Below are 70,964 nucleotides of genomic sequence, written 5' to 3' on the forward strand. Positions count from 1 at the left end.
GGAGTTCGAGGAAATGCGTTGAGTGCGTAGCGTATTATCCCGATTTGATACCTTTTCTCCGAGGTTCTCGAGACTAGTAATTAGTTCTTTTACCTTCGCGTGTAGACGGGCTACTTTCTCACCTTTTTCCAGACGGATGTTCATCAGTTTGTTACGGAGGATGTCCCTTCTAGCGAGCTTTGCTTCGGACGTGCCTTCGTGGAGTTCCAAGAACTTCTCCCAAAGTTCTTTAGCAGACACATAGTTTCCGATGCGATTGACCTCTTGAGGTGGTAACACACTCAGCAGGTGATGTTCCGCACGGCTGTTTGCTACCGACTCATTCTGCTCCTTCTTTGTCCAATCGCTCTCTTCTTTTTCTTTTCCATCTTTATCTACTGGAGCTATAAAACCATATTTCATAATAAACCGAATTTCAAAATCTGTTTTAGGAATACCTCCATCTGACGCTCAGTCTGCGAAGTTCCCCTCGAATTTTGGTGGGACGATACTTGGTCCGGCCATCTTGTTGCTTCGATCGGCGGTTAGTCCTCCTGAAGCGTCCTTGCTCTGATACCACTTGTTGGTGCCTTTGTAGGCCGGCAAGAGGGGAGGGGTGAATTGCCCTACAAATTAAAACACGAATCTTTCTCGGATTTCAACTATATAATGAGCACTTGTAATAAATAAATAAAAGAGACTAAGTAAAGAAAAATAGACACCAGAGTTTTACTTGGTTTGCAATCAGAGGATTGCTAATCCAAGGAATGTAAGCGCACTATCTGATTCTCCTCTGGGCGGAGTAGCCTCTTACAGCGTTGAACGTACAAGAAGAAAAGTAAAGCACACAGAAGTTGATTACAAGTTCGTCGTTCTGATTAATTGATTTGCTTCTGGACCAAGGCTATATTTATAGCCTTGGTCGGGGCGCCTGGAAGGGTTCCGGGCGCCCTGGGGGGATAAAACTTTATCCCCCAACGTTCAGATCGAGTTTGACTCGATCTGGTCAAAAACCTCATTCCGGGCGCCCCGGACCCCAAAAGTCAACTCTGGTTGACTTTTTCCGTCTGGTCGCTCCGCTTCGGTTCAGCTCGTCTCGGTCCGGGTCTTTTGTTCCGGCTCCACTAGCTTGGGTGATCTCGGCCATCCGGAATAGGGCTCACCCGAACCCATGTTCCGGCCTTCTCCTCGAGCAGCCTTCCTTCCCGGTTTCTCGTCCCTCGAACGCCGCGCACGTTCTTCTCGTCCACCGGTGTACTCTTCCGCGGACACCTCGTCCCTCGGACGCACCGAGCCCGTCGGCTCTCTCCCGTGCCGTCCTTCTCGCTAGCCGCATCTTCCGCTCGACTTCCTGTGTTCCTAAGTTCCTGCACACTTAGACACAAGGGTTAAACAACGCAGGACCTAACTTAACTTGTTTGATCACATCAAAACACCTCGGGGTTCCAACAGTATCCACCTATCTTACACAAGATATCATTAGGTAATGAAAATTCAAAGATTTTCGTTACCTCGTCGTTGATTATGGATTGGTGGATTTGTTCCTTCGTCCACTTCTTTTTCTCGAGAGGTTCTCCTTCTTTATCCACCGGAGGAATAAAACCTACTTGTACACAATTCTAATTTACTAGGTTAGTCATAAGAAAATACTTCATTCTTACCTTCCAATACGCGAAGTTGTCGCGATCGTAGAAGGGTGGAATCGTGACGTCTTCTCCAAGTTGATCCATTCTCTAACTCGTGCTCCCCCGGGTGTTAATCCGACGAAGAGCGACCTGGCTCTGATATCACTTGTTAGGACCTTCGGACGCGGCTAGAGAGGGGGGGTGTGAATAGTCGACCCCAAATTCACGTTTCTTCCTACAATTTGAGTTAGCGCAGCGGAAATAGAAAGTAGAAACGAAAATGGAGAAGATCAAACCTCAAACGCGACGATATAACGAGGTTCGGAGATGATACTCCTACTCCTCGGCGTATTCGTAAGGTGGACGAATCCTATCAATCCGTCGGTGGATGAGACCCCGAAAAACAGGCTAATAAAAACTCCTTCTGGGTGGAGAAACCTCGCCACAATCTCTCTTGTAACAGCAAGATCGGAGTACAAAGATAAAGCAAGAAGCCAAGAACAATATGAATGTAAAAATACTAGTTTGCTTGCCTTCTCGTCGACTGGTGATGAAGCAACCACTTCACGCCAACAACAGCAGCAACTGATCAGTTGGAGTCCAGCCGAGGGAAGCTCACACGAAGCTTCAGTAATAGAGAGCTCAGCAAAGCTCTAATCGCAAGGAACAAGAAGGAGCAAGAAGAAGTTGTCTCCTCTACTGTAGAGGCCCTTGATTTATATGAACCTGCAAAGAAGAAGAAAGAAGAAATCTAGCCGTTGTGTCTCAACGGCTAGACCTGGACCGATCAGGCTCCACCCTGATCGGTCCAGGATGGATCTGATCGGTCAGGGGATTGATCAGGCCCTACGCTGATCGGTCCCCAGACCGATCCCAACTCTCACAGAGAGTTGGTTGCGATCCCTGATCGGTCTGTGGACCGATCAGGCCCTAGGCTGATCAGTCCCCAGACCGATCCCAACTCTCACAGAGAGTTGGTTGCCAGAGCCCTGATCGGTCTGTGGATCGATCAGGCCATTCCTTCTCCCAATCTGTTTGGTTTCTGATCGGTCACCAGATCGATCAGATGACCCAGTGTATCACTGGATCGGTCAGCAGACCGATCCAGATACCCATAGTATCACTGGATCGATCAGCAGACCGATCCAATTTCCCAGCCTTAAACCTAAAGCCTTCCTGATCTAGAGAACGAGCTACCGAGTCCTCTCTGACCTAGTCCGGAGAACGAGCTACCGAGCCCTCTCCGACTTCCACGTCCGGTCCAGAGAACGAGCTACCGAGCCCTCTCTGACCTAGTCCGGAGAACAAGCTACCGAGCCCTCTCTGACTCCATCCAGTCCAGAGAACGAGCTACCGAGCCCTCTCTGACCTAGTCCGGAGAACGAGCTACCGAGCCCTCTCCGACTCCGTCCAGTCCAGAGAACGAGCTACCGAGCCCTCTCCGACCTCCCATGCCAACCTTCCATACTTGGACTTTTCCCCGTGCCAAGCTCCCTGCTTGGACTTTTCCCGCGCCAAGCTCCCTGCTTGGACTTTTCCGTGCCAAGTCTCCATCCTTGGACTTTTCCCGTGCCAAGCTCCCTGCTTGGACTTTTCCCGTGCCAAGTCTCCATACTTGGACTTTTCCCGTGCCAAGCTCCCTGCTTGGACTTTTCCCGTGCCAAGTCTCCATACTTGGACTTTTCCCGTGCCAAGCTCCCTGCTTGGACTTTTCCCGTGCCAAGTCTCCATACTTGGACTTTTCCCGTGCCAAGCTCCCTGCTTGGACCTTTCCGTGCCAAGTCTCCATACTTGGACTTTTCCCGAATCAGGTCAACACAAGTTGGGTCAACCAGGTCAACCTTGACCAAAGGTTGCACCCACAATCCCCCAAGTTCCTATTTTTGTCAAACATCAAAATATAACTTCTCTATTCTTGTCAAACATCAAAATATACCTCGAGTCAGGTCAACTCGAGTCGGGTCACCTAGGTTAACCTTGACCTAAGGTTGCACCAACAGAATCCACCACTTGATCGATGCGAGGTAGAGGATAATAATCCTTTGGACAAGCTTTATTAAGATCTCGAAAATCTATGCATACTATCCATTTGTTTCCAGGCTTGGAGACCAGGACCACATTAGACAATCAACTAAGGAATTACACTTCCTGGATATAACCAGCTTTTAGTAATTTATCCACCTCTTCCTTGATGATTTTATTCTTATCAGCTCCAAAATCCCGCTTCCTTTGTTTGATCGGTCGAGCATCAGGATATACATGAAATGCATACTCCATAACCATGGGAGATACTCCTGTCACTTCCTTGGGCGTCCAGGCAAATACATCATTATTGTGTATTAAACATTGTATCAGCTCAGCTTTCAGTTTTGGTTCCAGATCTGATGCCACATGAGTAGCAGCTTCCAGTCAACCAACTTGGATCTGTACATCCTCCTTTTCTTCATATACCAGGGTAGAAGGCCCCTCCTGGATGGCATTGACCTCCATTCTTTGCATCTTTCATGCGACATTAGTCTTCACCCTGACTATCTCCACGTAGCAGTTGCCCACTACTAATTGATCACCCTTTACCTCCCCTACTTGATCATCCACAGGAAATTTGATTTTCTGACAAAAAGTAGAAATGACCGTCCGGAATTCATTTAGGGTCGGTCGACCCAAGATAACATTATATGCAGAGGGCATATACACCACCATGAAATACGACCGGTGCGTTCTCATTAAGGGCTCATCTTCTAGAGATATAGCTAATTTTATTTGACCCAACGACTGAACTTTATTTCCAGTAAACCTATATAGACGAGTTACCATGGGCTGTAGCTCGCTCGGATCTATCTGCAACTGATCAAAAGTTTATTTGAAGATAATATTAATTGAACTATCAGTATCAATAAAAGTATGAGAAATGTTATAATTGACTATAACAACCTTGATTATTAATGCATCATCATGGGGCACTTCTACCCCCTCCAGATCTCTGAGTCCAAAACTAATTTCTGGTCCGACCGCCTTTTCTGCACTGCATCCCACAGTATGAATTTTCAATCGTTGAACATGTGATTTCCTCACTCGGTTAGAATTACCATCTGTCGGTCCTCCAACTATCATGTTAATATTACCCCGGGGCGCGTTGCTGTGATTTTTTTCTTGTCGAGCTGATGTTACTTCTTGTTGTGCCTGATCGGGTGCTTGAGCTTGCTCGTCTCTGAGTCCAAAACTAATTTCTGGTCCGACCGCCTTTTCTGCACTGCATCCCATAATATGAATTTTCAATCGTTGAACATGTGATTTCCTCACCCAATTAGAATCACCATCTGTCGGTCCTCCAGCTATCATGTTAATATTACCGCGGGGCGCATTGCTGTGATTTTTTCTTGTCGAGCTGATGTTACTTCTTGTTGTGCCTGATCGGGTGCTTGAGCTTGCTCGGCCGAGAGTGGTAGAACTCCTACCTGTAACTCAGCTATCCGGTACTCTAGCTTAAGAGGACTATCCTGCCTCAAGTATTGTCGATGATTTAGGGCTGGAGAACGCCGCTGATATCGAGGATTACGAGCTTGTTAATTTCTCAGGGTATAACAATTTTCTGTACTGTGGGTACTCATTAAATGATATGTACACCACCTTCGTGGGATCTCTTGAGGAACCCCCACGTGTTGCACAGCTTGAGATCACGGTTCAGGATGTCGTTGGGAAGGAACTGCGCGAGGCCCCTTGTGTGGCTGAGTAGGTACCACCAAACGTTCCACATTTGGAGCAGAAGTGGGAGTAGCAACTTCCTTTTTCCGAGCAGCTTGAGCTTCCTCCACATTAATAACTCAGTCGCTCACTCGATCAATAAATCAAAAATTAACCGGAGGGTTTCTGACCAAATTCTTAAAGAAATCATTATCATTAAGCCCTTGAGAAAAGGCGCTTACCAAGATCTCAGTGGTAGCCGTGGGTGCATCTATAGCTACCTGATTGAACCTTTTAATATAGGCTCAAATAGATTCCTTCGGCCCCTGCTTAATTGAAAAGAGACTTCAGGGGGTCTTGTGATATCGTCAATTATTGAAAAAATGATGAAGAAATACATTGCAAAACTCCTTGAAACAACTAATAGAATTATCTGGTAATCGCTTGAACCACCTTTGAGTTGCTCCTCCAAAGGTAGTAAAGAGCATTCGATATTTAACACCGTCGGTAAATTGTTGAAGGAGCGACACATTTTTGAATTTAAGAAGATGATATTCTAGATCAATTGTTCCAGAATATTCTCTGATATTTAAGTTTTGATAATGCTACGGCAAAGGATCATCCAGCACTCGCTGAGAAAATGGAGTAAAATTCTCTCAGGAGAACTATCACTGGCTACGATCTTCCCTTTGTGTTTATCCCGTATAGGTGCTTTGTTGAGACTATTGGTGGCCAGCTATCGAAGGAATTGAATGACCCTGCACAAATTAAAATGAAAAATACCCTTCTTTGACTTATAACTTAAACAAACACTTGCATAAATAATTAAATAAACAGAAAGACGAGGCTCACAGGATTTACTTGGTTACAACCGGGGAGGTTGTTAATCCACGAAAGTTGAAGCGCAATAAAGATCTCCTTCAAGTAGAGAAGCCTCTTACAGCATTCAAGCACAGAAAATGAGAAGCTAAACTAAACAATAAAAGCGTACAAGTGTTGAATATCAAATTGCTTGTTCTGTTTTCAAAAGCTTCTGGACCAAGGCTGTATTTATAGTCGTGGTCGGGGCGCCTGGAAGGGGATAAAACTTTATCCCCTTCGCAGCGGATCACGGTCAAATGTCATCTGGTCAAAAGTCGCATTCCGGGCGCTCGGTCCCTTAAAGTCAACAAAGTAGACTTTTTACAGTCTGGGCTCTCTGCTCCGATTCTGTTCGCCTTAGTCTAGATCTTCCGCTCTACTCGCTTGGGTGATTTCGGCCAACCGAAATAAGGCTCATCCGAATCCAATTTCGGCCTTCTCGAGCAAGCTTCCACTCCAGCTTTTCATCCCTCAGAATCGTCGCGTGCTTCCTTCTCGTCCGTCAGCGTACTCATCCACAGCTTTTCGTCCCTCGGACGCACGAGCCCATCGGCTCTCTCCCGTGCCGACCTTCTCGCTGGCTGCGTCTCTTGCTCCTCGAGTAATCTTTCGCTCCGGCTTCTCATCCCTCGGAAACACCACACGCTCCCTTCTCATCCGCCGGTGTACTCTTCCGCAGCACCTCGTCCCTCAGACGCACCGAGCCCGTCGACTCTCTTTCTCCAGTGTCGTCCTTCTCGCTAGCTGTGTCTTCCACTCAACTTCCTGCACTCCTAAGTTCATGCACACTTAGACACAAGGTCAAAACACCACATGATCTAACTTAACTTGTTTGATCACATCAAAACAACCTGGGGTTCCAATAATCTCCTCCTTTTTGATGTGAGCAACCCAAGTTAAATTAGGGTAAATCAACATAAATCAAGAGTAATAAATTTTGTATGAAAGTGCAAAAAATTGATTTACCTCCCCCTAGACTTAATATTTTCCTTCCCCCCCCCCCTGATCACATAGAAAAAGGGTTTCAAAAAAATCTAAGGGTAATAATTTTGAAAATTTTAAAAATTTCGAAGATTATTTTTGATATCACAAAATATTGCAATCATTTTTGAAAAAGAATTTTAAGCGGAAAAAAAATTCTAAGTTAGACAACTTTGGAAAATATTTGAGAATTTTCTAAAAATATTTGAATAATTATTTAAAGCAAAAAATATTTTTGTAAAAATTTTTAAGTGAAATTAAAGCAGAAAAAAAATTTCTAAGTTAAAAATTTTGCAAAAAAATTTTTGCAAGTAAAAATATTTTTAAGAATTTTTTAAAAAAATTGAGTAACCCTTTAAAGCATTATCTAATTTCAATTTAATGCTTTATCTGTTAGTCAATTAAACACTTTATTTTCAATATTTGACTTTCAAGCTGTGGCGAGGTAGTAGGCCTTCTTCATTATTGGATCATTAACCACTTCTAAACAAAACCTCATAAGGAAATTAAATGTTTAATTTTCTCGCTGAAAGTGCTAAATCTAAATTAAGGTTCAAGTAAGACAAAACTTAGGAACCCAATATAGGTTCCAGCCAACTGGATTAATTATATATTTCTTAGGGACATATTTATTTGAAATATTTCTAATTTGTCACTTATGGTATCTAAGGTACCAATTTAATCCATAAAACTTTCTAATATGTTGATTATTTGAATATGCATGATTTTTCAAAATATCTACTTGCATTTTCAAATTATCATTTTCTAATTTTAATTTATCATTTTCTACTTCTAATCTTTTAAGATCTTCCAACAGACGAGATTTATCTAAAGTTAATTTCAGCTTTTTATTTTATTTTTCTAGCATGCAACAATATTTAGTTAATAATTTAACAAATTTAAACATTTGGTCAGGTGGTAGAGACTGTACCTGACTTACTTTGTCGATCTCTGATCCTCCCCCTGTAGAGCTGCTTTCCTCCGAAGATTCTCTCCCTTCATCGATGCTCATCTAGGATGAGCTTTCTGTATCCTCGGGAAGGAGTTCGGCTATAAGGGTTGTCCTGGCAATTTCTTCGGTCTCCGATTCTTCTGACGACGACTCGATGTCCATCGAGGAGTCGGATTCGGCTTCAATCGGTTCTTCGTGGAGCTTCAAGAATTTTACCCAGAGTTCTTTTGCACTTTGATAGTTGTCGATTCTGTTGAGATCCTCCACTGGTAGTACACTTATGAGATGATATACAGCCTTATCGTTTGACATGAAATCGTCGCGCTGCTCTTTGGTCCAGAGATGTTTTTCAATTTCTTCTTCGTTCGCATTCTTTGGTGGTTCATAACCATATTTCATTATTAGTAAAAATGTCGAAATCTGTTTTAAGAAATAGCTCCATTCGTCGCTTCCAAAATGCGAGCTCCCCCTCGAACGTTGGTGGAGATATGTTAGCTCCGACCATCTCGTTACTTCAGTCGACGGTTAGTCCTTCTAAGACGTCGTGGTTCTGATACCACTTGTTGGGACCGTTGGTGGCCGGCTATCGAAGGGATTGAATGATCCTGCACAAATTAAAACCAAAATACCCTTCTCTGACTTATAACTTAAACAAACACTTGCATAAATAATTAAATAAACAGAAAGACGAGACTCACCGAATTTACTTGGTTACGACCGGGGAGGTTGTTAATCCACGGAAGTTGAAACGCAATAAAGATCTCCTTCAGCGGAGAAGCCTCTCACAGCATTCAAGCACAGAAAATGAAAAGCTAAACTAAACAATAGAAGCGTACAAGTGTTGAATTTCAAATTTGTTGTTCTGTTTTTAAAAGCTTCTGGACCAAGGCTGTATTTATAGCCTTGGTCGGGAAGCTTGGAGGGTTTCAGGCACTTGGAAGGGGATAAAGTTTTATCCCCTTCGTAGTGGATCACGATCAAATGACATCTAATCAAAAGTCGCATTCCGGGCGCCCGAACCCTTAAAGTCAACTTTGTTGACTTTTTACGATTTAGGCTCTCTGCTCCAGTTCTGTTTGCCTCAGTCTAGATCTTCCGCTCCGCTCGCTTGGGTGATTTTGGCCAACCAAAATAACGCTCACCCGAATCCAATTTCGGTCTTCTCAAGCAAGCTTTCGCTCTGACTTCTCGTCCCTCGGAATCATTGTCTGCTTCCTTCTCGTTCGCCAGCGTACTCATCCACAGTTCTTCGTCCCTCGGACGCACCGAGCCCGTCAGCTCTCTCCCATGCCGACCTGCTCGCTAGCTGCGTCTCTTGCTCCTCGAGTAATCTTCCGCTTCGGCTTCTCGTCCCTCGGAAACACTGCACGCTCCCTTCTCGTCCGCCGGTGTACTCTTCCGCAGCACCTCGTCCCTCAGACGCACCGAGCTCGTCAGCTCTCTTTCTCCAATGTCGTCCTTCTTGCTAGTTGTGTCTTCCACTCGACTTCCTGCACTCCTAAGTTCATGCACACTTAGACATAAGATTCAAAACACCACAGAACCTAACTTAACTTGTTTGATCACATCAAAACAACCTAGGGTTCCAACACGCTTCTCCAAAAGATTCTTATGGAGCTTCCCTTCGTCCTCCTTGCTCAAAAGGTGTATGAAGAAATACTCGAGGGCGTCGAACTGGGGAGAGAGGAGTAGGAAGCAAACAAGTAGGATCCTCCTCCTCTCCCCTTCTCGCCCTTGGATAAGCGGTTGTTGATATTGTTGGATTTAGAGCTACAAGCAATGCCCCACAGCATTAACTTGTTGTTGTTACTGCAATATTTTCTATATTCTAGTGTTGATGAGTAACTCTATATCTTCTTACATCATAGTTATGGTGTTAGGTTTCCCAGCTTCTTCTATCTCGTAGCTTCAAATTCAGGTGAAGATTCCAACAGACGATGTCAAATTTGTTCCTGTCTGAAATCTGTGAGAAGGTGCGTTGGCTTCGATGAACTAGGGTTTCTAGGACGATGAACTCCTAAAGATATGGAAGAACTCCTCAACGATCCTACGCACAGTGAGATGAGCCAACAAAGTGTTAGTGATCTAAGACCGGGGTGGGGATCCTTGGCTAGGTCCTCCGATGCTCAAGTCAGTTCCTCTCTCGAAGGTGGAAGAAGAAGGAGAAGAAGAAGAAGTGTAGTAACTGAAGTACTTAGAAACAGAGTTTCAGATGTGAGAACTTGCTTACCTTGCCAACGAAGAGGATCCTCCTTTTTATACTATCTCATATAACCTCCGTAATTATGAGGTGACCCCTAGTTTGTTAGAATTTGTTAGAAGATGAAATCATACTTTACGTTTCATGCAATAATCCTTTAAGGAATCTTTTTTTAGCCCAAATGTACCTTTTTTGTTGTTTGTGACTTATATTCCTAATGAAGTATGCATAAGAACACGTCACTGTAACTATAGAAGCTTCTAGAGAATATTTCCCGTCAAATCTGCCAAGTTGTCATACTTGTGTGTTATCTTCTGTTACACATGTTTCCTTCGATCGTTCAAGCCATCACATATATTATGAGAATACCCTCTGTTAAGCATGTTCTGGTCGATCATTCAAGTCGATCGCATATATACTGAGAATACCATCTGTTAAGCATGCATGTCTTGACCGGTCGCTCAAGCCGGTCGCACATATACTGAAAATACCTTCTGTTAAACATGTTTAGGCCGAGAATGTATTAAAAGCTATATAAGGCTAAGTGTCTTTATGCTCGGTCGGCCTTTATCCGGCCTAGCGCATGTAAACACATTGGTGCTCGCTCGGTCTTCATTCGGCCGATAATATACTAAAAGTTGTATAAAACTAAGTGCCTTTATGCTTGGCCGGGCTTTGTTCGGTCGAGCACATGTAAGCACATTAGTGCTCGCTTGGCCTTCACTCGGCCGGTAATATACTGAAAATTGTATAAGGCTATGTGCCTTTATGTTCGGCCAAGCTTTGTTTGGCCGAGCACATGTAAGCACATTAGTGATCGCTTGACCTTCACTCGGGCGATAATATACTGAAAGTTATATAAAACTAAGTGTCTTTATGCTCAGCTGGACTTTGTTCGACCGAGCACATATAAGCACATTGGTGCTCACTCGACCTTCATTCAACTGATAATATATTAAAAGCTTTGTAAGATCAAGTACCTTTCCGCTCGATCAGGCTTCGCCTGACCGAGCGCCTACAAAAAGCCTTTTATTTGGTCGTTCATTATTTTATTACTCCTACATTCACCCAGCTATAGATCCTTCCTATCTTTTTCGATCATGACTTCTACTTCATTCGACATGCCAACCTATCATATATATATATATATATATATACCTCCTCTATTCAAGTTGGAAATCATATCCTCCATTGGATTTGAAAGAAATTATCATCCCTAATTCTGAATTTTCAAATAATAATATTAATATTTAGAGTTTGATGAGAATGAGACACTTAAATATAAAATAGATGATTATTAATTGTAATAAAAAAGATGATTATACTCATGTCAAGTGTTTCTCATAGTTCGTCATCAAATTATATAAAAAAAGATAAATTATAAGATCAACTTATAACCGACCACTAACTTAACTAAAAGATAAGAAATTTATTTCTCAAGAACATGTACATATAGATGATTAGTAAAAATAGACCGAGAATAATAAATGAAACTTATATTATAGGATATCCCACGTAAAAATTATATATATTTTTGGTTGATATAAACACGTTTAACTATTAAAAAAATTTAAAGAGTGCATTTTGATAATTCATATAAATATTAAAAGGTTTTTCTTCATATTAATAAAATAGTAAGGTGCATTTTGGAGGAGGGCAGCTAAAACTCTTAAAACAAATGAAAATAAAAGTCGTATTTTGAAAATTTTATTTATTCATTCCCCACGGCCATAAGTTTCAGAGCCATTCCTGCAAAAAATATTCAGCAAAAAAAAAATAATAACTACGACATTAATTGCAGTCACGATTGCACAAAAGCTGAAGATCGCGACAATAATGGAGGATACGGGCGAGGAAAATGGCATCAGGTTTGGGCCGTCGTAACAGAGGCAAATGCATTACGGCAACAACTCCTCCGTCCTCGCCGGGATTCCAATCGTATCGCGCCAGCCCTTTAGATACGCAGCCTCGCCCCTGTTCATCTCCATCTCGCCCGACGCCCTCTCCCAGCTCGACCACGAAGTCGAAAGGAGCGACCTTTCGGACGATTTCGCTATCGGAGCGGTTCCTTTTTCCCCAAATCGGAAGCGGAAAGGAGTCATCTTGCTGAACTTTTAGGTCGAAATCGATCCGCTCGAAGTAGTTCCTTTTTCCCATCCGAACCGGAAAGGAGCATCTTTTTTAACTTTTTAAGTCACAATCTAAACCCTTTTCTCGAGTTTCGGAACCAACCTAAACCAGATAGATCCTTTACGCGCTTCAAGTTCTTATTGTTGCTGTGTCACTCCGGCGACGAAGAAAAAGGCAGATTTTATTCTGAATACTGAAGAGAATCTAACGCCCGTATCTTGTGAGTTTGATTTCATTCATCTTATTTTTATTTAGTTCTCAGACTTTCCTTGTTAATCAAAAGGGTGAATCGGAATTCAGAATGAATCACTCTTACCTTTCGTGTTCAGATTAAAGATTTACTATGTTGAAGAGGAGATCCAGATCGGTAGGCGGCAAGGAGGGCTTCACGATGTCTGATTCGAACTCTCCTCAATCTCCCTCTGCGAGCAATAACTTCAGCAAGCTCGCTGCTTCCTCCCATTTGCTCTTCCGGAGCTTCTCCTCCAAGAGGTTCGCAGACATCGAGGCAGCCGTGAGCCCGACCTCCATACTCGAGACCCGGCCCTTCTCCTCCTTCTGCAGCATCTCGAACTCCGATAGGCAGACAAAGAAGCCTCCTTTTGACGCCGTCGAGCCCATCGGCCTTGGCATAGTCGACGCACTCAATGGGGAAAAAGCCAGAAAGAACTCCGAGCGCAGAATGGTCATCTTTGGGTCGCAATTGAGCGTTCGGATTCCCTCCAATGGCTCTGTCGAGTTTCCGAATTCTCCAATCGAGTTCGGGGTCAAGAACAAGGAGTCTCAATTGGCTCTCTTCTCCCTCGCCCGGAAATCCTCCGGCCATGAGGTACCTACCGTCTCTGGGTCCATCTCCATGAGTGAGATGGAGCTCTCGGAAGACTACACTCGTGTGATCTCACACGGGCCAAATCCGAAAACCACTCACATCTTCGGCAATCGCATCGTGGCGAGCTGCGGCGATGAATCCAGCACCACAAGGAAGGAGAATTACCATGGCGCTGATTCCGCAGATGGATTTTTGACTTCTTGCCATGCATGCAAGAGGATTCTTGGAGAAGGGATCGATATCTTTATATACAGGTCAGTGTTCTTCGAACTTCTGCTTGAAACAAAGTTACTGAAATCTCTAGAGTTCGCCATGATCCCTGTCGATTACTTCTGTGATTCTGATCACCATGCAAAACTGTAACAGTTCTCCGATGATTAAGTATTTGTTAGTGTGATAATTGAACAAGCTGTTTTATTCAAATTCTGTGATAATTGAAGTAATATCACTGCTCATGGATCGCCATGATTAACCAAGATTAAACACTACTTTCTCTGTTCATTGTAAGGTGTTCTATCATTTGTATGGTAACATTTCAGTAATGTTTCTTTCAGAGGGGAGAAAGCATTTTGCAGCATCGAGTGTCGGCAACGCGAGATAGGATATCGATGAAGGTGTCTTCGCGAATTCCTCACCGGATTTATCATCTTCTAATGGAGGTAGAATTAGAATGTTGTGATGGATCAGGCTGTTCATTGCTGAAAGAGAGACTTGCAAGGATAGTATCAAACTGTTTCTTTCCTTTTTGGCTCACAATTCTCAAGTTATTATGATTTGTGAACCATTTTTCTGGATGCTTTTGTGTTGTTGTTCAAGATAAACTTTCAATAAATTATTGAAAGTGCGATTAACTAGTTGTTTATGACAAAGTGCCAAATTTTGCAGAATATAAAGGACAACGAATAGAGGGAGGGAGATCATTGAATTATGCAATAATTGTCCAGTTGAGTTGTGCAATTTATTTTATATTTTAAAGATATTATTTTTTTATCACTATATGAATTTAAAAATTAAAATGCATCCACCAGAAGGGAGATGCGATTTGATATATAATACTATCATATCCTTTTGTTTTCATCACCAAATTGTACAAAAAATATATATATATATATTATATTTTATCAAAAAGAAAGGAAACAATAGACTACAAAAAGTAGATTGGAATGAGAAGACAAGAATAAATGATATGTTCTTGTATCATTTAAATACAAAAAAGAGTTTAATATATTACAGAAAAATAAAAGCGAGAAAATAATAAAAAATAAAAAAAGGTGATTGGATGCCTGCCATAGGTCGGTGTGAAGGGGCCCAGTTGGTGTGGAGTCGCAATGATAAGTCAAGCAATGCTTGTGCTAGGCCTAACACAATCTAACCCGAACCGAGTTAGACGTAGCTCGCAGGCAACCGAAGTTCAGCTCGAGCCGAGTCAGACATAGCTCGAGGGCAACCCAAACTCGGGCACGACCCATCGACGCCTTGACGCGACTGCAACGGAGAGAGGCAGAAGAGGACAAGAACAGCCCAGCAGCCAACAAGGACTGCTCCCCTTTTGCCACTACTTTATTGTACTCATTAACTTGCAGTGGTGCAGCTGCGCCGACGCGGCGGAGAAAAAATTGCTACACGAATTGGTATGCTGTTGTTGTTGTTTTTTTTTGATTCTTCATTCACCGCGTCGTTAAATTGATCGGGGCAGTAATTTCCAATCGCATCCTCCGCAAATCCACCAACTTCGCCTCCTGAATCCCTCTGCATTTCCTCCACTGTTTCTTTGTCTCTTTCGCCGTCTCTTCTTTGTTTTTTTGGGATGCTTTTCTTGTCTGCTCGTTGATTTTTTTTTTTGCCGGAGCGGGAGATGTGCAGCGGAGAAATGGGATGAATCTGGGTGAGAAAAGCAGCTGGATCTGGAAGAACGGCTGCTGGATGATCAACTTTGGGAGGAAGAATGATTTCTGCTCACGGTATGATTATATATACATATTCTTCTTCCCACTTTGTTTTCGCTCGGAGACTGATTTCAATTTCTATTTGGGGGTTTTTGGCTTTCTCTTTGATGCTGAAGATTTTTTCTATGCTACTTCTCCTCCTCTATGTTCGAGTTCTTGGATAAAGTTGCCCTAGATCTCCAGTCTCGCGCCAGCAGGAGATTATATTTCCATCATCGCCTTAGTTTTTTTTTCTTCTTTTTTTGGCACTCAAATCAAAGCTTGAGTAAGTGTTTGAGAAGTTGCAGAGCGAAGTGAAGTAGACGATTCAACTTCAGGCGACCAACTAAATCACTAATCACAGTTTTATATTGCATCAGACACTGAGAAAAAAACAAACAAACAAATGATCTCTAAATGCATTCATTGTTTGTTACAGAAAACAAGCGTGTTGGATTGCCTGAGAAGATTGATTGCTACCTTTCAACTTCAGGGTTAGAGAATATATCATTTTCTTTTCATCTTTCATTGATGTCTTTACGTTTACTAATCATGCTTTTACTTTTGTGGATGGTGTTGGTGGATGAATTTTTATTGTGTTTTAAGTGTGACTTTGTCATGTTCTTCTCAGATGGTTCTATAAGCCATGAAGTCGGAAGCACACACTGCATGATCTTCAACTTCTTTCTCATATGCTTCATCAAAATGTTGTATCATTAATGTCTGCTACTGAAATTGATCTTCTTCGTTGTTGGAAATCTTTTGTTGAGCATATGTGAGATTGCAGAAGATTTTAGTTGCCTTGGTAACAGTCAACATGGCAACATTGTCAGAAGCTGAATCCAGACGCTTGTATTCATGGTGGTGGGATAGTCATATCATCCCCAAGCACTCCAAATGGCTGCAGGATAATCTTGCAGGCAATGCTTTTGACTCTCTTCTTTGTCTAGGTTGACAGCAAGAATTGATGAATTTTGTAGGTTGAATCGAGCTTTCTACTTCTATAATTTCCTAAACTATAGTGGAGCATGAATATATAATTATTCATATAGTCAAAGACCAAAATTCACAAGCATTAATTGTTATACATATAAATATAACTCAGTAATAGGAAGCATAGTTCCCAAAAAGATCATTTAAGTTTTAGCTGTTTTATCCTGATACATTATTCAATGTTAATGATGGAACATCATTTACACTTGCCGTTGCAGACATAGATGACAAGGTAAAAGCCATGATCAGACTTGTAGAAGAAGATGCTGATTCTTTTGCGAAAAAAGCAGAAATGTACTTCAAGAAACGTCCTGAGCTTATGAAATTGGTAGAGGAATTTTACCGTGGCTACCGTGCGCTGGCAGAACGATATGATCATGCGACTGGGGCACTTCGTCAGGCTCACCGAACTATAGCTGAAGCATTTCCTAACCAAATTCCTTTCGACTTGTTCGATGAGTACCTATCCCTGGATGCAGAGACAAATAATCCTGAAATGCCGCAAGGAAATTCACATGCAGATCATGCAGATAATGATCTTGATGCAACTTTCATGGAGAGTGAGGAAGGCAAAGTTTCAGAGTATAGATTACTTCAGAAAGAAATAGTGAGGCTGTCGACTGAAAACCAGGAGCTGAAGAAGCAAATTAGTTTGGAATCAGCACGTGCTGATAAAAATGAAGGGGAAGTTCAACGCCTAAAAGAGATCTACTCTGCAGCAAAATTTGAAAAAGAAGAATCACTTACTCGATATCTGGAGTCTATGACGAGAATATCTGACTTGGAAGATGAAGTCTCTCACACCAAAGCTGAGCTTAAGAAACTCGGTGAGGAGATGATCTTAGGAGCTACATGTTTAAACAACACCGAGGAACGGAGGCTTGCCTTGGAGAAGGCTAATCGATCATTAAATTTGGAACTTGACCTCCTAAAGAAAAAAATGGAGCATCAACAGGAGGAGCTAAACCAAAAGGGGCTGGAGCTGGAAATCCTCAATGTCTCCTTAGAAGATAAAGATCAAAGAAACGTGGAAGCTGAGATAGCTTGCCAATTGATTAAAAAGAGGCATACCGATACCCTTGAAGAGATGAGGCATCAGGTACTGGAGCTCGAAATGGAAGTTGAGAAACTGAAGGATGTGGATGAAGAACTTAAGAAGATCAGGGAGGAGAATGTGAAGCTAATTGAGGAACAATTTTCGTCTTCTCTAAAAATATTTAGCCTGCAGGATGAGAATTTTTTCCTGATGGATTTGAAAAGGAAACTTGAAGATGAAGCTGATCTTCATATGGATGAAAAGGAAGCTCTTCAGATACAACTAGATTGTCTTACACAAGAAAGAGATGATTTGGTAGTTAAGTGTCATGCACTTACAGATGAACTTCAGGGAGTTAATTTAAATGTAGAATCCCTTCAGACCTTAATAGAGGATTTGAGGGATGCAAACCTTGAACTTAGGGATACAATCATGGAAAATGAGGACGAAAGAACTCTTTACATGCTTAACCTAAACCATAAGCAAACAATGTCAAAGGAGATTCAAGTATTAGAAGCTACACTTTCGAACGTAAATGCTGAATTAGACAGATTAAGAAGGAAGGTAGATGAATTAGAAGACTCCTCTGCTCATTTGTGTGGTAGGATATCCATATATCTAGCTGAAAAGGCATCACTTTTGTCACAGTTGAAGGCTGCAAATCAGCAAATAGAGAAGCTCTCAAAGAAAAATGCATTCCTAGAGAACTCCCAATCTGATATGAATGTTGAACTCGAGGATTTGAGAAGAAAGTTGAAGAGTGCGAAAGAATCCTGCAAGTCTCTTGGCAATGAGAAATTACGTCTTCTTTCTGAGAACAGCACGCTCAAATCACAGGTAAACATAACTTCTGGAAGCTGATTAAGGTATCTAAAATACTAATTTCTTTTTCCATTCTCCTATTCTGGAATTATTTCTTGATTGATTTTGTGGTTGTGACTTCAGTTTATATTTTGTTGCATCATGTAGAAACATGTTCAGAAATTAGTATAACAAACATGGAAAATGCTAACATTGATGTCCTAGACTATTTAAAGTAATAAAAAAAATACATTATTCAAAAGCAATTAGGTGAAGAAGCTCTAAGAAGATAAATTGAAAGTATGAACATCTCGAAAGACAATTAATAACTTCTACAGTTAACATTAATTTAAGAGAGATGAATATTGTTGAGGTATGTAAAATAGGATACCAGATTCAAATATAATTAGCGATATAGCCCTGTATGTACTTAAATGGAAGGATAAGATCCATGAAGCTGATCACAAGAAGTTGGAACTAATACACTTGTTGTCTCTATTTTTATTGCATCAGGTTGAAAGCTTTAAACAGAATCTGCAGAGCTTGGAAGGCAGGTATTCTGAGATAGAGAGCAAAAGCACTAACCTAGAGAGGGAGAAAGATTCAATCCTTCGTCAAATAGAAGAACTGCAAGATTTATTAATCATGGAAAAGAAAGAAAACCGTAACATTTTTCAGTCTAGCAAAATTCAACAGAATGCATTAGAAAATCAGATATTGCACCTTCAGGGACAAGCTAGGCAATGGGAGGAGAATTTTCAAATGGAACATCACCACATTGTAGATGCTCAGATCGAAATTTTCATATTGCAGAAATGCTTAAGTGATATGAGAGAGGTGAACTTGAACTTATCGTTCTCATCTCAAAAACAGGAATATGAATTAAGATGTGCTGAGAAACTTATGCTGAAGCTTGAGCAGGAATGCTTGAAACTGGAGAGTAAGATAACATCTTTAACAGAACATAACACGAAAGTAAGGGACTGGCTACACGTGATAATAAGATCACTTAGGAAGGATCTTGAGCATGCTTCTTTAGACAATAGCGAAGATGAATTAGTTTTGCAGCTTATATTGCGTGAACTGAAACAAATGCAACAGACTAATTCAGAGGTCCAGGATGAAAAGCAGTATATGTTTCAGGAGAAATCAGCTGTCATTAACCTTCTACAGCAGTTTGGGAAGTATGTCACAGAACTAAGAGAAGAGAAGACCATTCTTGAGAGAGAATCTGAAGTAAGAGCAGAGAATCTCACCCAGATAAAATGCAAGAATGCTGAAATCCTTGCAACGAGTGAACTTCTGAGGAACGAGATGCAGGCAAGCAACGAACGAGAAGAAGCCTTGAAAATTGAAGTGGATTTGCTATTCAGACAGTTAGCTTGTCTACAAAAAACTCACAGCACATTACAAACTGATTGCTTTGAGGCACTGGAAGAAAATAAGTCTCTCTGTAGGAAGCTATATAACTCGAGAGACAATGATGACAAACTGGAAGAGGAGAACAATCTTCTTATGGAATTTATTGCTTTGGACTGCCTTTCTGTGGTGTGTAGGAGTCTTATCTCAGAGATAAATTCAGCTCTGAATCTATTGATTAATGAAAATAACAATCTCCACAAGTCCAACAGCAAGCTTGAACTGGAGAACACGCTCGTCAATGGGAAAATAGTAATGCTTGAAGATGAAAACACACATCTGAAGGACTCGTTGGCTGACCTAAAAGAGTGCAGAGGTGATTTGCTAGAAGTCCAGTATAATGTCAATCATGCTATAAGTGTTAGTGCAAAAGAACAAATGGAAATTCTCCAGGAGGAAATCACAGTAAAAAATTCAACTATACATGAGTTGGAGAAAAAGATTTATGTCCTCGAAGGAGAAACAATTGGACTAAGAAGCGATTTGAATGAGTATTCACTGTTTTTGGAGTCCCTCTGGGATGACATTGCAATCCTAGAAGATCTCACACTTTCCCTTGTGAGGCGGTATTCTACTTCAACTTCAATAAATACGATAAAAGAGGAGGTATGTTCACACTTTCCTTTCAACGAAGTGAGAAATGTTTTAGTTTCATTTATCTGAAGTTCTTTCTTATGTTCATCTTACTGCAGTAAGAGTTTTGAGAACTTAGTCAATTAGATTACGTGGATGTTTGATGATGATACGGATGTTGTTTATTCAGGATGATCAGTTTCAGTCTTCTCCCTATACCAAGAGGGGCCAAGAAGAAGATAAGGAAGAATTTAGTGCCACCGGACCTATGGGACCTCAAAAACTGCAAGATTTGCACAACAAGGTGAAGCTGCTTCAGGAGGCTGTGATGGATACAGGAAATGTTCTGGTGCTTGAACGATTAGATTCGAGTGCTAGTTTGGATGCTGCATGGAAAGAAATTGAAGGGTTAAAAACGACGGGAGCCTCTGACAACGACATCGCTAGATCAAAGTATAAGCAGCTCATGAGCGACATACAAATCGATATCGTTTTGAATTCTCCAAGGTACAAGAACGGTGTTCTTTCCCATGGCCTAAGAAACTCTAAAGAGGCTGGTGAACTGTGGGGAAAATATGAAGAGGGGTGCAGCACCCAAAATCAGAGCTACCGAACTGCAGAAATGGAAGGAAAGCTATTTGATAAAGAATGCATCGGCAAGCTAGAACTCCCTGAGAAAGTAGAATCATGTCGTGACTGGAACAGAAAGGTCTTAGATAGACTCTTTTCTGATGCACAGAGGTTGCTGCTTCTGCAAGCGGGTATAAAGGAACTACAGAAGAACATGGAAACACCTGAAAGGATCAACCAGCCTACTAGATCAGAGCTCCATGCCTTCGGCATGCAATTGAAAGACACCGAGGGAACCATATCAGAGCTCATTGAAGTTAATGGTAATTTGAGAAAGCAAGTGGAAGACCTTTTTGCTTCCCCTGACGATCAGTCAGAGAAGAAGGCTAGTCACAGCAAAAGGCAGAAGCAAATCTCCGACTGGGCACAGAAGGTGTCTGAGAAAATCGGAAGGTTGGAATTGGAGATGAAGAAGATTCAATACGGTTTACTGAAATTGAAAGATGAAAATGCAAATAAAAGAATGAGGACGATGAAACGGAGAGCTGGGATTCGTCTGAGGGAATACATCTATGGAAGGAGAAACAACAGGAGACAGAAGGAAGGTTCTTCCTGCAGCTGTTTGAGGCCTGCAGAGAACAGTGACTAACCCTCGTCCATGCTTGTTTTAATGGCTTTTATGTGCTTCTTTATGTAGTAGTTATCGTGAGTTGATTTAGGTAAATATATGAAAGTGCAATGTCATTTACTAATTTGAGGGTTTGTATATTTATTGTAGCTTTCATGTAGGTAAGAAACTTATGGAGCTCAAATATCTATTTGTATTGATTTTATGCATTTATTATTTAGTTTTTTTTTCCTCAGTTTTCTTCTTGAAAGGATGGTTGGAAATTTCTTCCACCATAATTTTCATCCAAAGATACAATAGAATCCAACACGAAATGGCAATGCAGAACAAAATTTTTTAAAAAATGAATCAATAGAATCTAATACGATATGACAATTCAGATTTTTTTTTTTCAAAAAAAAGATACAAGAGAATGATATGTAATGTCTATTAGCAAGTAAATTAATTTTTTAATACTCCATTGATAAATAATTATTAAAATTAATCTGTATAATCATTTTTACAAAGTTAATTAATGAAATGTCATCTCTCTGTATTATATAAAATGTAGAATTATCTTCGATTATTTGTGAAATATTTTGTATTATATAATCCAATATATGTTCTAGAAAATGAGAAACCGACACCATGTAATACAATGTTCGCAAATTTGAGAGTTTGAGCTCAAGTTGTAAGATCCAAAGGGCGCAACTCATGGAAAACTACTACTGCAACCCATATCATACAATAATTTAGATAGAACATTCATCATATGTTTAGTGTCATTGTTGCAATCTTTGCGACCACGGAAAAAGATTAATCATAATTCGTAACTCCAAGAGTGGATAGTATACACATGATTGTCTAAAAACAGATTAGTCATCAAGAAAGAAAGAACAACCAAGAGGAGTCACCTCAATTGTAAGCTTAGCTTATGCCACCCATGAAGGTCCTCGGATCAGGGCAGGCCCCGCTGAACTGAGCTTGAGAAAAGTCAAAACCAGGGTTCTGCAAATTGTTTTTTTTTTCTAAATAAGAAACATATTGAAACTTAAATTTGTTTTCATGATATCTATACTTACAACTCAAAGTAGTGATGAGTCATGGATGGAGTAAATACTTGCGCAAGGAATTCTGGATTCAAGTTTGTATGTATTGAGGACCTATTTGGCTATCTGGAATCAAGAATTCAAGATCATAGTAAAGCTATACTGAAACACATAACAATTATTATAGCATCATGAAAAATCAATCCTGTTAAAAGGCATGGCCTCTTACAATGTAAAAAAGAAGAGAAAAAAAAAGGTTTTACCTCTTCTTGAAACCTTTGAAGCATAAGGCGCTTCTGTTCAAGATCGGCAGCATATGAATCCAGTAAACCTTGACCAAGTACGGGAGATGACCAAGTTTTTCCTTTGTCCCTCTTCTGTAATGTTATGTGCATGACTTCATCCTCTATTTTGTAAAGACAGCAAAAACACCATTAATTGTCATAGTAAAAAATAAGTAAATGTAGACATTTAGTGAAGTTGGTCAAAGTACACAGGACCAATATCACCAACTAAGCTCGAAATATTAATACATAACTTGCTGCTTCTACAGTCTCGTTCTGCACCACTCACGCCACAAGCATAATGCATTGCTTAGCTCAACAAAAGAGTAAAATCCCAAACCAAATTAAAATGACTTGTTCACATTCCATAAGTTTGCACAATTATTTGCATTTTGGAAAGCTAGTAAGTCATAACTAACCAATTGAGCTTCACTTTTTTTATTCTGCTTTATGAAGCATTAGTTTGTGTCTCTCTTGCTTTGAACCAAAAATTAACAGCACAAAGGTTGTATTCAAAAGGCATTTTGCAGTATGTGCATCCAATCATCGAGGAAGAAATCTCCAACATTATGCCTCCTCTGTACAGGGAGGATCTTTTGCACTGGGTTAAGATGGATCACTTTCAAACTTAACTACACTAGCTGTAACCTCTGAAATATATTTCCTTTTTGTATGTAAAATAATAAGACTTTTCTTTTTCAGTGTTTATAAATTTGTAGGAATTAATAATCTAGATAACTTTTCTTTTCCCCTGGAACAAAAAGTGTAGCTTGTGCCAAATTATTTCAACACTTGGAAATCCTAAAGTTCACCACCTTCAACACTTGTAAGTTATATTAGTTTAATTGATTTGATAAATACTTCATACTATTCCCACCATGCTCCCCTCTTTCTAATTATCTTTTGATCTCATCTGAATCCTACTTAGCTTGAGGAAAGATTTGATGTTGTAAGCTGCAGTTGCTCAGCAGATAAATAGTTAAAGGCTAGAGATCATACTGCCCAAGCTCAATTAAAATATTTCTAAAAGGATTTTTTATGCTAAAAGCAAAAATAGTCCTCAATTCCAAAGAAAGTGCAACATGATAACCCCATTCTCTAGCTACTATAGCTAAGAAGACAAGCGCTGAGCAACAATTTCAAAGAATCGAATCTCACCAGTAGCATAGCTATGTGAGCACCCTCAATAATTAGCTATTTTATTAATTATTCTATGTGCTGACAGACTTCATGAATGGCAAGAAGCAATGCAATGCAACATAGATCTTAGAAGCTTCAATTGTACCAATGATGATCTCCTTGAGCTTGTTTGTAAACTGACGAGAAGTTTTCATGTTTAGACGAATTTACTCCCTCAACTTTTCTGTCACGCATGCTTGATTCCAAGCATTGACTTACTAACTAGTGTCCAATACACAGCTTCAAACTGCCAAGGAATGCTTATACTAAATATGAAACAACGGTAGTCGTAATATAAAGGAACAAAATAGGAAAACTTGCAGGCAAGAATAACGAATAGAAGGATAACAAGGATGCACTACCAAGGGTCCAGAAAGACGAGTCGGCCTTCACAGGGCAGGCGAGATCATAATGAAAAACAACCAATTCATTGAGAGAAGGAAAAAAAAATGTAGAAGCAATCATAAATCTCACACAAAGATAATAATAAAACAAAAGATAAGACATTGCATCGCATACATTGAGATAAGAAGGATTGTCCTTGATCCCCACTTCGAGGTGTTCGGACTGGATCTTGCAGTAAAAAGTTTTTGGGAACGTTGGGAGGGAGGTCAATGTACATGTCGACCTCCTCCAGGGTTTGATCCCATTCGAAAACCTTCTGACCTAGAGGATCGAAATCAACGCCAGATGAGAAAAGAAACCCGAACCAACGGAAAATTTGTAGGAAGCACGCAAGCACTCAAGGAGAAAGCCAAGGATTTACCGCCATTGACGAAGCTGTGGCGCTTATCCGATGCCAATTTCTCCGCCATTAACTGTGCTCCGTCGTAGATCGGCCGAGAGATCGGAGGAGAGAAGCAGAGACTTCTCCGGCATATATAAGCAGTTAATATAAAAGATTGCATCATTGTTAAACATTGATGCGGTGATAAGAACGGTCAACCTTGGGAAAGGTCTTCGTCACTATGGAGGTCAAAGTCAAGACGATCAATACCCCATTATCACTGGCCAGGTGGGCGAGTGATTCTCCCAACCAAAATATAAAAAGCCCGATCCGATATCATCACTGGCACAGCCACCAGTTGAGCTAAGACGCTCAAGACAGGAATAAACGTCAAGTGTCTGCAGAAGCAGGTCGAGCGGCTACCCCGCTCGGCCTTACATCAATACTCAGAACATCAGCTGAGTAGAGTGATGGCCGAGTAGACCACACGCGGACAACGCTCTACAGTCGAGCGACTATCTCGTTCGGTCAAAGTACACGTACAACAACCAGACAGTGGAAGTATCGGTCGAGCGGCTACCCCGCTCGGCCAAGTAGTAGATTCATCAGCCAGACAACGAACTCCAGGCGAGCGTCCATCCCGTTCGGTCCAGCAATGGACGACACTAGAACATGGGACTTTCAGTCGAGCGGTCATTCCGTTTGGCTGAGCAACAGACACAGCAGGATATCCTTCGACATCCTTTTGGGAGTTAGTGTCACTGACAGGCTGCATGGTCAGGCGGAAGATAATACGGTGAAAGATTTCACTGTCACTTCAGAGATATGCTCGGCTTGTTAAGGTATTGGATCAAGGACACTTTACTGACATGCCTCTTCAGGGAAGGCTTGGGATAGCGTGTCCGCTTTGAGAAGCGTGCATACACGCTACAGGAGCTCTATATAAAGGGGGGTGCAGGCATAGGCGTAAGAGATTTTTCTCGCGACATCTACAGTTGCGCTAGAGTTTCCTTTGCTTCTTGCTTCGCCGAAGACTGATTTGAGCGTCGGAGGGCCATCCCCGGGACCCCTTCCCTGGCTCGGCACTGATGTTGCTTGTGTTGCAGGCAGGAGCGAAGTCTCTCGAAGGTCAGCAAGAGTGTCACGTCCCCAGTATCCACCTCTTCGACTTTCGGACAGGATCAAACATCATATTTATTTATTTATAATTAATTTTTATTTAATCAAATGAATAATATATCACAAGATGGTAGATTTGCTAGAATTTTATTCAAAACAATACTAGATTTAGTAACTACTATCTTAATTAAATAACTAACAGTTAATTGGACGAATTAATACTAAATTTACAAAGGCAATCTTGTTCTAACTAAGTTCCATAAAAACCCAAGCTCGTAAATCCTTAAAGAATTTACATGTTTTCAGTGCAAGAAGCATCATAGAACTTAAGTTTTGATATTGACAAAAAGAGTTAAAAGTTAAGTCTATTTGAGGTTTAATATGCTCGTCAAGTTCATAACTAATTATGATTAGGTAAAAAAAAATCTTTGGTCGGTGGACTTCTCGATCCAACACATGTTAGTCCTCTTAATTATAAGTTATTAGTATTTGACTTTAATTTTTTGGGTTCGATATGATAAGAAGAAGCTTGATTTGCTCTCCTCTTTGGTCGCTTGAAAGTCTGATGGTTGATTCTCTTCCATTGAAGTGAACATAAGATCCATGTAAACTACATCTTCAATCTCAAAACATTGTTATTTTTCATTAGCATAAGCAAACAAAAGAACTCCCAAATGGTCTCTTCCAATGTATGAAAACTAACACAACATTTAGACACTAAACGCGGCACTTAGACATCAAGCATCCGTGTTTATCTCAGATCCTCCGGTAAAAATGTATCAGTCCCTATCTATACAAGACAGTCAAAAATAGCATCTGGCAATCAAGAGAAAAGACGTATCTTCTACTTGGCCTCACAAATATCTTGCATGATGTAGTTTTACTTATGGTCATCATGCTTCAGAGTCTAATTATCGGATCTTTACTTATGATGTACAACTCACTTCATTGGCTGTTGGATACTCAACACAGCTTTGGGGAGAAGAATCCGTTATTGACGATAAAGATGATGCGTTGGGTGCTTGGGTTGTGAGCGAAGGAACATGCCTTTGTGAATCTCTTCGGAGACTTTGTGCATCCAAGAGTGGATTATTTTGGGTGGTTTGTGGAGCATTGGGAGGTCGAGCACCCTCATCCGCTAGTTTTCGCAAAAGGTTCATCACCGTAGGAAGAAATCTTGTTGATAGTGTGAGGATGCCAGGGAGCTGCAATAGGAATGTTTGGGATTCATCAATAACTTTAACTACCCTCTCTTGAAGAAGAATATGAGTTGAAGATTGAAATGCATACTAACTGCAGCTTGAAAAACAGCAAAAAGTTTCGTGCATTTGTAACATGCCAGAATTTACTTACTATGCCATTCTGAAACATCTCAGCAACATCTAACTGCACCCATAGAGCTTTGAACACCAAGAACATAACAAAAAGCAGCAACAGGTATAAAGGATTCCTGCTCACAATAAAATCAGCATGAGATAAAGAATGAAAGTTTGAGTTGTCCGTTTATTGGTTGTGAGGTAGATTGAAGCAGTAGGAAGAGTAAATGGGAGCAAAGACCTGAAGAGCACCATCAACTCATTGAAACCGAGGATTAAAATAGCAAGTATCGCCCATGGAGGAGGTAGCACACTGTTACTGCGCTTATGTGCTTCCTGAGATGAAGAGAATAATTGTGAGCAACTAATCCAACTATAGTTAATTTTGCCATAGTCAATTAGAAATCATGATCAATTACGAATTCCAAATCATGAACCAATGGTTGTTTCCTTGTTACTTGCAGTAGTGATGCCTACTTTAAGCTAATACATGCCAATATGTGTTTATAGTATCTTTGCTGAAGAATTCTGAACATAGTAATATCATTGTTAAAGGAGACAACTTTAATCTGAAATAAAATTAATTCTGAACTTTGATATTTTCACTTGCCAAATCAAAATGATTTCACTACAATTTCAAAAATATATAAAATAAGAAACAAGAAGAGAAAATGAGCAAAACGAGAACACACTCAAAAGAAAAGAAACTTATAATACAGGGATATGTACCTGTGCAGATATTGCTTGGGTGACAGTATATTCAGTCTCTGTCTTAAATTGTCTCCACAAAGACTTGCATTGCACAGGGGTGATCAATGTATTAGATGGAGAAACCTGAACAATATTCCACACATTAGTTTCTTGTCTTGCCTTTTCATATCATTGTAGAAAAATAGGATATCCACGCTTACCACTTCCCATGTGCTTGAAGCGAGTGATTCTGTTGTTGTTGTTGCAGTTCTCCGTACTAGGGAAACTGGTGCATCCATAAGTGCTGACATAAGAGTGGATTCAATTTTGTCTGGTTTTTCATCCAAACGAATAGCAGCCGTTACAGCCAACAGTTTCAGGGCCTGCATCATGACAGTGAACACGCAAGCTTCAAATATTTGTGTTTATATAAATGGTTGATTGTAAAATGTACTCCAAAGTTTAGGCCTTTTAGTGGGATAGTTCTACTGTGCAAATCCCCTACATGACTGATCTGGTCTGATCATGTGAAGAGGCGTTCTTCATGCACTCACATATCCTGAGGAAGAGCGTGCATGAATCTCAAAACAAGACCTTTTTGAGTTCACATGATCAGTCATGAATGGAGCCTGCACAGAACTTTCCCTTGTAGTGGATCTAGATTGAAATTTTGAAAAGATCACTCTATGCAAGGTTCAAAAGTACCGCTGCACGAGCATCCTTTGTGATCTTCCGAACATTTTCTTTTCCTGTCCAAACCCTAGGCATGGAGTCTTTGTCACGGCTAAACACTGTTGAGAACCTGAAAATTAACACCATACAATCTCAGAAATGGGGAGTAAGTACAGATATGGTAAGTAGTTTAATTACCTATCCTTCATTCTGATCAGAACCTTGGCTGCTTCTTCTTTTGCTTTCTTTTCGACGACATTTTTTGCAAATTCTTTCAGATTCGTGATCCTCTCGTCGAAAGAAACTTTGTCTAGCTCAAATCCAGACAGTGAAGTAGAGAATTCCGAGAGAGCATTCCTGGTTTCACAGTGGTAAAGATTTCTTATGGATGCCCAAGTATCATTGCCTGCAGCCTCAAAAAGAGACTCAACTGGTTCAGCAAGTGCTTCTGTTAACTTGTCCTGGACAGCAACATCAACGGAAAGGTCATTTTTAGCACCAGAATTTGATGAATTCAGAACACGAAATGAAAGCATTGATTGACCTCATATCGATTTGTTAATTCAGAGAGTTTCTGATTGCGAAGAGTATTCGCATGAGCAGTGATATCACGATAAAGCTTCTCTCGGACTTTGGAAGCATCCCACTCAGCGCGACTGATGATAGCGTCTGAAGGTAAAAGATCAAATTGTATGAATTAGTAAGCATTGTATAGTTTCGACGATAGTTTCTTAGTAAAGGTGTTACCTGCACTTCCTTGATCAAATTCAAACATGGAGGACTCACTACAGTCTCGAACAGATGATGCAAAGCCTTTCCTGCTATTCAGTGAACTTTCCAAATCCTTTTGAAACTTTTCCAGAGACTTTGAACGTAGATGTCCAAGCAGGGCTTGGTAAGTAGGGTGCACAAGCTGTGTCGAACCAAAGAGATGAATATAAATGTCAACTCATGGATTAATATATGTCAACACATCAAGTAAGCATCCCTTTTACTAAGAAAATGCCAACTCAGCCGACGATAAAGGGATAAAAGATACATGAAGGCCCTTTTGTCAAGCATCTGATAAAGAAGAGCTTTAAAGAACGACACGGGGATAAATTCTCTTGAATAAATTTTTTGTTCTATTTTTTTACTGCCAACGAGCAGATGTCATGGTTTTGTGAGCAGGTGCTACAATTCTATTATTCTATTTCTACAACTAATGAACAGGTCTCAGTTCTATTTAACCAGGTGCACTTGTTTAAGCATGTGCTACAATTCTATTTTATTATATGCTACGGTAAGACACATGTTTAAATAGAATCATGACAATTGTTTAAGATTAGATGCTCATGAAGGATGCTTCAGTAATCACGAGTCTACCACAGAAAAGACAAAAACTAGAGATTTGAATGGAAGCAAAAGCTATTATATCCAACAAAAGGGAGGATAAAGTGATTAACACTGAGTCAAAGAAGGGTATTTGTTCCATAGGAAAGAATCTAATTAATCAGGAATACATAGGGGAAAGTTTAGTAGTCTATTGTCTTACATGCAAGACTTTGGACTCAAGTTGCTTCCTCTTTGCAGTCCTAACGCCTTCATCAAAGTAAATAGCTTCCTTATCATACCTGCATCAAAGATGAATGGATCAGACAGAGATGATGAGATATTTGTTTATTTAACCTGAAGAAATAAATGCAAGAAAATAAAAGATATATTTAGAAAAAATACTCTTCAATATAAGCATCAAGAATAGCTTCAAGCTTTTTCCCAAAGCCAGAAACTGGACCAGAGTGCACTGCCTCCTCCAACTCCAGCCATTTCTGAAGCACAACTAAAATAACATAAATTTGTGGGGAATTTTAAGACAACATATAAACTTGATGGCTGATGTCACCTCATCAGAGGTTAAGTGACTGAGCTTCTCATTAGCAATCTCTTCGCAACGAACTGTTGCGACCATGACCTACAAAATTGTGTTCAAACACAGTTACAAATAAAGAAAAAAAAAAGTTTTGGGGGTTATATTATCATGTCATATTATCAGGTTGTATCTAATTATATTTAATATGGACAACCCTAATTAATTTGAACAGCTCAATTAAGTATGATGTACGACTGTACCTTATGGGCAGGAAGATCCAGATCCTTATTTTCACGCACAACCTTCCATATGTGTTGCGCGCTAAAGGAAAACCCTGAAGCAGGAACAACACCTCTTCTATCACCTGCAAGTCCTCCTGGGGCAATTGAATGTACAAACCGTTTTCGAAGTTCTGCAACCTGTTACACAGCAAATGCACAATTTTTTTTTTTTTAATGAGGCTATATTTATATCATATCCCTTTACTTATGTTAGAAATGCATGACAGCTATATTTGAATATAAGTCTTCAGTGGCAGATGTAAGGTTCTTACTTTAGGAGGACAAAATGCTACTATTTCTTTTAGCAGAAAGGGAAATATAAAGATTTCAGTCTATTATATTACATAGAATGCCCGACCCCCGTTTGTCCACCCTGTGCTATAAGCTTATCATTTGTGGTAGAGATATACATGGATTAGAGAATTTTATGAAAACATTTAAAAGTACAGTTAAATCTTAAAACCAAAACCGGAATACCATGAATACTAACAGAAAAGTTTTCATCATTATCAGACAATAGTTCATGAAAATGATATACTTTATAGTAATGAAAGAGGAGAAAAACTTATACCTGATCATGAAATTGATCTTCCTTCTCTTCATAACTAGATAATGCAGTGACCTCAACCTGATTAAGGGAACTGAAGTTATCAGATATAACAAGTCAATATATTTTGTTATCATAGACAATTCTTTTGCATGATGAAACTTACATTGAAGAATTCACTGAGAGCTGTGTCTTTCTGAGCCTCAGGCTTTGAAACACTGTCCCATATCTGATAACAATAATGACAATGGCTGCGAATGACAACAAATAAAAGGGAAAATGATACAGAAGAAGATCAAACAACATGCCTTTTGTATATCCTCTCTTAGAACAGGTTCCAAAGCTTCCAGTGGTGTCTAATAAGAATCAAAAAGAAGGAATTAGTACTGCTAACTATAAAGCCTAAAGTTTAAAAAGGCGCAATAGCAGATCATACTCTTGTCCTGTCACGGATAACAAAGAGCAATGTGGTCTTGCGAGGGCTGAACAATCGCATCATGACCTATAAGAGAAATCAAAAGATTGATAACGTTAGACACAATGTAGTAACTAACACAACCAAAACATGAATAATAAAGATAAAAAAAACAAATAAGATCTTTTTAAAACTAAAATTTGTCATATAAATCAAGTTAACAAAATACTTAACTTAACAATATATAAATTACTTTTGAAAAAGTTAACTAGATTATACATCATTAAATATTGACATAAGGTAACCCTCTCATGTTATGTTAGCATCGATTACAAGAACAAATCAATTAGATTAGCAAAAGATACAAGATACCTGAAATACTGTTTTTAGCAAGGGTTTGTTCGCTGCTTGCTCTCGTCCAATATCATGGCACCACCTGGATAAAGCAACTTTAACAACAGATAAACCTAAACTTCATAAACTTCGCAAGAATAGTGCAGTCTTAGATAAGAGAGACAAGTGAATTGAAGTGAAAGATAAAACTCAACTCACATATTTATCAAAACTATGTCAGATATCGCCAGCGCAAAAAGTGCACTTTGCTTCTCAAATGCAGTATCATCCTAAAAAATAGTAAAAATTGTTTATCTTGATCATGATAAAGTGGCACCTGATCTCTTAGAAAACCAAAAGAAGTATATGGTCAAATAACTGTAAGCTGATAAAGAAGAGTTGGAAGGATGAATTTTATGGAGAATGTGCATCCGATAGGATTTTTGACCATTTCTTCAATAATTATAATGAAGGAATAATATAAATATAACTGACTCTAAATAGTTGGAACTCAATGTTGTGTTAGTGACCAGAAAGAGGTTACACATAATTTTTTATTTTATTTCCATGCTCAACTACTTCCTAGATGTGTTGTTTTATCTAGGCCAGTGACCCAATATAATGATGAATGTGATTTACTCAATGTAGTGAAGTGGAGGAAAATTTCATTTTTCCCTACAATGTTGGCCTCTTTCAAAATGCTCTCCTAAATTTCTAGTGGCCTAAATATGTCCCACACCCTTTGAGATTTTCAAACCCTTGTCATTTCACCCCCAAAGTATTAATATTTAATACCATCATGTTATTTGATAGGAAAGTGACGTGACATATAAGCCAATCATTACTTTGTTAGATAGATTAACACTCTTAATGGTTAGAGGGTGAAGTGACAAGAGTTAGATAATTCTAGGGAATAATTTAAAAGGATATAAGTTTTGAGGGGCAAAATATAAAATTTTTCTTTCGGAACGAATGGAGAGCAATTAGAAAAAAAAAATGCAAATGTAAAATATTACCTCTCCTCTTTCTCTTCCATCAGTACCTTCCAAATCCATCACAATTGTACAAGGATCTATTCCGCGACATTTCGCTAGCCATATACCTTTCGTAGTTTGGCTCCTGATAAGAAAAAGGAACCAGAAACACTCATCTTAAACAAGTATTTCCAATAAATGGAACCGAGTGAACAGCGATTCTCAAGCACAGACAGAAGTATCAGTACCTTCCCCGCAAAGCATCCATTTCCCTAAAGTCAGTTCGGAAAAGATTATTAAGTAAAGTGCTTTTCCCTGCTCAAAAACAGCAATCATCAAATAGGTGTTACAAACGAAGAGAGGATGGCAAAGCTGAAACAATCAAGATCAATTTAAAAAGAAAACTAAAATCGGACAGCAGACAAAATAGGTCACAAAAAGGCCATCTCACCGCTGCTCTGGGGTCCCATGATGGAGACGACGACATATGAGAGTCCACATTCGGCGAGCCTCGTGGCCTTCATGAAATTCTCAACACCAGCATCATTGTACTCTCCTTCTCCATCGATGAGTTGGGCTGATCGGTACTCCTCCTCGGCCATCCTCCGATCCAGAACAAATCGGCGATGAGGGCGAAACAATGAAGTTCAATGGTACTAAAAAGCAACCGAAGCAGATCGATGGGAGATCTACACAACCCTCAAACTCAGGGTGCCTCTCTAGATCAAAATCTAGGATTCGCCAGGGGAGAGAGAGAGGGAGCGAGTGGAGCGGAGAGGAGAGAAGCTAGGCATTTCACAAGGATGAGCCAATTTTCTCGGCATTGTTGCCGTTATGCGACCTATTATAGGCATCGTCCCATTGGACTCCCCATTTGAAACGATTCTTTTATTTTATTTAAAAGGATTTTTAGGACTAAAAATTATTTTATTTAAAAAGATTTTTAGGACTAAAAATAATTAATAGGTTTAATAAATTTTAAATGTACGAGTGCGTAGAGCATCCGTATCAATTTTTTTTTATTCAAACTTTAAAATGAAGAATTATTTTTAGATGTCTATTTTTCAATGAAAATAAAAATTTTAAAATTTAAAATATATATATTTTAATATTTAAGAAATAAATTTTATTTTTTTTAATTTAAAGAGATTATTTATAAAATTTAAATTTAGATAATGGATGGAACTTTTTATTCTAATTTTTTTATATAAAATATAAAATAAAACTTTAATTTAATAAATCTACATGGCTGTTCTTATACAACTCCTCGTGTACAAGTCGGATCTTCTGGACCACTTTTACGGTTCAGAAAATATTCCCTTTACATGTATTGATGGGGATACATAATCCCCACTTGTAAAATAAATGAAGATCATATATCCCTATCAATACATGAAAAGTCAGATTTTTTAAATCACTTTTACGGTCCAGGAAATATTCTCTTTATATATATTGATGGGGATACATAATTCCCACTTGTAAAATAAATGAAGATCATATCTTATAATAGTAAAGAATATGAGAAAGTATATCTTGATCGTTTTTTTTAACAATCCAGAGAATCTCTCCCTCGCATGGATTGACGATCCAGAGAGGATTCCCATGCACGACGCACACAAAATTTCAAACGTCGGAATCACTTCTAAACATCCAGCACACTCATATTTTCCCATATATATATATATATATATATATATATATATTAAAAAAATGTCTTTTATTGGTTTTTATCAAATGATAATAATTAAAAACTATTAAATGGTGCCCCTGATTGTAAAATCACCTTTTTAACATAAATGGTATTTATATGATAAAACATAAAATGGTAAAAAATATTCTATTTTTTCACTTTTACTATTTTTCTTGTAAAAGGAAACAAATGGAAACGAGAAACTAGCAAAAACTTTACATAAACAAATACACTCAAAAACATTTCTAATTCAAAACTGAATTGGTTTGAAATAACAATTTACAAGTTCATACAACAATTTTAAAAAAACGAAAAAAGAAGGGGAGGAAAAAATAAAAATAAAAATAAAAATAAAAATTCATAATTATAGCTGATCCTTGATGATAAACCGCTGGAAGGATTGTAGAGTTTAGCAGGATGGCATGAGTAACTACAAAAGGAAAGCCCTGAAAACAAAATAGAAAGATTGCATTTATTTATAATGTAGAACATCATCAAGGCCACAGAAAAACATAAATTGCAATTATTAATCAAAAAGAACACATCATCATTACCTATTAAAAGGATGACAAGAGCTCCAATTTAGCGTATCCTTTTGGAAATGATCACGTAGAACTCTTGATTTTTATAGAATCTATTTATTTGGCCGGCCAAGATGCACTCCGGCATAATTATCCAATACGTTCTTGAATGCCTGCAAAAAAAAAAAAATACACAACACCCCTTGAAAACTATTTTCATTCTAATAGTGATTTTTTTAAAAAAAATTAGCACCAAATATCAAGCTCAACTAATCTGCTACCATGGTAAATTAGAAAATCCTGACAACAAGCAACTCATTAGCCCAACTTTCTTAGATCAACCGTCCATTAAGGGAAAATCATCCGTGAATTAATCCTGAAATGACCCGTTCAGTCCATAGAAGTTCTCCACCGACCATCAGGTAAATCGGAAAGCACTTACAATGAACGGCCCAACAACTCAACGGTTCATGAGCTCAGCGTTCTTAGATCAATCGCTCATTAAAGAAAATTTATCTCTTAATTCACTGAAACTGAGACTCGATCCTTAGATATAAACTAAGAAGGCGCCCTAATAATGATTATTTTTTTGTTGTTGAGAAGCGAGCCTAAGAATATTGGCCGTCTAGATGAGCCTCATGAGTGACTCTCGATTTACCTTGGTGGTTGATGGAAAATTTCCGTGAAACCGGACCGGTCACCCTCACAATTAGTCGGTTCGAAGAATTAAATATCAGATGCCAAAAATGACCTAATAGTGATTCTTTGAAGAATGAGGAAAAGGGGAAATGCAAGACTTGCAATCGAATCCAATGCTGAGCACAAGAGACATTAAAGTACCTGGAAGGCAAATGATTCTTTTCCATTAAGTATCACATCCATTGCGGCAAACTGATCATCGAATACACTATAAAACAGACGGTAGAACTCAGCCCTGCAAAGCGTTCACAACAAACAATGAGGGTTAGTTTGGATTCTCCATGGTATATCTAGAAACTAAAAGGTCAACTTGAAACCCACTTACTGTGCTTCTTTATTGGTTTGTTGATCCATCTCGTCGAACTTCCTTGTGAGAACTTCTGCCCCTTTTGGGGAAAGCATATAGAGGATAAGAGCCTCCAGTGTTCTTGGAAAATTTTGCTAAAATGATAGCGAATTTGCCATTGACTCAGTGAAAAAAAAAAATAGCTTGGTTCATGGAAGATTTAAAGAAACGCTAAATGTTTTAATCAAGCATTTGTGATTTAATCAGACTCTTGCAGGGAAAAAAAATATACTTACTAATGGAAAAACAAAATAACATTGCACAGGTCCTGTTAGTCATTCATGCTCGCTTTTCGTAGCAAAGAATCATGACATGTGTTTTCTTACAACAAAGTCTGTTTAAATTAAGACATTAAACTGAAAGACAAAATATGAGATGCTTACCACCATTGCGAGCAAGATGCTTCTTAATATAAGTGGTTCAACAGTGGAAAGGATGTTTGCAATTCTATCATTTACCAACATAGGTGAACTTTCCTCTACATTCTTGTTTTTATCTGTTGTATCAATCAAATCTTTTGAAGTGGAAGCTTGATTTAGATTATTGCTGTTCATAGCATCATGAACCAAAGATACAAGTTCGTGTACCATATCCAGTCCACAGGGTTCCAACTGTTGCAAAATTCCATTGCTCTTCCCATTTTCTTTTGGATTATCTCTCAGCTTATAGTGATCAGATCCATGATTTCCTGATCAACCAACAAGAATATCATTATTGAAAGAGAATACATATATGATTAATGTGAGGCCCTAAGACATATATAAGTTTATACAGTCTTGCATACAGCTCGATAGAGGGAAGAGTCCTGTGACCCCAAATAGTTGAGATTTGCGATGAACATGGCTTGATGATGATGATGATTAAGACATATACAACATTAAATTATAATTTCAATGATGATTAAGACACATTTTATACTAAAATCCCAACTAAGTTTTCTAGATTTGATAAGGTTTTCAATAGTATTCATGTCATATATTTCCTGAAACTAAAAAAACAAAAGAAGATAAAAGATACAAAGTTGTATCTCGTCGCTCAATTGCATTTGTTCTGTAGTAAGGTCTTGCTAAAGTAGGTTATGCATATATTCTAGAAGATTCTGGAGACACATTAAGTATCCCAACGCATCATGAAGCTGAAAGTAGTATTCGATCCATGACAACCATTAAGACAAAATTTGCTATGAAGTGTATTGGGGGGAAAAGACAATACTCATCTGAACAACAGAATACGTCAACTAACTCATTTGGGAAAAGGAATTTTAATAGCAACTTACATCCCAATTTACTTTGGATCAAAACTAATCAGTCAAAATTAAACACAAAATTCAGTTCAGTTAAAAAAGACTGAACCTGAAAATCCTGATAGCTCAATTTGAACACAAAATCAACCATAATTCCACCTATTAAGCACATTTGAGATCCGCGTGAATCCAATTCAATTCATTAAATATAATTAAACTTAATTTAGGTCGGATTTTATCAAGTTATAGCTGGCTTAACTGTAAACTGAAATATAACAATAACTATATAACATTAGTACGTAACTATATATATTACTATTACAACGTTTTCATGTTGTTTCTACATAGTAGTCACAGAATTGACAGTGAAATTTAGTAAAATTCTTATTTTTTGAAAGTAATAGGCTACATAGGAGGAGATCAAAGAGATGAAATCAATCCAAAACTAGGCTGGCACGATAAGGCCATTACAGAATTTAACCATCTTCAAACATTAGTAAACTGACATGTATCAAGAGAATATTGTGGAACTCCGAAGAACCTCTATTACCTATGTAAATAACCACTTCAATCTTAGAATGGCCAGCATGTTTTTGGATAAAGAAAACTGTTCTGAAGCACTAGTATTCTATGTCAACACCAAAGCAATAGGACACATGCATGCTCATGTTTCAACAAAGATCTAAGCTGGTAAACATAGTAGACATGTAAAAACTGGGTACAGAACTGTAATCTACATCTCTTAAATCTGTATTTTTTTTATATATTCACAAGTAAAGAAACTACTGACTAAAATCCAAATAAGTACTGATGTGATAGATATCAAAGGTTGATGAATCTGCCATTTCATTTAAGTATCTGGATATTAATAAAAGAAAGAAACTTTATTCAGTTCCCAATCAGATTTTAATTCTATAAGAGGATGACATGAAGACAGTCATGAAAGTCAATTTTCAAAATTCAGGGATGATTCAATTCAAATGGTTTGGACAAACCTTCTGTGGCTTCACTACAAGGCTGATATTTTTCCATAGAACTTCCACCTGTTTGCTCATGTAATGTTTGATTCTGTCCTATTCCCACAGAACATAGAACAGTTTACATGAATCAAAAGTATAATCTAACAGGTAAAGAAACAAAATGACATCAACAACTGCATAAAAAATACATATTTTCACCAAAAAGACATACACCTTACTGGACATGGAAGACAAATGTGGAGATTGCTACTGAGATATGGTAACATGTGTAGCAAGCAGACTTGCAGACAAATTATCTTCTTTATAAATATTCACATGCTTGACACTTAGCATGACCAAGATGCAAGCAGGGATACACCAAGGATAGTACCTAGAGTCACAATCTTAACCTTTTGGCTAAGACAAAATGTACTTTGTTTCTCAAGTCTCTTGTTTGTTTTTTTCTTTCTTACCTGTCTAATTCTTTCCCTGCTTTTCCTTCAATTTTTATACTTCACCCTTTCATTATTAAACAAGTTGAGGAAGCACCTTGATCAATGCACTTCAACTGTTTGATCTAACCCCATGATCCCATGAACCAGATGTCTAAGCAAATACTTTTACTAAAGTGATTAGTTTGATTATTGGACGTCATTAACTTTAGCTTCATTGACGAAGTGGAGAAGCAGGGGGAAATTCAAAAGATCAAGGACAGAAAATGTAGAAGTCATTGCAATCACAAAAGGAAAATCAATTCATTATCAACAAGAGAATTGCCAAAGATAGAAGAAAAAGGAAACTAAATGGAATAGGAAAAGGAAAAGAAAAGAAAGAGCCTACCAATTACACAATGACTGACTTAAAATAATGCTTACCATTTCCTTTGCCACCAATCTGCTCATCAGGAAAGAAGATGTGCCATCCCATGTGGCAAACAGGAAAAGGAAAAAAAAAATCTCATTAGAGAACATCGGCAATTGCATTTAGAAGATCCAAATAAATTAGTATCTCAAGATTTACAAATAAGAAGCAAGCGTGTGCTGGCAAAATTCTTTTCATGGTATAAGCTGCTAATGAACAAAAGGAAAAGACATTTAAAAGCATAATGCAAGATCATACCTATTTAGTATTCTCCTCAAATAGTATGCATCCATGTGTTCTACCATGTTAGACATCATGTCTGATTTCCACCAAAAGTTCACAGCTATTGTCAAATCATCACTGTCAACTTGATGGAACCTGATAAAAACATCATTCTAATTAGAGACAACTAAGCAAACAAACAATAGTTCAAACTAAAGAAACAAAATATGTGAACTAGGATGAAACAATGCAATAGTTCCTGGATGTCAATGAAACCAATCTGTAAATATATGTTGAAAGTTTGAAGTTGTAAATTAGCATCAACCGTCAAATAAGGCAAATGTACACCAATCTTGGGAATATTTTTCTCTGTCATTGTGATTCATATAGATCGTATCCTTCAATGTTTAGCATATATTGGAATAGAACCATCAAGCACTAATGCTATAGTTGGAATTCTTATAGTTCAGCAACTTCTCATGCAAAAGACAATTAGGTTAAAAAATCATTTTGTATAGGTGCTACAAAAGGATATACCCACCAGCATTTTGAAGGTTGGAGTAAGGCCAACCTGATCACAAGAATCTGCATCCATAAATATTACATATTATCTCTTTTGATAATTAGTATGAAGCCTTTCTACTTCTAAATGTTGTGGCTGTGATCAAGCAATTGCCCAAAGTTCTGTAGAATTAGTGTTCGACAACCAGTAGCAAGGTAAATCTTGCAATTTGGTAACTAAAAAATTCCTAGAGACACTACATTACTGCCAGAAATCGGAATGAGCACCTCAAACTTAAGGAAAATAGCTTGCAATGCAGATGGAAAGAATTATAGTATAGAAGACAGTAATCATGAAGTAATAATTGACTAATGGGAAAAAAAACCCACCATCCTTCAGGAATAAAGAGAACATCTCCAGGGCGAAGAATAATCTTTTGGGAACTTTCCTCATAGTGAACAGCTCTCGGATGAAGAGAAAGATCAGGTTTTTCTATACTAACAGCACTGGAAAGAAAATTGAACACTTAAATGATTATGCAATGTTTTGTAGGGTAGTTGTGTTGTAAAGAACATCATACCTATGGTTTGAGGCCTCTCCATATACTGCCATTGGGTATAAGATGGGACATGCAGAAGGAGGCCACAAGATGACTGAAAAAGAAATGAACTTTTATAACTAACTAATCAATAAGCATAGTACTGAAACTCATATTGACTTAATAATCATGTGTCACACTAGTGGAACTTGGTTAGATGAGTAGCTAGTTGAGATTGTTCATACAACTCAAAATAAACTGAAAATGGAGGCATGACTATGAGGACTTGAGGTAGCAAAATCTAAGAGTAGAAAGAAAAACAATTAATAAAACCAGGCATTTGAGTCAATCAATATGAAAATTTAATTACCATAGTGCAAAGAATTGAAATTAAACGAGCACTTATAAAATGCACATGAACCTAATCCATGATGAAATGGACTTGAAAATCACAAGTCCACAGCAAGGGAGTTCAAACCTAATAATAACTATGGCATTATCATCCCAATGACATTATATTCCTGAAAGGCATCAGTTATAGTGAATAATTACCATTTGGTACTCTTTTACACCACCTAAATGCATGGGGATAAATTACAAGAGCATAGATTGTTCCAGCATTGGAAGAGTTGAAAGATGAGTTGTTTTGTCAAGTAAGTAAACAAAGAGCAAATATATAACCTTTTTTGCAACCAGAAACCATGCAAAGCAGATTATGGTGGGGATCATAATGTGTGCTTGACCTGGATTTGGCCATATTCATCCAGAAGTTGATAGATGCTAATGTGCTTGTCTGTAAAAATATAGGCTGCATTGACCAGCATGAACATGTAGAGTTTATGTAAGTTCAAATACAGCCTAACTTAAAGCCAGATAGTAACAGACACAAACAAAAGGGCAGATCATAACTGTTTGAATGTCTTCTGCAAGAATCCGTAAAGGGCACCTTTCTTTATCCTCCAAATTCAATATGGGAACCTGTTAATAAAGGAAGTTCATTCTGTCACATTCAAACAAAAGCCATCGTTGAAGAAAACCCAGAGCTAAAGTACATTTGTACATATGAGCAGTTTGCAACCTGAGCTACATAAAGTTCACCGAGTATATCTGAACTTGCATCTTCCAAGCAAGCAGATGTAGCTAAAGACATCGCTGGAGGAGCCGAAGTACTTCTAGCATCAGAAGTCTGAAGAAATTTCTTGCAAGAGGTGATGAACGTAGAGAATGATATGGGTACCTATAATCAGACATTAGGGAAACTTTTAACGAAGCTTGCAAAAATTAAGTACAGGAAGCAAATAGATATGCTTGATTGTCAATATAAAATCACTACTTGAGAGGGGAGAATCATACTCTCTCATGACTTCTAATATCACCATAAAAAACGTGCCCTGATCTTGATAGCATAGCTTCTAGTACAGCAGACCCAGCTCTTTCCTGCAGTTATTTTGCCTTAAATTAAAGTACGACATATGATTACTAGTTAGAACACACAAACAACAAAATTGCTTGTAGAGATTACAGTAAACATGCAGTAGTTATAAGTTACTTAAACAACCTATTCAAACCATTTCTTTTCTACAGTTAGTTTGCTCTATTTCAGTTAAATAGCAAGCAACTAAATTGCTTGTAGAAAGTACAATAAAATTGTAAAATAAAAATACTTAGAAACACTTAATCAAAGTATCAAGTCCTCTCGAAGCATTCAATTAAGTTCCTGCTTCCTCAAATATATCAGAAACAGGAAATCATAGCACATAGGAAAAAAAGGACCTCCAAGTAATCAAGGCCTCCATCAAAAGGGTTCCACCTGGTGATGGCCCTCCATTCCTTGACGGCACCATGAAAGACCTACACATAAGGGAAATATTCGACCTAGATCACCCCCGAGAACAAAGTAAAAGGAGCAGTTTTGAGATGAAAACACGAGAGGAAACAAAGAGAAGGATACGATGGAATACCGCTGGAACATTGGTGGGTTCGATCTTCGAAGAGAAATCCGCTGGCGAGGGACGCTCATCGAAGCGGCGGGCGAGCAGCGACGAGTCCATTGGATGGGAGGTCTAAGTCGCTTAAGATTTGGGTTTCAGCCAAATTGAAATAGAACCTCTTTTATTTATCCTTGAAAATCAAAAATTTATCAAATGATAACTTTTTAAAAAAATTATCAAATACGCCATCAAATTTCACAATTTCAAAATATTCTGAAGGTTTGATTAATAGCAAATTACTACTTATAGGGGTAATGGGGTAGTATATTCTTTTGATCGATACCTTATACTAAAAATGTGAAACTGTCATATCAACGGCCGATATGGAGAAATGTAAATATAGGTACACAGTTGAAAGTGTATGACAAAGACGTTAACCCCGATGATCGAACCCTAGATCTCTCGGCCACAAGATCATACACCCCTAACTGTGCTACACCCTGGGGACAAAAACTGTCCGGGTGAACTTTTTATAGTGGTCGGCCTTACCGTCAAAACGACCCCATATCATAAAACCTCCTAAGGGATTTTTTTGGAGGCACTGTACTGTTGATAAGAGGTCCCATTGTTGAGACAGCACCCCAATCAATAGACCCCTCAAAGGAGGATTTATTTGTTGCTAAGGGGACTCGAACCTGAAACCCCAAGCAACACATGTCTTATGCTTACCACTTGGGATAAGTCACTTCGATACCTTACCCTAAGCACCTATTGTTCAGCTCGGATCTCTTGGACCCTAAACTCTGGTCTTCTCCTAGCTTCCAAAACGATACACTTTAGATGCCATTTTATTTACGCACACAGTACCAAAAATGGTAAATTGGTGTTGTTTTAAACTTAGATATGTTTATTGTAGCATTTTTTTTTTACAAAATATAAGTATTTTATAAACGTGGGGGAGGGTTGTTTTTAGTTTTTTTTCATGGAAATTTGCAAACTTTGATTGAATTTTATTTTTTTCGCAAATTGATGTTATTTTAAGCTTAAATATGTTCACTGTGGCATTCTTTGCTGGAATTTAGGCTATGTGTGTAAATGAAACAGCATATGAAGTGTGTCGTTTTGAAGGATACCAGGGTTTAGGTTCCATGACACACTTCAAATGCTGTTTCAATTAAGTTTTCGATTCAAACTGATAGGCAGTTCAGATCTCTTAGACCCTAAACCCTTGTCCCCTCCAAAATAACACACTTCGAATATCGTTTCATTTACGCTTATAGCACTAAAAATGTCAAATTGGTGCTGTTTTAAGTTTAGGTATATTCAGTATGACGTTCTTTGACAAAATATAGGCATTTTATAAACGTTAGGTGTTGTTTTTAGTTTTTTTCATCTAAATTTACAAGCTTCGATTGAATTTGTATTTTTTACAAATTGGTGTTGTTTTAAACTTAAGTATGTTTAGTATGACGTTCTTTGCTATAATTTAAGCTGTGAGCATAAATGAAACACTATCCAAAATGTGATTCGACGGCAAAAGGAACACATATCTCCAAATCCAACTGAGCCACATAACAACAAAGATTCCAGCCAACAAATAGATAAAATGTGTCAGTACATGGAGAGGTCAGACAAAACCACAATAACACCAACACCCAACAAATAGACAAAATGTGCCAGTACACGGAGAGGTCACTAAATTCACCAAAGTCAAGAAAATAAGCTTCTATAATGAATCCATAATTACACAAAAGGAAGAGAATGTCGATATCCAACGGCAACCTCCAAATATAGCAACAACACAGGATCCCTACAGGAATGAAAACACTAGCCAATAGGACTTTAACTAAACTATCATATGCCTCAATGTCACATAAGCACCTACATGTGCATGAATGTATCACTAACTAGATAACAGAATAGAACCTCCAGGAATTGAAAATGAAAAGTGAATTCCAAGAATGAACACATATATATTTTTTAAAAACAAGATCAAATTAAACCAAACTAAATTTAATCACAGGAACAAAACCAAACTAAACTAAATCAAATCAAATTTTACTAAACAGAACAAAATTAACCACCAAGTTTGCATAAAAACAAAGTTTAACCACCAAGTTTAGCCTGTCTAGGAAATTACAAGTTTAACTTGTTCAAAGAAATGATAATAAGACCTAAGGTCTACGCCTCAAATATCTCCACTCAATAATACTTTCACAAAAACTCTTTTCTCATCATCTGGTATGGTGAAGAAAATATTTGTAGTTTCACGATCACAACCAATTTTTTTTATCACTTTGTGTCGCTCCAACATGTTAAGCCCAGGTAACTTTGTTAAAACATCATTGACTTTCATTCTTTTTTCAGCGCCTTCATCATATTCCAATGTTTTACTTAATCGATTACTTGCATTGTTAAGTTTTTCCACAAGAATAATTGTCGCCTCTCTAATAACTTGAGACAAATCTTTAGTGCTCTCACGTCTTTCTCCTTTTTGGCTTAGAATTCTCTTCGTTTGATCCAAATATGAAATCTTGGGCATATGAAGCATAATCCCCCATCAACGCCTATACTTTCATCATTTTCAACTGCAACTTTGTCTAATTCTTCCACAATATCAGTAGGACCTTGAGCATCTTTCCCAGATGCACGTTCTCCACCAAAGAAGACAGAAAATTCCTCATAGTAAACTAATGATTTGTATATAAATTGTTCTACATCTCCATGAGTCTATAAAATAAATTTTATATTACTAACTAAACAAAATAAAATAAAAATAAAACATTTTAATAATAAAATAAATTACCATAATATATTTATCCCACATGGAATTCTCAGTCGTAACAAGTTTTTTTCCTAAGCCCCAACCAAAACCGTTGGTACCAACTCCATACAACATGTCATGGACAACATTGTGGAGCTTCTGAAAAGTTCTTAACCTTGATTCAATGTGTGGTTTTGCCTTAATTCCATGTCTAGGCAAGCTAACGTCAAGCATTTGTTGTAGCTTTAGTCCATGTCCGGGCCTAAAAACTTTCTCATTCTTGTTTCTAAGATCTCCAGCATTATTTAATTGCATCAATGCTTCAATAAGTGCAGCATCTTCTATAATAGACCATTGATGTTTGTATTTTACAAGTTTTTTGGGTTGTAAGATTCTCCTGAAGGATTAGAAGCCATGTTCACCTATAGCACAAAAAATTAATAGCTCAAATAAAGAGAAATAGCAACCGGACTTCTATTGAGAAAAGATTACAGAAATCATTGATGATTTGCTTTCTACTACTGAATGGAAAATAGAAATAGTATTGGTGCTGCTTTTATATACAGAAATCATTGGTACTTCTTTTATATAAATACATATGAGAAAAATTTACAAAAATAGTGTATAGTTTGCCATTCGTTAAAGCTTTACATGACATGACCTTGCATGGACCATTTTAATTATTGAGGATCTTAAAAATAGATAACATAATAGTTCAGTACTGGTTACTATTGTGTTTCTTAATGGGTTGGTCAGAAAATGCAAGCTTGAAACATTGTAATTCAACATACTCAAAATAAGCTAAACACAAAATTGAAAATCATAAGACATGTAATGTAAATTACAAAGAAACAGAATAAGAATGATAGTCTTTCTCCATTTACAAAAATCTAATAATTTATAAGAATTATACAAATGATCTCATCTAGATCTTTTCCATTCATTAAACATGTTATTAGCCAAATTATTACGCCAATTGCTAAATTCACTCGAAGTCTCAATGTTTAACACTATGTTTTCACCAATGTCATCAATTTCATTTGGTTGACTATCCAACCTTCTCTCCAACCTTCTTTCTGTAAGATCCCCAGCCATTTCTCTCCTTATAAAATTGTGAAGAAGGCAATATATCATAATAATTCGATTTTGAGTTTGGATCAGATAGCTGAACTTCTAAGTATTGCCCATCGTATTTTAAGTAGCCTAAAGCATCTCTCTATCACATTTCTAGCAGTCGAATGCTTCATATTGAAAAACTCTTGAGGACTTCTAGGTACTCGACCTTCTTTCCACTCATTTAAATGATATCTTTGGCCCCTATATGGTGTTAAATTATCTTAATAATTGGATGTTTAGAAGATAAGGAAAGTTTCTGTTTTTTCTTGAGTTTGATTTTCTGATTAGATTGAAATCTTTGTATGGTCCAAGCGTCGTTGTATCAACAGCCAAGCATTTTTTGTGTGGCTTGATTTGGGTATATGGTTTATCTTAATGCTTGGCTGTTGATTTCAAGTCATGGGATGTTGGGTAGAAGGGTGTGTTGCTGTGGGATATTATATATTATATTTTGGTACATGAAAGCAGTGCAGTTGCTTTACTGATTACTATATTTTGCAAGGAGTTGGATTCAAACATGTAGGAAGCTACAAAATTCTTGGAAGTTGCTGATAGACCTACGTTTATGAGTTTAGAGTTATACGCTCAAGAGTTCACTGTTTGAGTATAGTGACGATTTCTTTTTAAAGTGGTTGTAAGTATAGCGTTTGTAATTTGATTTGATTTAATTTAGTTTGATTTTATTCTATTCGATTAAATTAAATTAAATTTCATTTAATTTAGTTTGATTTAATTGAGAGGAAGAATAAAATTATTTAAATTCTATTATAAGGATATTTTTGTCATTTTTTAAAAAATATTAATTACATTCTTATCAAAAATAATGTACACCAAACAAAAGAATGCAATCACCCATGTAATCAAAGATTATATGCATAGTATAGTAATGTAATCCGGATTACATTACATTACATTACAAATTTAATTACATTACAAATTGGATTACATTAGTCAAACCAAACGTAGCCTATAAATTAGACATAACATACCCCATGTAAACAAAAATTTGTCTGGCATTTATCTCTCTCAGCTCCATAAAGCACAAGATATCTTCTCTTAGCAACCGTATACTTTTAGGATGTTCAAACATAGTGTCCTTAAACTCTATGTATATGCTTTCCAATTCATTCATCAATCTAACAACATGTGAGTAGATATACTTGCATGCCATGGGTAATGCATTTTCAATATCCTTGAACTTGTCGCGCTGACTAGGAACATTTGATAGAGCAAATGGTTGAGGTTTTCCCTTTTTCTACAATTTAGAATATTCATACAAGTATTATAAACTAAACCATTGTCCAAGCAACATATATAAAAACTGTAAACATAAAATCAAGTGAAACTTAAAGTACCTTTGTCGTAGGAAAAATTACCAACTCTTTAGGCCAACCAGCAATGACTCCAACTACATCTTTGATGATTCTTAGTCCAGACTTAATTAGGATTGGAAGCTCTGCTTCTTCATCTAAGACAACATTAACAAATACTTGGAAAAAATTGAAAGCTCTACCTCCTTCTGATATTATTGTGACATACGTCACCACGTTTTCAAGTTGTTTTATGGCTAGGTGGCATTTCTTCCCCTTTTAAGAACAATAAGATATTAAAATTCATCAGCTTAAGAACATGAAAAACTTGTTGAAAATGACCAATAGAATGCTCCATAGCTTACCAGTTCTGCCTCCAAGCCGATGTAACCCTTGCGAGACATTCTGTGGTGATATTTACAATGCATGGTTCGTTCTTTTTGTTTTTCATGAATGACCTACATCATTATGTTCATTAGTTAAGTATAGAAATTAATAGTTCTTAAAGGAAACATGACAATTTATAAATTATACCTTCCATGATGGATCCAGTCTCGCATCCACAAATGCTTTCCAATCTAATATTGGGAGCTGATATTGACTTGGTGGAGAAATTAACTTTTCAGGATTTTTCCTATTTGGTCATACAAATTTGCTAGTCAATTTGTTTTTTAAATCTCACCACTTTTGAGCTGTTGAACTCATTACAGTATACTCACTTTGTGGTACTAGTTCGAAGACATTCTGCGATAAAAAATATTAGTTGGTACTATTTCATATTGTATATACATACATGTTCAAAAAAATATATGTATATAAAATGCTGATAAAAAAAATATGCAGAATGCCTTGATTAAAGTGTTACATGCTGAATTCTTTTATATATATATATATATATATATATATATATATATATATATATATATATATATATATATATATATATATATATATATATATATGCACCAAATTCTCAAAAAAATATGCATAGAATGTCTTGATTATAGTGTTACATGCTGAATTCTTGTAAACTATATATGCACCGAATTCTCAACAAAAAAACATGCGTAGAATTCCTTGATCAAAATGTTACATACTGAATTCAGCATGATACATGCTGAATTCTAGCATACTATATATGCATCGAATTCTCAACAAAAAATATTCATATATATGCATTTCATTTATGTTGTATAGACAAAATTAATGTGTTGTTATTGCTGCTCAAATAAGAAACATAACAAGCTGATACAATTGCAAATTTGTATAACTCTATGTACACTAATATTGATTGGCATATAAACACTTTATGTATAAATACTAATATGCATATTGGTATTCTATCCCTCGTTGAGAATTCAACGTGTATTCATAATCAATCCTAGATTAATAAAATCAAATGAACAGTAAAATCTAATCTTGTACTTACAGAAATTTCTTCCCAAACTTTTTGTTTTATGTTTTCTGGAACATCGGGCCAAGACTTTATATTGATTGACACCATGGATCTAGCAATAGAGTCAATATATGATTGTAATGCCCTTCCATTTGCATTGTATGTCGGCCTCCCCATGTTATCATAATCAATCTTCGCTTTTTTGCGCCATCTTGTAGCTACAGTTAGTTTACCCATCAATGTAGGTCCTCTCTTGTTCTTCTGCACATCTACATGACGTTCTTCATTAGTAAGTTCATGTAGCTCTGCATCAGTAACTCCATGTAGCTTATCAGCATTTAATCCTTGTAGCTCTTCAACTGTAGGTTTTCCCCCCTCCTTTTTACGACCCATTATGCTCTCCACTGCATAAGAACATAAATGAAACCAATATTAAAATCTACACAATAACATGGATAATTAAAATATCACAGACATAAACATAACATAAATAATAATAATAACAAAAATATAAACATGACATAAATAATAACAATAAGGCAAATATATATATAAACATTACATAAATAATAACAATAAAAACATAATAAAAGTACATAACATAATTTTTTTAAGTACATAAAGTGTCTTTTCTTATTCATAACATAAAACATGACATAAAAGTATAAATCATCATTTTTTTCTTGTTTTTTCCCAAACACCCTCATTTTCTGATCTAACGTATCTTTCATGAACAGGAATGCAATAAGTATCAAAATCATCAATTGGTCGAGACTCGGGAATATTAGTCCAACCATCATCCTCTCCCTCATAACATCTATTTGCCATTGGGAGCATAATTGACCATCTTTTTTTAATGGGTCATCAATATAAAAGACTTGATTGACTTGACTTGCAAAGACAAATTCATCATGCTTGTGACCTCATTTGTTCATATTGACCAAGGTGAAGCCACATTCATCGTTGATGATTACTCCTTTGTCATATGCAACCCACGCGCGCTTGAAAAGAGGAACTTGAAATTGATGATAGTTCAATTCCCATATTTCTTCAATCACTCCATAGAAAGATACGTTAGCCATTAAGGGATTATCTTTGGCATTACAATAAGCATGGTGTTGGCAACTAGAGAAACCCAACTATTATGGCAAACTCTCTCATCATCCCGTGCATTTGTTTGGTATAAATTACCATTTATCACATAATTACTATACTTAATGACGTGCGCACGTGGTCCATGAGCCAACCATGTCAATGTCGATGTTGTTCCACCATTGCAACTGTCTATTTCAGCAGCCTCCTGCTATGTGTTCAATTTGAATAGAGTGATTAAAATAGAAGCTACAACTTGCTCAGTGCAAAATGCATGAAAAATATTTTTACATCCACCTTTGCATGCAACCAATCAATGAATATCTTGTTGTGAGCATCTTATATCCACCTTTCATCAGACTCTGTTTTTTGGAAACATTGACTTAAGGAAGGTTTTATGTTCATTGTTAGATATATTTATATATAAATTTGTGTTAGATAGTAGATATAGGCAATTACACAGTGTGAGAAATAATAAATTAATGTGGTATACTTACAATATATAGGGAGATACTTCTTCCGTATTTTCTAGCATAGTTAAATGTGCTTGTAGTAGATCAACTTGTTGCACTATAATTGGTGCTTTGCATGCTAAGAAACTAGGAATATTTGCTTTGGGATCTCGATTTGATTGAGGGATCCCAACAGGATCAAGGCCATTGAGGTATTCTGAACAAAACTCAATTTCTTCTTCAGCTAAATATCTCTGAACAATGCAACCTTCAGGATATTTTCGACTTCCTACATAACTCTTAAGCACCTTCATGTATCTTTCGAATGGATGCATATACCGAAAGTAAACTGGTTCACATAATCGGACTTCTTGAACAAGATGGACTGTTAAGTGAAGCAAGACATCGAAAAAAGAAAAGGGAAAATATTGCTCCAATAAGCATAGCGTAACAACCAAGTCAGATTGTAGCTTATCTAACTTGGCTACATCTATAATCTTACAACAAATATCTTTGAAGAAGAAGCATAATCTTATGATGATGTATCTAACATGTTTTGGTAGTGCATCATGTATGAGTATTGACAGGAAATGCTGCATTAGAACATGACAATTATGATATTTCAATCCAGTTAACTTCAGCTCAGACATGCACACAAGATTCTTCATGCTCGATGAGAAACCTTCTGGAACTTTTATATTCATCAACGACTAACACACCTGTAACTTTTCTTCTTTTTTTTGTGAATGAGCATGCAGCAGGAGGAAGATATATTCTTTTTTCACCAAATTTAGGGGTCAATTCAAGCCTAATTCCTATTTGAACCATTTCCAACCTAATTGCCACATTATCCTTTGTTTTTCCTTTAACATTCATCAAAGTATTAATAAGGGATTTTAAGATATTTTTCTCAATGTGCATTACATCGAGACAATGACTAACATGCAAGTGTTTCCAATAAAGAAGATTAAAAAAAATTGACTTCTTCTTCCAACATTTTCTGAAATCTGTTACTCCGAAATCTTTTTCTTCTGTACTGTCTTTCACATTATTCTCCTTTGCATTTTTTTTTTCTTTTTACCTATTACACTAATTTTCTTTCCAAACTCACACCTTATGTCCAAAAGCTGGTTAAACAAGATAACCCCAGATAATGGTGTATAAGCTTCTCCATGTTCTTCCATGCCATTGAACTCCTTCATTTGCCTTTGATAGGGATGAAACCGTGGTAGGAATCGCCTATGACCAACAAATGTCATTTTCTTCCCATTTTCCAAATACTTTGCATAAGTATCTTCTCCGCATAGTGGACATGCATAATAACCATGTATAGTACATCCACTAAGGTTACCATAGGCTGGAAAGTCATTGATGGTCAATAATAAGACTGCTTTAAGAGTGAAAAACTTTCTTCGATAAGCATCATAGACACCATCAACTCCTTCTCACAATCATTGTAAATCTTCAACTAGCACCTCGAGATAGACATCTATAGCATTTTCTAGCTGTTTAGGCCCTGAAATGAGCATAGTTAGCATAATGAATTTCCTCTTCATACACATGTTTGGAGGCAGATTATAGGTGACCAACATGATTGGCCAACACTGTACCGATTACTAAGGTTGCTATAAAGATTAATGCTATCAGCTGCAAGTGCTAAGCATTCTTAGCTCACTTTCGAAGTCGGGCCACATATGATTCACCAACTTCCAAGATGATGAATCAGCTGGACATAACTGACCAGCAACTCCTCTAGTGTCTGCATGCCATGTTAACTTTTTTGAGGTCTCTAAAGATTTAAACATGCACTTACATCTTGGTATGGGAGGGAAATACCACATAACCTTGGCAGGAACACCTTTCTTCTCAACATTATTTTTGGTTAGCTTCCACCGCGACAATCCACATTTAGGGCAGCTTACGCAGTATTTATATTGCTTCCTATAAAGGGGGCAATCATTGGAACAAGCACAAATTTTTTCATGACTCAACGTCAAACAACTCAATGTCTTTTTTCATTTTTTATTGCAGATTATGATTATTTGGCAGCATATCCCCGAAATCCATTACTATATCTGAAAATAGAGCATTACTCATCCCATGCCTTGCTTTGGTATTGTACAGTTTCACAAGTGCACTCAACTTTGTGTAACGTTTACATCCATTGTACAATGGTTTCTCTGCTTCCTCCAAAAATTCCATAAATGCTTCTAGATTTTCTATATAGTTATCATATGCTACCTCACACATATTAGTAGTTTCAAAGTTGTCGTGATAATTATCAATTGACTCTTGGTTGGTACTGAAATTTACTCCATCATATTCAACAGACTCACCATGCCAAATCCAATTCACATAATTTTGACTAAAACCATGAAAATAACGATGCTCTTGAATGGACTTAACCAATCCTTTTTAAAGATTTAAACATTTGCAACAAGGGCAATGAAATAAATTAGGGTCAATATGAGGATTCTGTAAACAACGGCTAATGAACTGTTCAACACCCTCTTCATATTGTTTGGACCTTCTATCCGATTGAATCCAAGATTTATCCATTTCAATATAGAAAAATACCAAAAAATTGTAAAAATAAACTTTTGTATTATTTACTGCTAGATGAAGGTCTTCTCTAAACTACTTCAAGGACTTTACTTTTCTTTAATATGAATTTGATCAAAACCTAAAAAATATTATAGTAAATAAGCAAAAGGTTTAAAGTAAGGCTGAATAAAGCTATAGAATCTAACACTTTGGAGATCATAAAGCATAATCATTTCAATGATATGCTTAAATCATGTATTTCTCTGATGGTAAAATAATATTATTTATTTTTGCAAAGAAATAATGGTAAAAGATCGTCCAATTTCCTTTTACCAATCAAATCAAAAGTATTATTCACAAGAATGCATATTGATGCGGATATTGCTTGAGGGCAGAGAAGGAATAAGGGGGAAGAAGGAGGGTAGTTTGGTTATTTGGCTAGAGTAGGGTTCTTGATTTAAAGGCGCACTGTTCATCGTGTGTAGGGAGAGGAATGCTTGGCCCGCCGCCAGCCAAGGAGAGGCCTGGGCCTGCCCCTGTCACGCCCTTCGCCGGCAACCGACGAAGCCGTCGGCGTGGTCCTCCTCCTCGCCTCCACCTCCTGTTCACTCCAACGTCGTCACCAAGAAGAAGGGGGGCTTCTTCGTGCCTCTATTTTCCGCTGCCGCAAAGAGGAGCTAAGCTTATTCGACTGCTCCCTTTCTCACCGCCACCTCCTCTCCCTCACGCCAATGCTCGCCGCCCTTCTCCCTGCCTGTCACGCCACCACCGGCTACTCCACCCAGCCCCTCGACGACCGCGAGGTTGGCCTGGTGGTCATCCTCGTAGCGCTGACCGTACCAGCGCTGGGCAGCGCGCGCGACCCGGTCACACACGTCGTCGCTCTTCCTCAGTTCACTTTCTCCTTCCTCCTAGTCGCCGTCGGCGAATCCAACACCGGCTGTAGCAGAGATGCTTGGCGCTTCGAGGTGATCGATGGTCTCCTCGGTTCCTTGTGACACTCTCGACACCTAAAAGTAACTGAACCAAGTTTGGGATGCACTTGAGCTCGAGCTACAACATGCTTGTTTGTAATCTTCTGGAATTAGCTACAATAGCATATGATTCATCTGAACCGCCAAGTGAGAGGTGTAAGTATCAGGCTGAGGTACGCTAATTAAAGGGCCTATTCTATAAATCTGTATAGCTACAAACTGATAGAGCCATTGTATTTCGCTCTCCGCATTGCTACTCCGATTGTGAGTCACACATTGATATCATCCGGCCTACGTGAAGTGTGTCGGCCTGCGAGCCGTTATTATGTCTCGACTTACATGCAGCCTTCTGGGTCCATGCTGCATTGGATTCCGTGTCGTCGTCTTCCTCCGGTCTGACTCCTCAGCTGACTTACATCCATCTACTCGCCAGGGCTACGACGACTCGATCAGCACCGCAACCAGCTCATCCATCCATCTGAGGGCGCCCCCCGGGGCCAGGGTACGTCATCGTACGTTTCCTGCATTCATTTCACTATTCTATCATTAGTGTTCGGCTACTTATACATTTTTGGGATCCACCTCGAGCATCGGGGCGCCAGGGACCGGGGCAACCTGGTCACTGGATATAGGTACTGTCGACCCGGGGACATCTGACGACTTGGTCAGCATAGAAGACAGCTCATCAACCGGGCCATGGGGATGCGGTCAACCTTCCAGACACGTCACACCGGCAGGTTCGTCTTCTCAGCTTCCCGACAGGATCAAATTGCCGCCGTCTGTGGGAACGCACTTGGTCTGGAACGTGAAGATGAACGACGCCGGAAAATTCTACCATCCTCATGGCCTTGATGGGGTTCGACGAGTATATCGTATCATCCTCACTCCACGGGTATTCGGGAGTCAAGAAATTGAGACAGATCCTCTGTTGGTCGGCAGGTTAGTTTTTCAGCTATATTTTCTTTCGGTCATAGAATTTATCATAGTTTCTCGAGCGAGAACTCCCGTGCCAATCGGTCGGGTTTCCATCATATCCGAGCCACCGGCTCGATGTCGAAGGTCCCGTGCCGATCGGACGGGCGTATATTATCCGAGCCACCGGCTCGATGTCGAAGACCCCAAACCGGTCGGCCGGGCGTATATTATCCGAGCCACCGCCTCGGTGTCGAAAGCCCCGTGCCGATTGGCCGGGTGTATATTATCCGAGCCTTAAGCTCGATGTTGAAGGCCCCGTGCCGATCGACCGGGTGTATATTATCAGAGCCATCGGCTCGATGTCGAAGACCCCAAGCCGGTCGGCCGGGCGTATATGATCCGAACCACCACCTCGATGTCGAAGGCCCCGTGCCGATCGGCCGGATGTATATTATCCGAGCCCTGAGCTCGATGTCGAAGATCCCATACCGGTCGGCCGGGCGTATATTATCCGAGCCACCGCCTCGATGTCGAAGGCCCCGTGCTGATCGACCGGGTGTATATTATCCGAGCCCTGAGCTCGATGTCGAAGATCCCGTGCCGGTCGACCGGACATATATTATCCGAGCCACCGCCTCGATGTCGAAGATCCCGTGCCAGTTGGCCGGGTGTATATTATCCCAGCCCTGAGCTCGATGTCGAAGACCCCGTGCCGGTCGACCGGGCGTATATTATTCGAGCCACCGGCTCGATGTCGAAGACCCCGTGTCGATCGGCTGGGCGTATATTATCAGAGTCACCGGCTCGATGTCGAAGACCCCGAGCCGATCGGTCGGGCGTATATTATCCGAGCCACCGGCTCTATGTCGAAGACCCCGTGCTGATCGGCCGGGCGTATATTATCCGAGCCACGGGCTCGATGTCGAAGACCCCGTGCTGATCGGCCGGGTGTAAGTTATCTGAGCTGTGAGCTCACGTTAAACTCTAGAGTCGAGCCGACGACTATAAACCGCGAACTGCCGAGCGGCGACGTTAAACTCTAGAGTCGAACCGGCGACTATAAAACTCCGGCTTGAAGACCGTCGAGCGGCGACGTTAAACTCTAGAGTCGAACCGGCGACTATAAAAACCCCGGCTTGAAGACCGTCGAGCGGCGACGTTAAACTCTAGAGTCGAACCGGCGACTATAAAAACCCCGGCTTGAAGACCGTCGAACGGCGACTATAAAACCCCTGGCTTGAAGACCGTCGAGCGGCGACGTTAAACTCTAGAGTCGAACCGGCGACTATAAAAACCCCGGCTTGAAAATCGTCGAGCGGCGATGTTAAACTCTAGAGTCGAACCGACGACTATAAACCCCCGGCCTGAAGACCGTCGAGCGGCAACGTTAAACTCTAAAGTTGAACCAGTGACTATAAAAGGCTTGAAGACCGTCGAGCGGCGACGTTAAACTCTAGAGTCGAACCGACGACTATAAAAACCCCGGCTTGAAGACCATCGAGCGGCGACGTTAAACTCTAGAGTCGAACCGGCGACTATAAAATCCCCAGCTTGAAGACCGTCGAGCGGCGACGTTAAACCCTAGAGTCGGACCGGCAACTATAAAAACCCCGGCTTGAAGACCACTTCATGAACCAATTCTTCGGATGTCCTTTCTCCCCCGTTCGGGGTCTAGCTTATCAGAGCGTGTATCTCCCCCGTTCGGGGTTGAATGACCGGCTTATCAGATATTTTATCTCCCCCGTTCGGGGTCGAGTGATTATCATTGATATCAGACCAGTTTTAGATATTTTATCTCCCCCGTTCGGGGTCGAGTGATCGTCACTGGTCTCGAACCAGCTTCGGATATTCTATCTCCCCCGTTCGGGGTCGAGTGATCGTCATTGGTCTCGGACCAGCTTCGGACATTGTATCTCCCCCGTTCGGGGTCGAGTGATCGTCACTGGTCTCGAACCAGTTTCGGATATTCTATCTCCCCCGTTCGGGGTCGAGTGATCAGATCAGCTTCGGATATTGTATCTCCCCCGTTCAGGGTCGAGTGATCGTCACTGGTCTCGGACCAGCTTTGGATATTCTATCTCCCCCGTTCGGGATCGAGTGATCGTCATTGGTCTCGGACCAGCTTCGGATATTGTATCTCCCCCGTTCGGGGTCGAGTGATCGTCACTGGTCTCGAACCAGCTTCGGATATTGTATCTCCCCCGTTCGGGGTCGAGTGATCGTCACTGGTCTTGGACCAGCTTCGGATATTCTATCTCCCCCGTTCGGGGTTGAGTGATCACACTGGTCTCAGACCAGCTTCAGATATTGTATCTCCCCCGTTCGGGGTCGAGTGGTGGTCACTGGGCTCGGGTCAGCTTATCAGATCTCTTATTTCACCCGTTCAGGGTCGAACATCTTTAATGATCGCGGGCGAGAGTAGGTCCACTGGTTTCGAACCAGGATATCTCATGGGCTCTATGCCCGCTCGGCAAAAGGCTTTCGCGTCAGTGCGCCTCTATTTCCCGGGCTACGCTTCCGTTCAGTTCACGGGTGATGCGTCCGCTCGGCATCGTCGCCCGACATCTATTCAGCCAATCGACATCCTTCCGACCGCCTGATCAGCCTCTTCGCGATCACGCGCTCGGCAATCGCTCGCGTACCAGTATGCAATGAGTTTAGCGATTTGACTTTAACATCGAGAGCGGTTCATCCCTTTGCGATAGACTGTCCAGTCAGTCGGACTAGCGCCTCCTTCGACTAGACTTGAAGGGGAGGCTTGTGATGCGGATATTGCTTGAGGGCAGAGAAGGAATAAGGGGGAAGAAGGAGGGTAGTTTGGTTATTTGGCTGGAGTAGGGTTCTTGATTTAAAGGCGCACTGTTGATCGTGTGTAGGGAGAGGAATGCTTGGCCCGCCGCCAGCCAAGGAGAGGCCTGGGCCTGCCCCTCTCACGCCCTTCGTCGGCAACCAGCTCATCCATCCATCCGAGGGCGCCCCCCGAGGCCAGGGTACGTCATCATACCTTTCCTGCATTCATTTCACTATTCTATCATTAGTGTTCGGCTACTTATACATTTGTGGGATCCGCCTCGAGCATCGGGGCGCCAGGGACTGGGGCAACCTGGTCACTGGATACAGGTACTGTCAACCCGGGGACATCTGACGACTTGGTCAGCATAGAAGACAGCTCATCAACCGGGCCATGGGGATGCGGTCAACCTTCCAGATACGTCACACCGGCAGGTTCGTCTTCTCAGCTTCCCGACAAGATCACATATGATGTTACTTGACTATACAAATTACTAACTCTTTCAAAGAAGATGAAATAAAAAAAATTCACAGAATTGTAATAAACTATCTTCTGGGCGGATTTGAAATTTCATTAAATAAATAATATAGACTTATTTCTAGTTTATCTAAAAGACAAAAAGAAAACTATATGGGCACTAATAGACTATGGCAACAAACTCCTTCCTGTAAATGGCATACACGAAACAACAAACAAAATATTTCTCAGCTCACATATTTGTTTCGAGATGACTATTTTTCTTCATTGTTTGTATATCAACAAGAATATCCTAATGTGAAAAATATAGCATATGCGACTTCAACATACAGAGATATATGACCTGCATTATCATCCAGTTTTACTGGAATAGACATGTAAGTAAAACTACTTTCAGCAGATACCACCAATCCTTCCATTATTTGAGTAACGAGAAAAATAGAAAACAATATAAACAAGTTTGAGACTAGAATAGGAAAAATAAAATTAATGATTACAGGTTTAAAAAAAGAACATCAAATTCTTAAATAATCTCTCAAAATTACAATGATCGCTAATTACTTGAGAATCGAATATGATGAACTAGAAATCAATCAAAGTAAGAACTTAGAAAGCAGATTTCTACAAATACTAAATTAGATCCGAGAGAGAGCGATAGAATACTAACCCTATAATGCAAGGCTGGAGATGCAAAATGGAGGACGGAGACGCAAAGTTGGAGATGTAAAAACGGAGGACAGAGATGCAAGGCTAGCGATGCAAGGCGGGAGGACAGAGATGCAAAGTTTTAGACGCAAGGCCGGAGGATGGAGATGCAAGGCTGGAGACGCAAGGCTGGAGGATGGAGACGCAAGGCTGGAAGACGGAGATGCAAGCTGGAGACGAAAAAATGGAGGCGGTGAAAGCTAAGGTTGGGGGCGCGCGGCTACTAGGGCTAACAATTGGGATTGTGAGCATTAATGTCTTAGCGAGGTTAATATGTTTATTTAGGACTTGTAAAAATTAGAAGTGATGATAGGATAAAAAAAAGTTTAATTAAGTTTTTTATTCGTTCATCTTTTTACTTCACACATAAAAATTATAATTTTTTTTTAACTTTTTACTTCATCAAAACTAATATACCAAAGTAAAATATTATTAAAAATTAATAGTGAAGCCCTTGTTTTTTAAATTCTGAAGTTTACTTCGCTGGTGTTATTAACGAAGTTGATTGTTATATATTACTTCGTAATTAATAATCGTCGAAGTAACCAGTGGCGAAGTAAAAACTCAAAATTCTACTAGTGATAGCAAAAAATATTCTAATAAAAGTTATTCTCTAATCGGAGAATACGTATCAAAGTAATCAAAACATTCTCATTGTCGATATTCTTTGATTACCAATCTAACATTATACTTATCAATCATGTAATCCGATTTCATTTTCTTTTAGAAGATTCATTTGCAACCTAATAGTTTACTTCTCGGAGGAAGATCTACAAGTTTCTAAGTGTGATTTTTCAAGATAAAGTCTATCTCAGATGCAATTGTCTCTTTCCAATGAATTCCATCACAAGAGTTCACTGCTTTTGAGTAATTTCGGGGCTCACTTTTCAACATAAAAGTGATAAAATATATTCCGAAGGATTTTTCCACTCAATCTCTTTTACTTCCTCTAAGCTCAACCTCAATTGGTTCATCATCTTCTTGTTATATTCCATATGTCCGTTTTAAGGAGCTAGCATCATCTCAGGTGTTATACGGAAGCATATGCTTAAAGAACAAGACATTTCTCGATTCTATTATTGAGTTCTTATGTATATCTAGTATTTGTGACTAATACATAAAAAACCTGATACACACTATTGTTATGTGCATATCTAATAAATATGCAATCAACACTTTTTAGTCTTATCTTTATCTTTTTTGGATCAGACACCAAAGATTTGACAAGACACTCTCACATGCATTCACAAATATTTATAGGACGGTTGTATTTCATTCCACAACTCACAGTAGGCTCTTATCTATTTTTTTTCTGGTTACCTTATTTAAAAGATAATTAGCTGTTAACATAACTTCCCCCACATGGACTCTAGCAGTGCAGAGTTCAATAGAAGAGTATTCATCATCTCCTTTAGAGTTCGATTCAATTGCTCAACAACTCCATTTTACTGAGAAGAATAAGGGGCTGTTGTTTCATCTAATTTCATGTTCAGCACACAACTTAGTGAATGGTGAAACATATTCATCGCTTTGATCACTTAGAACCACCTTAATTTTCTTATTAAGTTGGTTTTCAACCTCATTCTTTTAGAGACCGAATTTCTCTATACCTTCATCCTTACTTTTGAAAAAAATACACATAACAGTATTTTGTGTTATCATCTATAAAAGTGATGAAGTATTTATCCCATCACATGTTGGTGTACCTTTTAGGTCACATACGTCGGTGTAAATTAGGTCGAGTGGTTCCTTACTTCTTTCAACATGTTGAAAGGATGATCTTATCATTTTTGCTTCAACGCAAATTTCACACTTGTGTTTTGGGTCAAAGAGGAATATAGGTATGCTTTGCATGTTAATTAATCTTCGCAACACATCGCACTTAACATGTCCTAGTATGCTATGTCACAAACATAAAGATTCAAGCATATATGTTGAAGAGTTTGCAATTTTATTAACTTAGGCGTAATCGCGATTACACTGAGCTTAAATAACCCATTAGTTATGCAACCCTTTCTTAAATACATTTCATTTTTGGACAAAACAACTTTGCCCGACTCAAAAATAATGCGGAAGCAATTCTTGCTCAAAAGTGATCCGGATACTAGATTCTTCTGAATCTCTTAAACATACAATACATTGTTGAGAGTCAATTCCTTGCTCGAGGTCAGCTTTAGTACCACTTTTCCTTAGCTCATGATGTCCGAGGTTGCTAAATTCCCCATGAATAATTTCTCTCCATATTTGATTTCTTCAAAGTTGTGGAGCAGCTCCTTGCTGCAACATATATATCTGGTGGCTCCTATATCAATTCACCATTGTCATGGAATTAAACCCACTAGGTTCAGTTCAGAGACTACGATATAGAGGTCGTCCATTTCTGGTCCCTCATTCAAGTTGGTCTCCTATTTCTTCTTCGACTTTTTGCACTCCAAAAATTTATGACCAATTTGTTCACAGTTAAAGTACTTCCTAGAGAATTTCTTACTTATGACTCCTCTGGGTTCCATCTTGGAAGTCTTAGGGTTCTTCCGTTTTGAGTTTTGACCATGCTCGATTATCTTGGCTTTCACAATAGCATAACTTTTATTGTCTTCTTCAATTCAAAGTCTAACAATGAATTCTTCCACATTTATCTCCTTTCGCTTGTACTTCAGATAGTTCTTGAAGTCCTTCCAGCTGATAGGCAGCTTCTTAATGATTGCCTACCTAGAAGGTTTCACTCAGAATCATACATTCTAAGTGGATCTCGTGCAAGATCACCTGAGGTTCTTGGACTTAGTTGATCACCGTCTTAGAGTCAACCATCTTGTAGTTCAGGAATCAATCCATAATGAATTTCTTAGTATTTGCATCCTCTATCTTGAACTTCTTGTCTAAGGACTCCTACATTTTCTTAGTCGTTCTCTTCATGTTATACACAACGTACAGTGAGTTGGCAAGGCAGTTAATGATATAGTTTCGGCAAAGGAACTCAGAATGATTTCATGCCTCCACTACACTAATGGTCTGAACATCAGTATCATCAGTTTGTATAGGAGGGTTCTCGGTCAAGAACCGGACCAGATTGAGCGTAGTTAAGTAGAAGAGCATCTTCTGTAGCCACATCTTGAAGTTCAACCCAGTGAACTTCTCTGATTTTTCTCCTTAGTTAATTTGAACATTCCCAATCGAGCGGAGGGGGCTTTCACGTGATGAGTTTGTTGCACCTTAATACTTTCTATGGTCATCTTAATAGAACTGAATCTATTTTAAAATTGTTGGACAATCTGCAAGAGATTTTGGGGACTTAACTCAATTAAAATTACATTAAATCAAATTTAACTTATCTGTTGAGATGACCTGCATAAATAATCTCAGGCGGTTATTGAGGCTGGTTTCTGCCAAGTGTTGAGTGCTGACTGTCGAGTTCACCAAAGTTTGAGTGCAGAGTCAGGAGAGCAGTCACCTACATGACTGCCAAGTCCGAATGGATTTCCAAGGGTTCAAAAATTGAGAGGCTAAGCCCTGCCTTTAACGTAGTCTCCTTAAAATAGATTCACCCATCGCCATCGGTGCTATGAGGTTGACTTTGAGTCATTTTTTTTCCAGGATACAATGGCAAACTGCAAGTCTCCATCGAGCACTATTAGTTTTGGTGAACTGAATGAGTATTATTTTTTTTCTTATATTTTTTCCTCTTATGCTTAAGGCCTTTTACAAGGTGTTATTTTTTTATTTGACATTTCTTATTAATCACATTAAGCAGTAATGCACTGTATTTGAGCAAAGAATAATTTATATTGCAAAATGTCAATTAATTTGTTTGGACGCACTTGTAGGTCGTGATCACACAAGAGCTAACTTAGTTTAGGATAAATTCAGACCCTAAATTTGCACCCTATACACATCCACGTATAAAAGTGAGTCTTTTTTCATACATGTATTCACAATATATATTCTTCTAAAATAATATTAATCAATTATTAAATCTTGAAACGGTCCAATATAAAACTAAATTCTCACACACAGTAAAATACTAAAATCTCTTTCATCCATTGCATCATTTTTCCATTCGATTTTCCCAACAGTGTGTTCCCTAATTTGCCGAAAAGTTTTGATTTTGAGGGCATGAAACTCGATTTTAAACGGGTGTGGCGGGATTTGCAATTGGTGCCTTGCGCGAGCGCGGCGGAGAGAAATCTCTTCACAGGCGCATTGAAGATATCGAGAAGGCGAAGGTCTAAGAAGAAGCGCATCTGTCGGAGGATGGTCGTGGATGGGCTTCGCCTCGCCAGCTACGACGCAACCATTTGCAAGTCTCAACGGCATAAAGATCCCTCTTTTCCTGCAAGGGAGTATGAGTACGTCGACGTAGTGGTAGCGGTAGCGGCCGACGGAGGCTGGCAGTTTCATCTGATGGACGCGGACTTCAAGTCGGATTTCGAGGTGGCGTGGCCGAACAAGTCTTACGGCTCCGTCATCCAAACCCCTCCTGTCGCTGTTCATTGGCCGATCCGATGGGCTCCAGCTGATCGTTGCCCTTGTGCCGGCCGCGGCATGACCAAGCGCACCCCGTAGAAGCCCAAGATGAGAGCAGCTCCGGCAGCGGCGGCGACGGCATTATTCTCCGGTCGATCTCTTCCTTCAAAGTTTCCAGCAAGTTCAACGGAGACCCCCAACCTTCTTTATTATCTCACCCTCCCTCTTTTATTTTATTGTGCCCTGACAGTTTCACTATATTATAATAAAGGAACCGCACACTTCCCCTACCCCTAGCACACCACCAAACCCTTTATCTTTCTCTCGCACTCCTTCCTCCCCTCCGTGCTCTATGAGCTCCCCTCCTTCTCTCCGCATCTCCTCACGTAATCGCTATGGCGGGTCAGGTCCCATGTCTTTTGCTTCAAGTTGATCGTTACATGATATTGTCCACTTTGAGTCTAGTTTTGTTCTTGGGCTCTCCCCAAAGGGCTTCATGCCAATGGAGATATCTTTTCTCTTTATAAATCATGATTTTTCCCATGTGTTTTACAATATGGGACTATGTTTGCAATCTTACAAATCCAACAATCCCTTCTCTCAAATAAAAGATCGCATGCTTCCCAAGTCCGATCCTTCGATCCACCAGATCCTCTACCTTTCGGTCCACCCGACCTACTAGCTGCACTTCCTTTATCTGGTGGCTTAATCATACCATGACTATTGTGTACAGTCGACGGTTAAATCTTCTAGCAGTCCGGACTCTGATATCACTTGTAGGATTGTAATGAATTTAAATATCTCTACAATTACATGATATTATCCATTTTGGGCCTAAGTCCTTATGGTTTTGCTCTTGGACTCTCCCCAAAAGGCCTCATGCCAATGGAGATATCTTTTCTCTTTATAAATCATGATCTTTCCTATGCGTTTTACAATGTGGAACTATGTTTGCAACCTTGCAAACCCAACAGTTGGTACTCAACAAACTTGCTTTTTGGTTATTTTTTGGCTTATTTCTCGTTGTGGTCAATGATCCTCTTGTGGAATATTGAAACGGTTGAATTTTTTCTTTCTTTCTCCCCTACTTGGTTCAAATTCTACTGATTATCTCGTATTATCGGGCTCTTACATGGAACAAAAAGTTTTTCCATCTACGGTTAAACCCACTTATGGATACAAGTGATGTTGATCCCGTCCGGAAGCTGAGTCGGATGAAGACGGGCCTCGATGTATTGGGGGTTGACGGAAAGTCACTGCGAAGTCCGATCTATCTGGCACTCTCCGGAAGGGTTCACACGGGCGGATGACGAAGGGTGATGACCAGGATGATGACGCTAGGGCTCTACGCACACTCAGACGAGCCCCCGAGTCGTTAGAGACCAGAAACCAGGGAAAAAGTCCCTGGGTCAGGCCCTCCGACGCTCAAGTCAGATATTTTTTTCTCAGAAGCACAGAGAAAGGACGAAAAGTAAAGACGAGTAAGAAAATGACGAGTGAGCGTACCTGCGTAAGGGACAAAGCATCCCTTTTTATACTGTAATGGATGTTTCTGGGGTCTGGTGGGTGTCAGGGAATGTCGGCTGTCAGACTTTGGCTGGCGGTGAATGACACGCAACATCTTCTCATAGGCCGGCGGCAGGACCAAAGGGGTAATGAGCCCCGACTGTTGGCATATTCCTTGATACTCTGATTATTCTCTGATAGACAGTTACGATTCCCTTGCTTGCCTGTCCTGTAGTGACTGGTATCCTCCGCTCGTGATTGCTAAGCTGGGTCTTTGCACTTGCTAACCCCGATCTCATATCTTGCTAACCCTGATCTGATATCGCCTCCAGATATGTAAATCTAACCTTGTCCTATGCATCTCATATTGTAGACTCCCGACTGGTCTTGCCTCTTATTTGCATTATGTATCGCGCCCTGTATACCTTAGTTCGGTTATGTTTATCCCGACTCCAAAGTTGTACGTCTGACTTCATCTAACCCGACCTGTATGCCTGTATCCAATTCTGCTTATCTTGAACCATGAGGCAATAAATCCTGACCTGTATCTTTAGCTGGCACATCCCGACCTGCACGTTTCACCGATCCATGTATCCCAAGCCATAAGGTTATAAATCTTGATCTATATCTTTGACCAACACATCCCGACCTGTACGTTTCATCAATCCAAGTATCCTGAGCCATAAGGCTATAAATCCTGACCTGTATGCATCAGTCTGCTTCCGCTTATCTTGAGTTCCGACCTGTACTCTTTGATCCCTTTATCCAATGTCGTGAGGATATAAGTCCCGACCTGTATCCTTGGTAAGCACACTCCCGACCTGTACGTTTGTCGATGTATCTTGCGCCGTAAGGCTAGAAGTCTCGACCCGTATCCTTGGTAGACATCACCTACCAACCTGCTTCTGTCCTTTATAATCTATGGTTTGTACGTCCCGACCTGTACGCTAGGTCTGTATACCGACCTGCTTCTGTCCTCTATAATCTATGGTTCGTACGTCCCGACCTGTACGCCAAGTCTGTAAACCAACCTACTTCTGTCCTCTGTAATCTATAGTTCGTACGCCCTGACCTGTATGCTAGGTCTGTATACCGACCTGCTTCTGTACTCTGTAATCTATGGTTTGTACGTCCCGACCTATAAGCCAGGCTTGTACACTGACCTGCTTCTGTCCTCTGTAATCCCTGGTTCGTACGTCCCGACTAGTACGCCAGGTCTGTATACCGATCTGCTTTTGTCCTCTATAATTTATGGTTCGTACGTCCCGACCTGTACGTCAGGTCTGTTCTACGCCAGAGGCCTTTCCTTCCGCGCCTTTACCTGGCCTGTGGGCCCTGCCCTTAATTGCCATCGAGGCTGGATCTTATCCAACTTGTAATCTTATCTTTTGACTGCCCCGTCAGCTGAGACTCTGACCATGGCCACGCAAGCTTGACTTCTGACCTCCATAGGGGCTAGACTTCTGACCATCCCATGGGCTTGACTTTTGACCACGTCATTCGCCTGACCCCCTTCTCATGCACCGTATCATAAGCCTCCCCCTCAAGTCTAGTCGAAAGAGGCTCTAGTCTGACTGACTAGGCCCAAGTCCCTTTGTTACCTGACCTGGTTCTCGCATCTTCTGCTGACCTGTTTTCCGTCTATCTCCTTTAGAATTTCTCACCGTCCTATGAGATAAACGGGATTGTTCTATATGTATGTTGATTCTTCAATTTCCGAGCATACTCTTTTCCTATAAATGTCACACTGTTTTCCAAGCGTCAACTCAAGTTCCGACGAAATCCCTTCACATTCTCCTTCCTTATAAAAAGGTTTGTGCACCCTTCCATTACCACTCATACTTTTATCTCTTCTTCTTCCCTGCCCTCCTCCTCTCGCTCATGGAACCCGCCGAGAGTTGTCTTCTTTACGTCGCCAGCTGGCTCTTACAGAAAAAGTTTTGCGTGACATGACACTAAGCAGGGATCTTCAAACCTCCCTCCGTAGGGAAATGGAAGAGCTCTGGCAGGCTACCAAATATATAACCCGCGCCGAGATAGCTCTCAAGATGAAGGCGTAAGCAGACTTCCAGAGTCAGATCCATCATATTCTGTATCTGAAAATGAAACACGAGGACGAGGTGGCCTTGCTGAAAGAGGGGAGTCGGATAAAGGATGAGACCATTGGCCAACTACAGAATACCCTCGACCATGTCCGGAAAGAACTAGCTCGGGCAAGGACTCGTTTAGAGGGAAAACATCAGGTGTCTGGGTCTGGCAGCAATTGAAGCCCCTGATAAATGTTCCTTTTTTAATGAAATGAAACATGTTTCCTGGATTCTGTTTATTATGGTGCAGATCTGTGTTGCCTTGCTTTCGCATCACCTGTATCTCTCCAATATTTCTAGTAAACATAATAACTTACTTACCCGACCCTCTTCTTACCTCTCATCGTGATGAATGGAAAGTTAGGATGCTTGAGAATATACCTGCTAGTTTTCATATTTAGCAACAGAAATAACGGTAATATAGTTTACTGACCAGTCGAGTGTGGGAGCATGTTTTGTTGCATTTTGCCCAGGTGTATGTAAGGAGTGCTGCCTGAAAAAATCATTGGGCGTGAGAGCTTAGCTCACTTATAACTCGCACTGAGACGAGTCTGGGACAGCTGACCGGGAATGTCGTTGGGCGTGAGAACATAGTTCACTTATAACTCGCACTGGGGCGAGAGTCTGGGACAGCCGATCGGGAAGGTCGTTGGGCGTGAGAGCATAGCTCACTTATAACTCGCACTGGGGCGAGAGTCTGGGACAACCGACCGGGAAGGTCGTTGGGCGTGAGAGCATAGCTCACTTATAACTCTCTCACTGGGGCGAGAGTCTAGGACAGCCGACCGAGAAGGTCGTTGGGCGTGAGAGCATAGCTCACTTATAACTCACATTGGGGCGAGAGTCTGGGACAGCCGATCGGGAAGGTTGTTTGGGTGTGAGAGCATAGCTCACTTATAACTCGCACTGGGGCGAGAGTCTGGGACAGCCGACCGAGAAGGTCGTTGGGCGTGAGAGCATAGCTCACTTATAACTCGCACTGGGGCGAGAGTCTGGGACAGCCAACCGAGAAGGTCGTTGGGCGTGAGAGCATAACTCACTTATAACTCGCACTGGGACGAGAGTCTGGGACAACCGACCAAAAAGGTCGTTGGGCGTGAGAGCATAGCTCACTTATAACTCGCACTGATGCGAGAGTCTGGGATAGCCGACCGGGAAGGTCGTTGGGCGTAAGAGAATAGCTCACTTATAACTCGCACTGGGGCGAGAGTCTGGGACAACCGATAGGGAAGGTCATTGGGCGTGAGAGCATAGCTCACTTATAACTCGCACTGGGGTTAGAGTCTGGGACAGCCGACCGGGAAGGTCGTTGGGCGTGAGAGCATAACTCACTTATAATTCGCACTGGGGCGAGAGTCTGGAACAGCCGACCGAGAAGGTCATTGGGCGTGAGAGCATAGCTCACTTATAACTCGCACTGGGGTGAGAGTCTGGGACAGCCGACCGGGAAGGTCGTTGGGCGTGAGAGCATAGCTCACTTATAACTCGCACTAGGGCGAGAGTCTGGGACAACCGACCGGGAAGGTCGTTGGGCGTGAGAGCATAGCTCACTTATAACTCGCACTGGGACGAGAGTCTGGGACAGCCGACCGGAAAGGTTGTTGGGCGTGAGAGCATAGCTCACTTATAACTCGCACTGGGCCAAGAGTCTGGGACAACCGACCAGGACTGTTTAGGAAAGCCCGCTCGGGACAGATGCTGCCGACCTGGGGGTGAGCTCCCGACCAAGGCTTGTTTGCAGAGAATACTTTGACCTCTTTTGTAGTCAAGAAATATACTGTATCAGACGTAAGTGAAGATAAAAAATATTAAAATCTTATTCAATCCTCGGGAAAATGACGCAATGTAGCAGTGCAACATTTGAATTTATCTCCCGCCATTTCTCTCGCTGCTTCCCGAGAAGATCTCGCGGCAGACGCTTCCGTACGCCTGCCTCCTCTCATGATTTCCTCATCATGTGCATCATTAATACGCTTCCTAGGGGGGTGACACCTGTCCCACGTCTTTACTGCTTACACCGTATGACGCCGCCTGCTTAACTCCTTTTTATACACGACTTCCCATAAGAGCTTGTCCTTCCTTGATCAGACAGCGCTGGGCGCTTTACCCAAAAAGACACCCGGCTCATCTTTCGATATTCCCCAGGAAAGCCCGCTTTATAAGCCCTAAAGGCAGTCCGCCGTCGTCGTCTTAGCGCTTCGACTACCTTCGCCGCCTCGTTGTTCTGCTGTCCTCGGTGTCTTAGCCCTTCCCCTTCTCGACTCCCCACGCCTGGTGCTCTTCCTCCTTTCGTCTGATTTCTCCTTCAACCTTCCTCATTTTGATAATGGCAGACGGTAAGACATCCTTCTGGTATTCTTATTACATTTCTGATATAGACGACTATGACCTGTCCATGATCCGGTCTAACCTGGAACTTAACAAAGATTATGAACTTCGACTCCCCACACCCAGTGAACATCCCTCATCCCCTCCTGAAGGCTTCATGACGGTTTTCAAGGACCAACTTCTAGGAGGCCTTCATTTTCCCCTACATCCATTCATCTCCTCCCTGAGCCAATACTTTGGTATCTGCCCTTCTCAATTTGCTTCCAATTTCTTCAAGGCTATATATGCCACCGTCATTCTGTGTCGCGTATACCAAATCCCCTTGACCATCCAGCTATTTCATCATTTTTATTCCTTCAAACGATCTGAACCAGGGTGCAAGCTAGACCTGGTTATAAATTCTTTTCTGACATGCCCTCTTCCAACAAAGGTTGGAAGTTTCATTTTTTCTTTATTAGATTACCTGAACCGCAGATCGGACCAGCCCAATGACGTTCTGATCTTCCTACTAATCTTCCTGTGCACCATCATCAACCCTCCTGCCAAGCTGCTTCAAAAAAACTCCGAGGCGTGAGCGTTCGCTTGTCCATAATACTATTGGAAGGCTTTTGCACTCTTTCGGGCTCAGCCCAGTTTATGCAGAGATAAGAGGTCCGTTAGGTAAGACCCTGCTTTCCTTCTTGTTATTCTTCGCTAACTGAGGTATTTCTCTTCCACTTTGTAGAGGCTACTATGCTCCGGGCCTACTCTTCAAATATAAATCAACAATCTCTCGCCGTTTTGAAAGCCCTGATCGTGGAGCTTAAACAGGGCCTGGCAGCTTCCTCATAGACTGCCCCTCCTGTGCCAGCCCGGGCGGAAACCCCCCTACACTTCCCCTGGAGGCTGCCCCTCTGGAAGACCTTACCACATTAGAACAGACCGAGGAAGAACGGGCCGCTTCTCCCCCTCCCGCTAAATGACTACGTCTCCAACGCAAAAGGAAGAGGGTTACTCCCGCAGTCCAGGCGTCTTCTCCGGCTCTTCCTTCCGGCCAGCGTTCATCCGCAGCCTCCCAATCTTCCGAAGCTAAGGCTGTTACTCCTGATCGGGAGATTGCTCTCGGGCCGGAGGTTCCTACCTTGTCGTCCAGAATATCAGCCCCTACACCAGTTCGGGCTCTATCTCCCGAGCAGGCCTCTCTTCCCGTTCGACTACAGGGCGAGTTAGCCACGTCCTGCCGGTCAGGCAATCGACGATTTTGGAACAATCTGCCAGTGGAAGGGCTGGACCAAGCCTCTCACCAGATAATTTCTGTGAGTTTTCTTTTATTAGGGCTCCTCCTCTGGAATTCCTTATAATCCTTCCTTCTGTGTCTTATGTAGGCCTGCTCCGCCAGCTTGAGTGCGATCCAATATGTAGCCAATTTACAGAGGGAGCATGAGGTGCTGAAGGCTTGCCTTCAAGAATTGGAGCTACCACTTACACCCCGCGATCCGCTCAACCCACACCCGACGACTTGGCGGGGTATCTTCGGTCGATTGGGGAGTCTGCCGAATCTGCCGAGTCTGCCCGAAGCATCGCCCATGCAACTTTTGAAAAAATAAAGACCTTAGAGGCAGCTCTGAAGACTAGTGAGTCCAAGTTGGCTTCTGAGGGGGAGCGTCGTCACTCGCTCGTGGCTGAATTAGATGAGAAAGATGCAAAGCTGACCTCTTTATCTTTCGATCTGAAGAATTTACAAGAAACTCAAGAGACTCTTCAGAAAAACTTAACAGATGTTCAAGATCAACTAGCTTTCAGCGCCGACCGGGAGAAAGTCATCCAAAGTCGTTGGGAGGCCAGCCAAATCACACTCAAATCACTGCAGACCGATCTTCTGAAGGCCCAGGAGACTGCTTCCCAGGGTCAAAAAGAGTTGGTTTCGGTCCGAGCTGATGCTGAGAAGACCCAGGCCG

At 39.8% G+C, this 70,964-nt stretch overlaps 4 protein-coding genes and 1 long non-coding RNA gene across 9 annotated transcripts; 2 read left to right on the plus strand and 3 right to left on the minus strand.

Moving 5' to 3' along the window:
• Positions 1 to 12,752: 12,752 nt before the first annotated feature.
• LOC121970613 (FCS-Like Zinc finger 8-like) lies at positions 12,753 to 14,029 on the plus strand. Its single transcript, XM_042521428.1, has 2 exons — positions 12,753 to 13,492; positions 13,793 to 14,029. The coding sequence occupies exons 1-2, from the start codon at positions 12,753 to 12,755 to the stop codon at positions 13,848 to 13,850; spliced, it is 798 nt and encodes a 265-aa protein (XP_042377362.1). The 3' UTR covers positions 13,851 to 14,029.
• Positions 14,030 to 14,816: 787 nt separating this feature from the next.
• On the plus strand, positions 14,817 to 21,403 carry LOC121970614 (protein NETWORKED 1B-like). Of its 3 annotated transcripts, none has more exons than XM_042521431.1 (7): positions 14,817 to 15,199; positions 15,603 to 15,657; positions 15,795 to 16,083; positions 16,375 to 17,756; positions 17,841 to 18,029; positions 18,507 to 20,018; positions 20,176 to 21,403. In XM_042521431.1, exons 3-7 carry the CDS (start codon positions 15,981 to 15,983, stop codon positions 21,202 to 21,204), a joined length of 4,215 nt encoding a protein of 1,404 aa, XP_042377365.1. In that variant the 5' UTR covers positions 14,817 to 15,199; positions 15,603 to 15,657; positions 15,795 to 15,980; the 3' UTR covers positions 21,205 to 21,403. The 3 variants fall into 3 exon arrangements, with proteins under 3 accessions (XP_042377365.1, XP_042377363.1, XP_042377364.1); XM_042521430.1 differs by having other exon boundaries at positions 14,823 to 14,869; positions 15,102 to 15,199; positions 16,375 to 18,029; XM_042521429.1 differs by having other exon boundaries at positions 16,375 to 18,029.
• A 532-nt stretch (positions 21,404 to 21,935) lies between these two features.
• Positions 21,936 to 24,561, minus strand: LOC121973568. The gene is made up of 5 exons (XR_006109664.1): positions 24,441 to 24,561; positions 24,194 to 24,340; positions 22,475 to 22,617; positions 22,245 to 22,337; positions 21,936 to 22,170 (listed from the first exon to the last, which is right to left on the minus strand). It is a non-coding gene; the product is annotated as an uncharacterized LOC121973568 (long non-coding RNA).
• A 1,576-nt stretch (positions 24,562 to 26,137) lies between these two features.
• LOC121970615 (protein ROOT HAIR DEFECTIVE 3-like) lies at positions 26,138 to 33,447 on the minus strand. 2 transcript variants are annotated; one of them, XM_042521432.1, is made up of 22 exons: positions 33,049 to 33,447; positions 32,846 to 32,912; positions 32,640 to 32,742; positions 31,843 to 31,913; positions 31,663 to 31,726; positions 31,312 to 31,377; positions 31,184 to 31,231; positions 31,042 to 31,104; positions 30,900 to 30,956; positions 30,308 to 30,466; positions 30,081 to 30,149; positions 29,915 to 30,006; positions 29,733 to 29,811; positions 28,946 to 29,111; positions 28,743 to 28,867; positions 28,397 to 28,659; positions 28,232 to 28,328; positions 27,748 to 27,909; positions 27,566 to 27,670; positions 27,078 to 27,172; positions 26,874 to 26,970; positions 26,138 to 26,725 (listed from the first exon to the last, which is right to left on the minus strand). In XM_042521432.1, exons 1-22 carry the CDS (start codon positions 33,197 to 33,199, stop codon positions 26,447 to 26,449), a joined length of 2,478 nt encoding a protein of 825 aa, XP_042377366.1. In that variant the 5' UTR covers positions 33,200 to 33,447; the 3' UTR covers positions 26,138 to 26,446. The 2 variants fall into 2 exon arrangements, with proteins under 2 accessions (XP_042377366.1, XP_042377367.1); XM_042521433.1 differs by lacking the exons at positions 32,846 to 32,912; positions 33,049 to 33,447 and having other exon boundaries at positions 31,663 to 31,739; positions 32,640 to 32,705.
• Positions 33,448 to 34,529: 1,082 nt separating this feature from the next.
• On the minus strand, positions 34,530 to 42,271 carry LOC121970616 (bifunctional peptidase and (3S)-lysyl hydroxylase JMJD7-like). 2 transcript variants are annotated; one of them, XM_042521435.1, is made up of 16 exons: positions 42,140 to 42,271; positions 41,952 to 42,029; positions 41,532 to 41,615; positions 41,257 to 41,415; positions 41,088 to 41,156; positions 40,860 to 40,986; positions 40,221 to 40,293; positions 40,030 to 40,146; positions 39,175 to 39,294; positions 38,931 to 38,949; positions 38,092 to 38,164; positions 36,441 to 36,541; positions 35,833 to 35,948; positions 35,649 to 35,742; positions 34,842 to 34,981; positions 34,530 to 34,733 (listed from the first exon to the last, which is right to left on the minus strand). In XM_042521435.1, the coding sequence occupies exons 1-15, from the start codon at positions 42,227 to 42,229 to the stop codon at positions 34,922 to 34,924; spliced, it is 1,380 nt and encodes a 459-aa protein (XP_042377369.1). In that variant the 5' UTR covers positions 42,230 to 42,271; the 3' UTR covers positions 34,530 to 34,733; positions 34,842 to 34,921. The 2 variants fall into 2 exon arrangements, with proteins under 2 accessions (XP_042377369.1, XP_042377368.1); XM_042521434.1 differs by having other exon boundaries at positions 36,237 to 36,541.
• Positions 42,272 to 70,964: the final 28,693 nt, after the last annotated feature.

The sequence above is a fragment of the Zingiber officinale genome, chromosome 4A (genome assembly GCF_018446385.1).
Source record: "Zingiber officinale cultivar Zhangliang chromosome 4A, Zo_v1.1, whole genome shotgun sequence".
NCBI lineage: Eukaryota > Viridiplantae > Streptophyta > Magnoliopsida > Zingiberales > Zingiberaceae > Zingiber > Zingiber officinale.

Bases quoted from the DNA above. Each gene is read 5' to 3' on its own strand.
- LOC121970613 (XM_042521428.1), top strand. From the start codon at position 12,753: ATGTTGAAGAGGAGATCCAGATCGGTAGGCGGCAAGGAGGGCTTCACG. The intron at 13,493-13,792 runs GTCAGTGTTCTT...TGTTTCTTTCAG, and splicing joins ATCGATATCTTTATATACAG to AGGGGAGAAAGCATTTTGCA.
- LOC121970614 (XM_042521429.1), top strand. From the start codon at position 15,981: ATGGCAACATTGTCAGAAGCTGAATCCAGACGCTTGTATTCATGGTGG. The intron at 16,084-16,374 runs GCAATGCTTTTG...TTGCCGTTGCAG, and splicing joins GCTGCAGGATAATCTTGCAG to ACATAGATGACAAGGTAAAA. The intron at 18,030-18,506 runs GTAAACATAACT...TTATTGCATCAG, and splicing joins ACAGCACGCTCAAATCACAG to GTTGAAAGCTTTAAACAGAA.
- LOC121970615 (XM_042521432.1), bottom strand. From the start codon at position 33,199: ATGGCCGAGGAGGAGTACCGATCAGCCCAACTCATCGATGGAGAAGGA. The intron at 31,105-31,183 runs GCATGTTGTTTG...TATTGTTATCAG, and splicing joins TAAGAGAGGATATACAAAAG to ATATGGGACAGTGTTTCAAA. The intron at 26,971-27,077 runs GTCTTTGCTCCC...TATTGTGAGCAG, and splicing joins GAGTTGATGGTGCTCTTCAG to GAATCCTTTATACCTGTTGC.
- LOC121970616 (XM_042521434.1), bottom strand. From the start codon at position 42,229: ATGGACTCGTCGCTGCTCGCCCGCCGCTTCGATGAGCGTCCCTCGCCA. The intron at 41,157-41,256 runs GTTGCAAACTGC...CTTTATTAACAG, and splicing joins GTGAACTTTATGTAGCTCAG to GTTCCCATATTGAATTTGGA. The intron at 36,542-38,091 runs GTTTGTCCAAAC...TTGGTTGATCAG, and splicing joins TTGTAGTGAAGCCACAGAAG to GAAATCATGGATCTGATCAC.